This window comes from Felis catus, chromosome A3 (genome assembly GCF_018350175.1).
Source record: "Felis catus isolate Fca126 chromosome A3, F.catus_Fca126_mat1.0, whole genome shotgun sequence".
Taxonomy (NCBI): domain Eukaryota; kingdom Metazoa; phylum Chordata; class Mammalia; order Carnivora; family Felidae; genus Felis; species Felis catus.
The window spans coordinates 53,553,655-53,625,743 of record NC_058370.1 but is presented as its reverse complement, the minus strand read 5'-3'; positions in this window follow the sequence as shown (position 1 = coordinate 53,625,743).

Genomic DNA, 72,089 nt, shown 5'->3' with positions numbered 1-72,089 from the left:
TCATGGTAACACATATAGTAATGTGTTAACTTCCCTGTTATGTAAAGCATCTATATGAATTAAGAAAAGAGTGCACATTGTAGTTAGAAAAGTTTGGGTGAAAAGCATGAACAAGTAGTTTAAACACAGACAGGCAATAAATACAACATGTCAGCCTTGTTAGAAACCAGGAAAAGGCTGATTCAACAATGAGAATCTGTTGTTTTCTTCTGAGATCCCATCATGGGGAGGCTGTGGGAACACACACGCTTCCACACTGCTGGAGTGAGCACAGAGCCCTCCCATAGTGCCATTTCTCAGCCTGCAGTTAAGGCTCTAAATGAGTGAACGTTTCTTCAATCCATCAATTAGAAAAGATCACAGACTGCATATGTGTAAAATGTCCTTATATCACAATGTTTTGGAGAGGAGGAGAAAATAAAAAGAACTGACATCTATAAGGATGGGATATTGATTAGAAAAATGACAGTATAATCATTCAACAGCACCTCATCCGGTAGCTTCACAGTAAACACATTTGCTTAGACATCTCTGTTCCCAGCATTTTCACTGCAAATATTTTCACCACGTAAACCACTGGCTGTAAGGCAATTTTGCTGTAAAGGGGAAAAAATAGTAATTGGTTGACAGTTTGGTTGGACAGTTTGGTTTCATTTCTCCATTGATGGAGTATTCCAATTTTTATATGATATAAATCTTAGCCCTTATAATGGTCTATACTGTGCACAGATTTTTGAAACCACATGTCCCATGGAACTTTGGAATATCCATCAACAGACATGTGACCATATGCCAAGAAATGAACAGAAGTATAGAAACCATTTATAGCACACTCCAAAGCTCAGTTACAAATATACATCCTAGTATTTGGAAACCAATGCCTCCCTTAATGAAGAAATTTTACTGATAAAGAGAACACATGAGCACTGAGTAACGCATAGAATTGTTGAATCACTATATTGTACACCTGAAAGTAATATAACACTCTATATTAACTATATAGGAATTAAAATTTAAAAAAAACAGAAAAAAATGTGATGCTCAATGAGAAGAATCAACAAACAAAAAAAAAAGAAAAGAAAAAGAACAAGTTTAAAACTATAATGAAGGACTTTGAAAACAAGTGCTTAGGTACAATCCACAAAATAAAATCTGTTATTTGAGCAGCATTGTCATGAACCTACTCACATTATAAATGCATTCAAATATTTTATATTTTGCAATAACGTGTTTTTAATTTTATTATTCATTTTTCGTGTTTCATTATAAAAGAATGGCCCTCTTTTATTGTTCATGATTTTATCTTCTTACAGTTAAATTTCCTTACAGCCAATTTGTCATGCAACAAAAATATTTGCAACAAAAATAGTGGTGGTGAAAACACTTGCAGCAGAGGGAGTTATAGTGAAAGTACCTAAAGCCATATAACAGGGTGATAGCTCCTAAAATGAACTTACAGAAATTTATTTATTGACATGAAAAGATGTTGATTGTATAATTTCCTGGAAAAAAATAAGTTCTAAAATATCCCGGTAGTGCAAAATTATTTTCAAATAAATTGTAATATCAAAAATATTAAAAAGTTTGAAAGCATGTACGCCATGTCAATGGCAGGCTGAAGCATGGTTACTTTTGCTCCATTTGGCTTCCCTGTTCTCTCTTCCTCTCTTTCTTTCTTTAGTTAGCAAATAGAACTTTTGCAATATAAAAATAAAAGTTACATACTTTTAAAATACAATTCATGCATCCAAATAGGCATTATCTCTTATTGCCACCTTGGGAAAATATAAAAATCTAATGATTTGGTATAAAACTACTTTGTGCCTCTTCACTGGACTCCTGTTCCCACTGAAAAAGGATCAGTTTTCATCAATCTTGCTAAGATGCCCTCTTAGTATTTCTTTTTTTTTTTTTAATAAAGAGTATGCCCTTTTTTATTTTTAATTTTTAATTGTTTACATTTTTTAAGTGTTTATTTATCTTTGAGAGATAGAGATAGAGGCATAGTACAAGTTGGGGAATGGTAGCGAGAGAGAGGGACACAGAATCTGAAGCAGGATCCAGGATCTGAGCTGTCAGCACAGAGCCTGATGCGGGGTTCGAACCCACGAACCGTGCGATCATGACCTGAGCTGAATTCAGATGCTTAACCAACTGAGCCACTCAGGTACCCCTCTCTTAGTATTTTTTTCCTGTGTTTTCTTATGAAAAGACCTCACCCCTGGAGTAACCTGTGCACATATCTGTCCTTAGGCTGCAAAGATCTTAAAACATCTCTGTAATGTGATTAAGAATGAAAAGTTGCAATGATGAAACTATCAATAAGATTCCTTTGATAAGACCTACATATATTTTTGACATCGTGTATTGTTTTTCTCAAAAATGTAAGTGCACAACTGTTATAGTTTTGTTCAATGAACATGGTAAGTAACAGCCCCAGGGTAAAGGATGATGAGCCAAGTTTCAACCAAAAATTCCAAACGAATTGAAATGAAGAGGTATATTATTCACACATACTAATGGGAGTATACAGCACACCTCAATGAGCCATACCGGGAGGCCAAGGTAGGGTGCAGGCAGACAGAAAGGCAGGACCTGGGGTGCATGCCTTTATTAGTATCCAAGAATAGAGTGTTTTGGGTTTCCTGGGTTAAGGCTGGATTGGCCAATTCAACCCAAAAGATGTGGTTTTGGTAAGCTCCATGGGGTCTTATCTAACGGGTGCATAATGGGAAGGTCCTGGATGGCAGAGGAGACTGAGCACAAGGACCATTAGGGAAGTCCTATCGGGGACCAATATTTACTTGTGACTCTGCAGCTGCTGTCTAGGGCATAAGCTTGCATGAGGGGCTAGTGTCAGTGTAATGCCCCTTCAGGCCACTTTGGCCACACAGAATTGATGCCAAGGCAGTAATACTATGGAGTAGCTGAGCTAAACTCTTGACCAGAACCATCTAAGATACATTTTGAAATTATGCTGCTCATTGTTTAAATTTTAAAAACGAGTGCATAGAGGTTAAGGAGAAAATGGTGATGTTAGAGGAGCCAGGTTCCCCACCCTCTCACAAAGATCAAGGATTGAACAGCCAGCTCCTGAGCAAAGCAGTTCTGGGAGACCTCTTGGGTCTTTCCTTTGGGGTTTTAGCAACACCATAGAACAAATTAGGAAAACAACTTCATTTTTTGCCTGCCTCATCTCATCCCCCAATCTGGTATTATTCAGAGCCAGGGAGAAACTTCCCAGTTAGAAAGAGTGCCTCTCACCAGGACAAGAAGAGCAGGGTGAGGGATCAGCTTGTCCAGCCTCTTGGGGTGCTGTGTGAAGGTTCCCCTTTCAGTTTTGCCCCACTCAGACTGAAAAGCTGACGAGGAACACGGAAGAAAATCAGTCTATTATTAGCTGACAGGCAGTGGGACCAATTGGGGTTCACAGAGACCTGCTCTGCAGACAGACTCAGCAGAATTTTGTCACTGATGGAGCCATGGTCAGCACCACCACCATAGATACCCTGCAGATCTGACCAGTTTTGCTCCATAGTTACATTTGCTGACACTAACCACCTGAGTCCTTCCCTACTCCCTGCCCCCTCCACTCCCGCTGGAGCCTGAGACTTTCACCAGGAGCCATCCAAGTTCTCTGTAGCTGTGCAAGTGTAAGATGCTAGTCCCTCTCCACCCTCACCAGGACCAGGGAGCCACACTCGCAGCTAGCTTGGGCTTCTGTGGCTGCTTGGGTATAAGACACCAGACTAATTGGAGTCTCAGAAAGAGAAGAGAGGAGGAAAGTTGGTAGCAAGCTTATTTAAAGAAATAGTAATTAAAAACTTCCCAGACATGGGGAGAAATTTGGACGTCAAAGTTCATGAAGCTAATAGGTCACGCTAAAATTTCAATCCAAAATGATATTCTCTAAGGCATAATAATAAAGCTGTCTAAAACCAAAGGCAGAGAAAGAATTTTAAAAGCAGCAAGAGGAAAACAAAAACTCATTAAGAGAACACCCAAAAGACTACAGGCAGATTTCTCAGCAGACCAGGAGAGAATGGAACGATATATTCAAAGTAAGAAAAGGACACCTGGATCAGTGGGTTGAGCATCTGACTCTCGATTTTGATTCAAGTCATGATCCCAGGGTCGTGGAATCAAGCCCAACATCAAGCCCAACAGGTTCTATGCAGAGCATGGAGCCTGCTTAAGATTGTCTCTTCCTCTGCCCCTATACCCCACTTGCACACCCCTTTTCTCTAAAATAAATAAATAAATAAATAAATAAATAAATAAATAAATAAAAAAGGAAACTGTCCATGAAGAATACCCAGCAAAGTTGGCCTTCAGAATGTGATAGAAATGTGATATGAATGTGCTATAAAAACTTCCCTAATAAGATATGAGGGAATTCATCACAAACCTAAAATATTTTATAAGAAATAATGAAAGGAGTTCTTCAAGCTGAAACAAAAGGATGATAGTCAGATGCAAACATATGAAAATATATAACATGCTGGTAAAGGTAAGCATATAATCTTAATCAGAATACCCTAATACCATAATTTGTGATGTGTTAACTTCTTAACTCCATACAATTGTTAAAGACTATTGTTAAGTACTAAAAATAGCTCTAGCTTCAACAATGAACAAATTGTTGATGCATACACAACATAAAAAGGTGTAAAATGGTGACATCAAAAACATAAAAGGTGCAGAGTAAAGGAAAGCGTTTTCTGTATGGCATCAAAGTTATACTTATCCACATTAAATAGACTGTTACATATAAAATACACATTTGGTAACCACAAATAAAATAGATGCACAAAAGACAAAAAGAAGGGAATCAGAACATACCACTACAGAAAATCATCAATTTACAAAAGAAGGCCTCAAGATAGGAGGAAAATAAAAATGGAGCGACAAAGCAGTCAGAAAACAGTAAGATGGCATTAGTAAGTCCTTATCATCAAAAATCAATCTAAATGATAACGGATCAAATTTTCTAATCAAAAGGCATACAGTGAACAAAAAACAAAACAAAACAAAAGCATAAGACCCAACTCTATGCTGCCTACCAGAGACTCGCTTCAGCTTTAAGGATACACATGGGCTCAAAGGATGGCAAAAGCTATTCCACGTAAGTGGAGACCAAAAGAGAGCAGGCATTGCCACTATAATTGTATCAGATAAAATATACTTTACAAGAAAATAATGACAAGAGGCAAAGATGGCTAGTATATAATAATAAGGTTGTCAGTTCATCAAGAAGATATGACTATATATATGCAACTGACATCAGAGCACCTAAATATATTAGGCACATACTAATAGATCTAAAGGGACAAATACACAACAATAAAGGGGGACTTCAACATCCAAGTTACAGCAATTGATAGATCGTCCAGACAGAAAATCAGCAAGAAAATGTCAGTCTTTAAACCAAATAAAGCCAACAGACATATGCAGAACATTCTCTACAAAAGCAGCAGAATATACATTCTTTACAAGTGCACACAGAACATTCTTCAGGATACATTAGATGACAGCTCACAAAATAAGCCTATGCAAATTTAAGAATATTAACTTTCTATTAGATATTTTTTTCTGACCACAGTGGTATGAAGCTAGAAGTCAATAACAGAAGGAAAGGTAGAAAATGCACAAACAGGTGGTAGCTAAATCACATGCTCCTGAACAAACAATGGGTCAAAGAAGAAATCCAAAAGGAAATCAAGAAATATCTTGAAACAAATGAAAATGGAAACACAACACATCAAAACCTATATATGCAGTATAAGCAGTTCTAAGAGAGACATTTGTAGTGATAAGTGCCTATATTAAGAAGAGAGACCGGGGCGCCTGGGTGGCTCAGTCGGTTGAGCAGCCGACTTCGGCTCAGGTCATGATCTTGCGGTCGGTCCATGAGTTCGAGCCTCCGGTTCGGGCTCTGTGCTGACAACTCAGAGCCTGGAGCCTGTTTCAGATTCTGTGTCTGCCTCTCTCCGACCCTCCCCCGTTCATGGTCTGTCTCTCTCTGTCTCAAAAATAAATAAACGTTAAAAAAAATTAAAAAAAAAAGAAGAGAGACCTAAATAAACAATCTAAATTTACCTCTCAAAAACCTTTAAAAAAACCCAAACACAAATATAAGAACTAACTAAAATAAAAGCAGAAGGAAGGAAATAGCTAAGATCAGAGCAAGAATAAATGAAATAGAGATCAGAAAAACAATTGAAAATTTCAATAAAACTAAGAGATGGTGTTTTGAAAAAATAAACAAAATTTACAAGTTTTAATGAGATTAACTCAGAAAAAAAGAGAGATGACTCAATAAAATAAAATTAGAAATGAAATAGGAGATATTAAAACTGATACTACAGATATATAAAGGATTTTGAGACATACCTCTGAATAATTGTATGCCAACAAACTCGATAATCTAGGGGAAAAATGGGTAAATTTCTGTAAACATACAACCTCTTGAGTTTGAATCAGGAAGAAATAGAAAACCTGAACAGAATCATTATAAGTAAGGATTGAGTCAGCAATCAAAAACCTCCCAACAAGGAAAAGCCCAGGACCAGATGGTTTCACTGATGAATTCTACCAGATATTTAAAGAATTACACAATTCCTATCAAACCCTTCCAAAAAATTGTAGAGGAGGGAACACTCTCAAACTCATTTTACAACTCAAACTCATTTTACAAGGACAGCATTACCATGATACCAAAGCTAGATTAGGACACTACAAGTAAAGAAAATTACAGACCAATATCCCTAAAAAATATAGATGCAAAAATTCTCACAAAATATGGAAAAAACAAAATTAACAGCACATTAAAAGGATCATACACCATGATCAAGTGGAGTTTATCCCTGGATGCAAACGTGATTCAACATATGCAAATCATTGAACATGACACACATTCATAGAAAGAAAAATAAAAATCATACATACGGTCATCTCAGTAGATACAGAAAAAGTATTTGGCAAAATACAACATTCTTTGGAGATAACAATTCTCATCGAAGTGGTATAGAGGGAACACATATCAACACAATACAGGCCATGTATGACAAGCCCAAAACTAATATCATCCTCAATGGTGAAGTGTTGAAATCTTTCCTTGTAAAAGCTGGTACAAGATAAGATGAGATAACTCACATCACTCTAATACAACATAGTACTAGAAGCCCTAGCCAGAGCGATCAGGCAAGAAAAAGAAATAAAATGCATTCAAGTGGAAAGTAAACTGTCTTTGTTTGCAGATGATATAATCTTTTATACAGAAAATCCTAAAGAATGCAACAAAACGCTGCTCCAATGAACCAGCAACTTCTGTAAAGTTACATGATTCAAAGTCAACAAACAAAATGGTTATGCTTCTATACTTTAATGGCAAAATTTCTAAAAAAAAATAAAATAATCCCATTCACAGTCACATTAAAAACAGTAAAATACTGGAACGCCTGTGTGGCTCAGTTTAGCATCAGACTCTTGATTTTGGATCAGGTCATGGTCTCATGGGTTCATGAGTTTGAGTCATGCATGGGCCCTGTGATGACAGTGGGGAGCTTGCTTGAGGTTCTCCCTCTTTCTTTGCCCCTCCCCTGCTTGCACTTTCTGTCTTTCTCAAAATAAATACATAAACTTTTTAAAAAATACTAAATATTATTTAGTAATAAATAAATGTGGAATTAATTTAACCACAGAAGTAAAAGATCTCTACACTGAAAACTATAAAACTCTGATGGAAGAAATTAAAGACATAAATAAATGGAAAGATAGCCTGCATTCATGGATTGGAAGAATTAGTACTGTTAAAAATGTTTATATTACCCAAAGCGATCCATAGATTGAATACAGTCACTTTCAATACTTTAATCACATGTTTCTCTCAGAAATAGAAAAGAATCCTAAAATTTTTATAGAGTCACAAAAGAGCCTAATAGCCAAAGCAATCCTGAGAAAGAACAAAACCAGAAGAATCATGCTTCCTGATTTCTAACTATACTACAAAGCTACAATAAAACAATATGGTAGCGGTGTAAAAATAGACACATAGAACAATAGAACATAATTGAGAGCCCAGTAATAAAGTCTTGCATATGTGGTCAACTAATATTTGACAAAGGAGCTAAGAATACTCAACGAAATTGGATCCCTCTGTCACACCATTCAAAAATTAACTTGAAATGGATTGTAGATTTAAACATAAGGCTAAAAACTGTAAAACTCCTAGAAGAAAACATAAGGGAAAAGTTTGTTGGCACTGGTCTTGCAGCAGTTTCCTGGATACGACACCCAAAGTGCAAGTAATGGAAACATAAATGAGACCACATCAAGCTAAAAGGCTTCTATGCAGAAAAAGAAACCGTCAACAAAATAAAAAGGCAATGTATGGAATGGGAGAGGATATCTGTAAATCATATATCTGATAAGAAGTTAATATCTAAAACATATAAAGAACTCATCATCCAAATTAATGGCAAAAAGAAAAAAGAAAAAAGAGAACAAACAAAACAAAACCCACAAATAATCCAATTAGAAAATGGGCAGAGGAACTGGATTGTCTAGTTTCAAAAGAAGACATTCAAGTGGCCAACATGTACATGAAAAGGTACTCAACATCACTAGATATTAAGGTAATACAAATAAAAATTACAATAAGATTTCACCTCACACTTGTTAAAATGGCTATTATCAAAAAGACAAGAAATAACAAATGATGAGGATATGGAGAAAGGGGAACCTTCATGCATTGTCGGCAGGAATGCAAACTGGTGCAGCCACTGTGGAAAACAGTATGGAGATTCCTCAAAAAATTAAAAATAGGTGATCCACAATCCCAATTCTGAGTATATATTTAAAGGAATTGAATGGAATATTATTCAGTGCTGAGAAACAAGGAAATACTGCCAATTGGAGCAACTTGATGAATCTTGGGGGCATAATGCTAAGTGAAATAATCCTGACAGAATAATATATACTCTATGATATCACTTTAGCTATGGAAGTGGACTCTAAAAGAGATGAACTCTGAAAAATTGAGTATAGTGACGGTTACCAAGGACTGGGGAGCTGGGAATATGATGAGATACTGGTCAAGGGTATAAATTTCCAGTTACAAAATTACCAAATTCTGGTGTTCTAACGTACAGCATAGTCATTATAACTAATAATACTGTATTATATAGTTGACTGTTATTAAGAGAGTAGAACTTAAATATTCTCATCAATAAAAAATGGCAATTATGTTGCAGATGGAGGTTTAGTTAACGGTATGATGGTAATCATTTTACAATATGTAAGTATATTACATCAACATGTTGTACACCATAAATCTACACACTGTTATATGTCACTTATATCTCAATAAAACTGGGAAAAGTAAAATATAATACAAAAAATAAATTCAAAGAATGTAAGCCCACCTTGATTCCAAGAACACACACTCATATATTTCACCATTAGCTATCTTCAGATTGTATCGAATGAAATCAAATGATGCTTCCCATGGGATTTTGAAAGCATAATGTCAAATCAACATCTGGACACTGGATTACATATCAAACCAATCTGGAGCACATGTGTCTTGGATAAAAGATAAACAGACTAGTATTAGCTGCCATTTATTGACCATATACTATATGCCATATGTTTTATATTCATAATCGTTTTTATTCTCATGATAATCCTGAGAGATAAGTAATGTTGTCCTCAAATGCTGAAGCTTAGAGAATTTCAGTGACTTGCTCAATTTCACATTCTATTAAGTGGCAGAACCCAGGAAGTTCTGACTCCAGAGTACTTGCTCTTCACACTACATTACACAGCTAGTAATGAGGAAAACACAATTAGAAAATCTCTAATCTGCTATTTGCGTTTATCTTGTTGTGGTCTTTTTTCTCCTTTCTCTTAGGGAAAAATGTCTACTTTCCTTAAAATTAATAACATCCATAAACAAGTGACAGAGTAAGCACATTTGACAAGTGTATTTAAATCTAAAATGTTTATTTTCTAAGGAGTGACTTAGAATGAGTCCATTCATTTGATACCTATACAATATTTTACTGATATTTACAATCAGGACAATTATTTATTACATACACAAAATTAGGCTTCTATCTGTAAGCAAGGCAGAGAATTTTCAGCAAACTGACAAGTGATTACATTTTGCAACAAGAAAACCCTCTGGGGTCCTATAGAACACTCTTTAATTGTTTCTCTACTATTTTACTTAAAATATCCTATCTTGAATTATAATGATGTGTGTGAAAGTCATTTAAAAAGCTTATTATATTTGTGATGATAAGGCCCACAGTCTGCTCACTTTTGTATACCCTAGAGTATCCAGTCCTTTGCTCTTATGAAAGAGGGTGGGTATTGGGGTGGTTCCCAAAAGTTAGGCATCATCTGAGAGGCAGACAGATGGAAGAGGATTTCTCACAGTAGAGACTAATGTTAACACAGGTGATCTCATGGGAAGTTGAATGACATGCCAGGACAGTGTGGGTAAACCTGTCTGCTGGAAGCTGAGGATGTGTCGTCTGGGATAATTGTAGAGCTATGGACAGAGCCCATCATGTCTGTCAGTATATGCTGTGCATGGAAATGGAAATGTCATGATAATATAGGTGATCTTTGAGATGTAACCAGAATAATAGTGAGCAGTTCAACAGGGAAACCTGTTCAATCAAGTTCTTATGGAGGGGTTCAAAAAAATCAATGTGGATTATTGACCAACATTTCCTGGTTGATCTCAAAGAAAATTCAGGGTTTGGGAGGGCAATGCTGAGCATCTTGCATTCTGGTGAAGACCTTTAAGTTTTTAATTTTTTTTATGTTTATTTTTAAGAGAGAGAGAGAGAGAGAGACAGAGCACAAGCTGGGGAGGGGCAGAGAGAGAGGGAGACACAGAATCTGAAGCAGGCTCCAGGCTCCGAAATGTCAGGACAGAGCCCGAGGGAGGGCTCAAACCCATGGATCGTGAGACCATGAGCCAAAGTCAGATGCTCAACCAACTGAGCAACCCAGTGAAGAACTTTTACGTGTCTTTTTGATTGTTTATAAACCAGAAAACTGTGCAATATGGACTGGCTCATTCAGAAGCACTGTGACAAAGCCATGAATACATTTAAATGTGGTTTGAACATCTGTTATATGCATTATACCCATGCAAACAGCAGCTCAGGGGCTTCAACTGAGGGTGGTGAGGCTCAGAGAGGGAAAACCAAACTGGTCCCTGGATATGCTGGACACATTCCTGGTGTCCAGAGAGATTTTAATTTTTTTTTTCTTTAAAAGGGATCTGTAGGGGGTCACCTGGGTGGCTCAGTCGGTTAAGCATCTGATTTTGGCTCAGGTCACGGTCTCACAGTTCGTGGGTTCAAGCCCTGCATTGGGCTCTGTGCTGACAGTTCAGAGCCAGGAGCCTGTTTCAGATTCTGTGTGTGTGTGTGTCTCTCTCTCTCTGACCCTCTCCCAGTCACACTCTGTCTCTCTCTGTCTCTCAAAAATGAATAAACATTAAAAAAAATTTTAAGGGGGGTGCCTGGATGGTGCAGTCTGTTGGGCGTCCGACTTCAGCCAGGTCACGATCTCGCGGTCCGGAAGTTCGAGCCCCGCGTCAGGCTCTGGGCTGATGGCTCAGAGCCTGGAGCCTGTTTCCGATTCTGTGTCTCCCTCTCTCTCTGCCCCTCCCCCGTTCATGCTCTGTCTCTCTCTGTCCCAAAAATAAATAAACGTTGAAAAAAAAATTAAAAAAAAATTTTAAGGGATATTTCAGTCCTAATATGATCATTATTCTAAAGACATTGATTCACTCCTTCACTCAGTAGGTAATCAGTAGGTAATCAGAAACCACCACTAGGGCTGTGACAGGACTTCTCTCGGTCACTTTTGCAATCATGAGCTTTATTCCCTCCATAAAAAAAAAAAAAAAAAAAAAAAAAAAAAAAAATTAAACATTTTATTTTACAACTACATTGGTATAAAATAAACATAATCCAGGCTGGATTCATTATTATATCCCCACTGCTATTATATTAATTTTTGTCTTTAGATTTTAGATAAATTAAAATGAAAATATTGTTGTGGCCCCTAAAATGAATGGATGGCCCAAAGCACTGTGCCCCTGTGCCTAACGGAGAGGTTGACCCCAGCCACATTTTTGCTCTCCGTGCTATGCATGAGATCCAGTCTCTTGTGCACTTAGGAGATGAATGGTAATACTTAACCAGAAGGGCTTATTTCTCATGGTCATACATATTTATTTTAGCAGTTAGGTCATGTGAAAGTGGGATCCACTCTTTCTATGGATCTGTGGATGATTTCCTCCTATCTACCCAGCTATGTTCCAGCAGTGAGTCCGTGAAGAGAAAATCAGGGTCAGGATTAGACCACTTGCTCCCATTTCTCTAGTAGTTAGATGGTCAAGAAGATACAAGGGTGACAAGGACCAAAGAAGGTCTATGCATTCCCTTGTGACATCCGTTCGGCCCCAAGGCTGATTTCCTCAGTGGGCAGAAACCAGTGTCAAGGCACAGAGGTGACTGTTTTTGGGGGGACTCATTTGTACTACCCAAGTCCACAGGCAGCTAATGCATGAACCAGACTCTGTCACTCTACCAAATTGCTCTCTTTATCTTCGTCATGACACTTGTCATTAGCTGACATTATTACACTTATTTCTGTATTAGTTCTTGTGTTTCTGCCAACTAGAATGTCACCTTCTGAAGAATCTTCTATTCCTACCATCTAAAATAATGCCTCAAAATAATAGGCAACTGATTATTATTTATCAACTATCTTATTCAGATATTAGTGTCTGAAACTGTTGAAGAACGCTTTGGGGAAATTTATACAGCTCATTCTGTGTTAATCAGGGCTTTGTCAAAATACAGGTTTTCATTGAGATCCCCTCAAACACACCCTTTCTGGAGCACTGGGATATCTCACAGATTCTAGACATTTCAGGTTAAGACCCTTAATCATAATGCACCTTGACAAGTGATGAGTGTCAGGGTTCTTGAAGTGGCATCATCAGAGATCAGCTGGTCCAAGTTTGGGCAAGGTCAAGACTTGTAAAGAGGTGATATTCTGTGAGAACAGCAAACATCAATTGCAGGCACAGAAGAGAGGCATGGTGTGAGAGCCTTTGGGGGGATATTTGTGGTCTCCAAAAAATCTTTCTCTGTCCATTAGGGTTTCTGCTGGCAGACCAATGCCATCTGAGAACATGAGTGGGCTGGCCCAGGCTTCACCTCAGTGGGACAGAGCAGGACAGGAGAGGCCAGGACAGGCTTGCTAATGTGGGCAGCATCTGAAAAGACAGTGCCAGTGGTAGATTCTGGATATGTTACCTGAACCAAAGGCAGTAACAACAGACAGGAGATAGAGCTTTCTGACCAGAAAGAAGACTCAGCACTAGTAACCTGACATCTTGAGAGCAGCAGGCCAGGCATAAAAAATACGCATGGCCTTCATGAACAAATAAACACTAAGAATGAAGCATGTCAGCCCTTAGAATTAACAATAAAACATAGCAAACAAACTAAAACAAGCAAAACAAAACCCAAAGATCAGATATCCCAACTAGAAATGACTGGTTTCTAGTTGAGTAGGGAATTCTCAAGGCTAGCATGGAATTGATAGAGATGACACAGCCACTTTTGTTGGCATGGCCTTTTTAGGACAAGATGTCTCTGTTGTAGAAGGCAAGTGACCTTATCTTTCTGCATAGACCAGACTGGAGAGCCCATGTTTGTGTAATCCTCTTCCCTGGCTTCCCTAATGCCTTGTGCTCACCGCTATTACAATATAATAACCTAGAGTGTGTTGGCTTCCTTACTTTTCTTCTTGAGGATCTCGAAGTATGGGTTGGCTCAGGGAAGAGGGCAGAGGTATATGTACCCACATGGTGCAAATGCTTTCCTGTAGATGGTTGTTCTCTCCAGGTGTTTCAAGGAAACCATTTGTGGCTGTCCCCACCATTGGCAGGGTGGTTCCTCACCCTTTTGGCATACTCATCTGCCTCCGCTAACAGCTGTTTACCCAGTGAAGGCAGTTTTCCTTCTGTTACGGGGCCCCCAAGACCAGGTTCTTGAGTCTCAGTGTCATAAAAATGAACAGTGAACTTGAGAGAAAGAAAGCAGGTGGAGTTTATTAGAGATAGCTTGTGTACAAGGGAGCCAGCAAGAAAGAGGAATGTCATTTCTAGAAGGGGTAGCATGCAAGGCTTATAAAGACACTTTTCCAAGGAGTGATGGGCAGGGAGTTGAAAAGCATCCTTCAGTCCTACCGTCATTATCTTGTGGTTGTTACTCTTAGTGGACACAAGACAGTAACAGGATGCCTTTCTCCACAGTTGACATTCTTTTAGGGCTCCCGGAAAATAGGAGTACTTGTGCACGCAGGCTTTAAATTGTTACTTCTAATTTTTCCCAGACAACCAATACTCCCTGATGGCTGTTACTTATCATTTCTTCTCTTTCCTAGAAGGAGGTATTTGTCTCATTGTGTATGGAAACTTTTAACCCTTGCCTTAGACCAGTGGCTTTACAGGAGTTAAGATCTTGTTTTCCCCATACTGTTCTCACATCTGCCCCCCATCCAGTCTTTTATAATTCATTCACAGCCTCCATTCTTTTGTTTGTCTGTTTACCATAAACATTTTGTCAAGATTTTGGGAGGCAGCCTAGGATGGTGATATGATCTTGAACAGACCTGGTTTGAATCCTGTTTGGGCCAGTAAGCTATGGAGCCTTAGGGAAATTACTTACCCTTCTCTAAGTATCAGCTTCCTTTCCATGGAGCCAATACTTGTCTTTCTCCTTCCCTATCACCATCTGCTCACCCCAGGATGGCAGCCCAAGCCAATATGGGTTATGGACAAATATCAAATACCCTTAAAACTATGGAGAGCAATAAAGAAATCGAAGGAAACATGCTTCAATTTTTTAAAGAAAACTTTCAAATAAGCAATGCAAAATAGCAGTAGTTCCAATTGAACGAAATGCACATCATCTCAAGGTGACCCAAGGAGTGGAACAACATCTCTTTGGTGATGAAAAATGGAACCCATTTGTTTAAAAAAAGAGAGAGAGAGAGGTGGGGTGGGGGAGAGAAAAATCAGTCATGCTACTTTATAGCATGCCTCATACATTTTCTGTTTCAAATCTCACTTATAGTAACAGATAAATGTTTCTTTGCAGCTCTTCAAAAAAAACTGTTTTGCATTTAAATGCTGCATGTTTAGCTCAACCAAGTTTTCCACTAGAATAGATAGTTTTTTAAAATATACGGTGGATGAAAATGGTGATTATACTGTCCAGAGTTTGACATAAATCCACTTACAAAATTTGGGACAAAATAATACAGTTAAATTTTTCTTTCAAATCATAAAGTGGGACAAACCTCTCAGAATTAGCTTCATGTTTAGAATGAAACTTTTAGCCATAAAGTGCACATACATTTGCATTTGCAGCCTGATCGGGGATTTGTCTCTATGCCACCCTTGTTTCTTTGTTCCCCTAGAGATCCTTGAATTGTTGAAAAAAACATAATGAAAGAACTTTGGGACTGATTTCTTTGCAGTCATGGGTACATTGCTGCACAAACCTCCCAGTAACCTGTCCTCTTCTCTGTCAGGATTGATCACCTCAATGGAAGCTGGAGACTGGAGTCCAGAGAGCACATATACCATTCACAAAAATAGGTCTTGAAGCAGTAGCAATTTCCCATGTTTTTAATTTTTGTGTATGAGTAATGCATTTACATGATTTAGACACCAAAAAATTAGAAGAAGCAGGTTCTTGGGTGGTTCAGTCAGTCAATTAGGCATCTGACTTCAGCTTAGGTCGTGATCTCATGGTTCATGAGTTTGAGCCCCATGTTGAGCTCTGTGCTGACAGCTCAGAGCCTGGAGCCTGCTTCAGATTCTGTGTCTCCTCTTTCTCTGCCCCTCCCTCACTCGTGCTCTCTCTCTCTCTCTCTCTCTCTCTCAAAAATAAATAAACATTAAAAAAATTGTAAGAAGAAAGACAATAAAAAGCTCCTTTCCTACCCTCTGCATGTTCCATATCTGTTCTGTCTCCAGCACCCACATCAGGTAACTACTGTTCATAGTTTCTTGTTTATCTTTCTGGTGGAATTGTATGTACATGCAAGCCTTTCCAGGTATTCACATACACATATACATGCACACCCTCATAGGCACACGTAAGTACATATAATTAGTTTTCTTTTGCTGCTATATTGATGGTTTAAAACAATCACATGTCCGTGGAGCCTGGACATGGCTGACCGGGTTCTCTACTTAGGGTCTCACAAGGCTGTAGTTAAGGTATCAGCCAGACTGTGTTGGGAGCTTGGGGTCCTTCTCTGAGCACATGGTTGTTGGTAAAATTTAGTTCCTTGTCCTTCTGTAGGCCTTAGCTCCTAGAGGCTGTATGAAGCCCCAGCACAAGATTCTGTCTGTAGGCAGTTCAAGTCATGACATCTTGTGACTACAAAGCCATCAAGGAAATGTTAGGAGGGCCCAGTCTCTCTTTTGAGTATTCTGTCTGATTAATTCAGACCCAACTGGGATATCTTCCCTTTTGATGGACTCATAATCAACAGATTTGAGGCTTGTGGTTTCTGCTTTGATAGACAAAAAACTTGGAAATCACTTATATTTTCACAAAAAACAACTGAGAAATATGAACAAACCAAATTAACACTTTTATTAGATCAAACAGAGAGTTGAGATTACAGAGCAAACTGCCACCCTAAAAATTGGGGAAACATATTACAGTGAATCACAGCTTACTGGGACCAGAAACCTGGGGTGGGGTGGGGCAATATAAACTGAAAGTAAGCATGAAAGGAATAATAATGAAAGTCCAAGATGGCAGCTACCATCACCTCCTCCCATGGGCACACAAAATCTACAGCTATATATGGATCATTTCTTTCTGATAAAGATCTGAACACAAGTTGAACTACCTTTTCACAACAAATAATAAAAGAAGCATGTCAAGATGGGCAGGTGAGGCAGAAACATGTCCTCACAAAAATAACTTCATTGTCTGCATAGTGACACATAATAGGGAGATTTCTCACCAGTTTGGCACTTACTTCTCCTAGAGGGGCTGAGGCGTTGATGGTGCATACCAGGCACCTAGGCCCCTGGGATCTGCACTGGAGAGACAAACCCCCAGAACATGTGGCTTGTAAAAACAATGGAATCGCTGTCCAGGGATCCCAAAGCGCTAGAGGTTACTGAGATTCCCCTCTTGGACGACTCATGTGTGGTCTCAATTACCCTGAGGCCCAGCAAAGAAACAACTGTTTAAATTTCCTGGACTGTAAGTGAGGGAAATTCATTTGTTAATCTGAGGACATCAGCTGGAGGGACAGGGGCAGTTGAAATGCTCCCCAGAGATGATGGCATGGACAGATACCATTGTTACAAGTTCCACATAGCCTGATAGCACAAGCTGGCAAACTTGGACATGGCCCTGGAATTCGTTCACTCCTTGGCTAAAGTCTGCAAGCTCAGACAGTTGTGACACTTCCCTGGCCCCAGCAAGGGCTAGCGCATATGAATAGTAGCAGCATTCTCCCACTCCCAGCCTAAAGCTGGTACTCGAGCACAGACAAGGCATTCTCCCACTGCATTTCTGAAGCCTGTGGGCTGCACCATCATGGCCTTTCCCCACTGTATCTCTGAAGTTGGCAAGTGTGCCTCACCCCACCCACTCTCCAGCTGCCTTGCTAAATTCGGTAACAGTGCACAACCCACATAGAAGATGCCCCTTGATCTCCTGACCCTGGTGACCAAGGGGACTAGCATTCCAGAGCTCCACAGGACTGTAACAATTGGAAAAACAGTTGTTGATAGGCCACTACCATCAGGGCACTGCATAAACAAACTAAAACACAACTTCTGTCTTCCTTTGCAAAAGGTCTATTTACTTAGCCTAGAACTTCAGCCTGAGGGACAGCCTTCAGTTTCCCACACATGTAGAGGCTGAAGAGGTGCTCCCATGGAATGTAAGCAGGGAGACACCATAGCTGTGCACTCCCTTGGCCTCACTACATCTTGATGAGACTTCCCCAAAAGAAGCTTATACACTTGTCTGGAGCACTGATTTTTGCAACTGTCACCCAGGAGAAACCTCCAAATCACCTTGTCTGAATGCCAGCAGGGATTATAATTGCAGCCCCACAGGACTGTATATATTTGCATATATTAAAAGCTGCTGCCTGAGGGTCTGACTTCCAATCAGCCTGAAACTAGGAGCTAAATGAAATTTCTCTCCTTGGATCATTGACAGGTCTTGGCACACCCTAAACAATGGAGGTATATTAAGAATAAATCGGGTGGTTTAGACAATCAGAATGGGTCAAGAGACAACCAAGAGCTAAGGAAAGGTTGAATGAGAAGGATCATCATCTACACAGACCTGTTCCTTCAAGACAGAGAGAGGTAGTTGTTTTCAATTAATACATAAAAACATAGAAAGTCATGCAAAGTAAAAACATAGATAATCTGTTTCAAATGAAAAAACAAAACAAAACTCAGACAAATACCTTAATGATACAGAGATAATGTATCTGATAAAAATTCAAAGTAATGGTCATAAAGATGTTAACTGAACTTGAGAAAAGAATGAATAGACACAGTGAGAACTTCAACAAAGACGTAGAAAATATAAGAAAATATAAGAAACTACCAAACAGAGGCGCCTGGGTGGCTCAGTCTGTTGAGTGTCCAACTCTTGATTTTGGCTCAGCTCATGATCCTAGAGTCATGGGATCAAGCCCTGAATTGGGCTCTGCACTGAGTGTGGAGCCTGCTTCAGATTCTCTCTCCCTCTCTCTATTTCTCTTCCCCCACCCTCTGTCCCTCTCCTCTCTTACCCCTCCTCCTCTCAAATAAAAAAAGAAGGAAGCAAACAAAGAAAGAAACTACCAAACATAAGTCATAGAACTGAATAATACAATAACTGAACTAAAAAATACACAAGAAGGGTTCCATAGCAGACTGGATGAAGCAGAAAAACAGATCAGCGAGCTGGAAGATAAAACAATGGAATTCACACAGACAGAGCAGCAAAAAGAAAAAAAAAATTGCAAAAGTGAAGATAACTTAAAAGGCTTATGGGACAACAGCAAGTGGAATAACACTTGCATTATAGGGGTTCCAGAAGGAAAAGAGAGAGAAAAAGGGGGGAAAAACTTATTTGAAGAAATAATGGCTGAAAAGTCCCTAACCTGGGGAAGGAAACAGACATCCAGTCCTGGAAGCCCAGAGAGTTCCAAATAAGAACTGAAAGAACGTCACACCAAGATACATAGTAATTGAAATGTTGGAAGTTAAAGAAAAAGAGAGAATCTTAAAAGCAGCAAGAGAAAAACAAATTGTTACATACAGTTAGAAAATAAATAAGGAGACATTTGCTTTAAATGACACATTAGACCAAATGTTCCTAGTATATATGTATAGAACTTACCAGAACATTCTATCCAAAAGCAGCAAAATATACATTCTTCTCAAGTGTACGTGGAACACTCTCTGGGATAGATCAAATGTTAGTACACAAAAACAAGTCTCAATAAATTCAAGAAGATAGAAATCGTACCAAGAAGCATCTTTTCTGAGTATAATGGTATGAAACTGGAAATTAATTACAAGAAGAAAATAGGGAAAAATTACAAATAGATGGAAATTAAATACATGTTATTGACCTACTATTTGGTCATAGAATAAATCATAGAAAAAAGTAAGTACAATACTTAAACAGAAACACGACTTACCGAAATTTATGGGATGCAGCAAAAATGGTCTTAAGAGGGAAGTTCATATCAATACAGGCTTGTCTCAAGTCAAAGAAATCTCAAAGACAAAATTTAACTTTACACCTAAAGGAACTAGAAAAACAACATATGAAGCCCATGGTGAGTAGAAGGAAAAAATAAATTCAGAGAAGAACTAAATGAAATAAAGACTAAAACAACAAAAGTAAGGTCAGTGATGGGGCACCTGGGTGGTTCAGTTGATTAAATGTCTGACTCGATTTTGGCTCAGGTCATGATCTCACGGTTCATGAGTTTGAGGCACACATCGGGATCTGCACTGACAATGTGGAGCCTGCTTGGGATTCTCTGTCTCCTGTCTCCCTCTCTCTGTGCCCTTCCCCTGCTCTCTCTCTCTCTCTCTTTCTCAAAACTAAATAAATAAACATTAAAAGGGGGAAAAAAAATAAAGGTCAGTGAAACTAAGAGCTGATTCTTTGAAAAGATAAACAGGGGCACCTGGGTGGCTCTGTTGGTTAAGCAGCTGACTCATGATCTCTGCTCAGGTCTTGATCTCGAGGTCATGAGTTCAAGCCCTGCACTGGGCTCCATGTGGGGTGTGGAGCCTACCAAAAAAATAAAAATAAAAAAAAATAAAAAATAAATAAATAAATATAAAAAGCAGACAAAACTGAAAAAAAAAAACTTTACCTAGACTCACAAAAAAAGTAGGGGGAGAAACGTAGGGAGCTCAACGAAATAAAAATCAGAATTGAAAGAGAAGTTACTACTGATAACAACAGAAATACAAAAGACTATAAGACTACTATAAACAATTAAACATCAACAAATTGTACAACCTAGAAGAATTGGATAAATTCCTGGAAATATAAAATCTTCCACAACTAAATAATGAAGAAATAGAACATCTGAATGTATCAATTACTAGTAAGGAGATTAAATGGGTAATCAAAAACCTCCACAACACACAGAAGTCTGGGACCATGCTGTTTCACTGGTGAATTTTACTAAATATTCAAAGAAAATATAATAGTTATTTTTTTCTAACTCTTTCAATAAACTGAAGAGAAGGGAAACCTTTCAAAATCATTTTACAAGGCCAACATTATCCTGATACCAAAACTGAGCAAGGATATCACATAAAAGAAAATTACAGGCCAATATCCCTAATAAATAGAGATATAAAATCCTCAACAAAATATTAGTAAAATGAATTCAACAATACATTAAAAGAATAATACACCATGATCAAATGTGATTTATTCCAGAGATGCAAAAATGGTTCAACATTCATAAATCAATCAACATGATATACCACATTAACAAAATGAAAAATAAAAACCATATGATCATCTCAAGAGATGCAGAAAAAGCATTTGACAAAATTCAACACGAATTTATGATAAAAACTCTCGAAAAGGTGGGTGTAGAGGGAAAGTAACTCAATATAATAAAAAGCACATATGACAAAACCACAGCTAGCATCTTATTCAATGGTGAAAAGCTGAAAGTTTTTCCTATAAGATCAGGAATGGCAAAGATCCCTACTGTCCCCACCTTTATTCAGTATAGTATCGGAAGTTTTAGTCACAGCAATCAGGCAAGAAAAAGAAATAAAAGTCACCAAATGGAAAAAAAAAAGTAAAACTGCCATTATTTGCAGATGACATGATACTAAACAGAGAAAATCACAGGGAGTGCCTGGGTGGTTCAGTTGCTTGAGTCCAACTTCAGGTCAGGTCATGACCTCACAGTTTGTGAGTTCGAGCCCTGCATCAGGCTCTGTGCTGACAGCTCAGAGTCTGGAGCCTGCTTTGGATTCTGTGGTCTCCGTCTCTCTCTGCCCCTCCCTGGCTCGTGCTCTGTCTCTCTCACTCTCTCTCTCTCTCTCTCAAAAAAAAAAAAATTAAAAAAAAAAAGAAAAAAGAAAGAAAATCCCAAAGATTCCACTAAAAAACTTGTTAGAACTAATAAATAAATAAATTCAGTAAAGTTGCAGGATATAAAATTAATATGCAGACATCTGTTGTGTTTCTATACACTATTAATGATCAGAAAGAGAAATGAAGAAACTAATTCCACTTACAATCATATCAAAAAATGAAATAACAAAGAATATATTTCTATTTATTTAAAAATAATATGATTATCTCAATAGATGAGATATTAAAAGCAGTGAAAACTGGGGGCGCCTGGGTGGCTCAGTCAGTTGAGTGTCCGACTTCGGCTCAGGTTATGATCTTGTGGTTTGTGGGTTTGAGCCCTGCGTCCAGCTCTGTGCAGACAGTTCAGAGACTGGAGCCTGCTTCATTTTCTCTGTCTCCCCTCTCTCTGCCCCTCCCATGCTCATGCTCTGTCTCTCAATAATAAATAAATATTAAAAAAATTTTAAAAATTTTAAAAAAGCAGTGAAAACTGTATGATGTTCATGATGGAAATTGGACATGAATAAATGGAAATATATTTTGCACTCATGGACTGGAAGAATTAACATTGTTAAAATGTCCATACTACCCAAAGCTGTCTACAGATTCAATGTAATCCCTGCCAAAATACCAATGGCATTTTTCTCAGAACTATAACAGATAATTTTAAAATTTATGTGGAGCCACAAAAGACCCCAAATAGCCAAAACTATCTTGAGAAAGAACAAAGTTGAAGGTATCATGCCCTCTGATTTCAATCTATACTACAAGGCTATAGTAAATAAAACTGCCCCAAGGCTCCAAACTCTTAGCACATGCTCCATTGTTTCAACAAACTTCACTTACAAAACACAAATTCAAAGATAACATTATTAAGAATTTCAAGGGGTGCCTAGTGGTTAAGTCAGTTGTCAGACTCTTGATTTTGGCTCTGGTCATGATCTCATGGTCATAGACCAAGCCCTGTGTCAGGCTCTGTGCTGGGTGTGGAGCCTGCTTGAGATTCTCTCTCTCCCTGTCTCTCTGCTCATACCTCTCTCAAAAAAAAATTTCAAGATGGTGACCATTAAAGCATTAAACTCAAGTGTGAGGCTCTTCTGAGTGTGGGAGTCTACGTTGGTCCCTGGTCCACAAAGCCAGCCCATAACGGAGTAGTGGTTTATAGAATGCTTCCCCAGAGCCTATTTTGGAAACTATGTCAAGGTGTTTTGAACTGTCACAATAATTTTGAAGTGTGATTGGCATTTTTTGTGTGGTGGAGTGCCAGAGACACTAAACTTCCTGAATATTACATGATAAACATTCTTCCAAGCCCCCAAAGCATGAATGCCAATTGTCCCTAGACAGTCAAATAGATGAAAACCTACTTACAAGAATCTGAACCTAACTCTGTTTAAGATACATACTTAAAAAATTTTTGCACTTTTATTATACTTTGGGTTTTCAAAGAGAGCAAGTGTCAATTCAAGTTGTACTTGGTTTTGTTTGGAATTTCCTGGAGTTATTTATCATTTTGGAACATCATATCTCCAATGACACTGACCTTCACCACCTTTTCCTATCATAATTGCAATGGTCATATAGACTTATACCTATGTGGACACAAGTATGCTTATTTATCCCTTTGGTCAAATGTCAAATATAAAGAAAATTATTGACAATATTTAGTTCAGTATTTGTATTCTCACCATTACAATTTATTATAATTTGGTGTATACCTATGAGTCTTTCATTTGTCTTTAAATAGAATAGTGAATATGCATTTGTGTCTGAAATAAAAACAATTTTTTAAATGTAAAATTTTATCACAGTGTGGACATAATACTGATGCACATTTTCTTTTGAACTTTTATGTGGAGGAAGATTATCGTCTATGAATTTCATTCCAGGATAGGTTAGCCTGTCACACACACAGCATCTGTGTCTTCATTTTGACTTTAGTGGTAAGGCTTCTAGTGTTTCCCTTTTAACAATGTGCTGACTTTGGGTATAAGATAGCTATATTTTATTTGTTTTGCTGAATAAACTCTCTTAAATCAAGAGTGTCTATTGAATTCTGTCAAAGCCTTTTTTGACAAAGACTTCACAGATGGCTATACAATGTTTTTCTTTATACCTAATTGATGTGCTGAATTATATTAATAAATTTTCCAGCGTCGAGCAAAATTTCCTGGTTTCTCCTGTAAAACCCTATGTAGACATCCTTACTGGGTGAAAAACAATGCAAGGGAAGAAGTTGGGATGTTCACTGTCATCCCAGCACACCAGCCTCTAGAATGCAATTTTTGATTTGGCAAATTTACAAACACCAGCCAATCCCAAGATTTGGCTGTTAAATCTGCAAATGTTCCAGAGTTTGACTACACATGCTGGGATAATGACAGACCATCTACTGACAAAAATGGTCTTGGAGAGAGTGAGAATGTCTCTGTCCAATCCCCTTTCTAGGTCCCTAAGATATTGTCTCTGGGATTGGTTTCTCTGGGAGCATTTTTCTCCTTCTCCCTTTTCAGAACCCATCACTGTTTGCAACCTCCTTGCACACTCCAAACAATTTGGCCAGACTGGAGGCACTTGTTCCTGCACTCATGGCCTAGAACAGAAGACAGACAAGTCAATTAACCAGATGACTGGATGTAAACAGGCAGTATGTTTACAGAATGCCTTTCCAGACAATACGTGATTTACATTCACAGCAGCCTCTGCATGGGTGCTATCCCTTTTCCCATGCTGCCCGCCAAGCATCTGAGACTCAGGGTTCTTTTGAGCTCAAGACCATGGTCAACAAAAGGCAGAGCCAGGCCTGGGTCCTGGTACCTATCCCTCACTGAAGAAGCATTTCTGGAGTATACACATTGTTGCTGTCTAAGTGCACTTATGGCACCAAATGTGCTCATATGGTAAGAATGGGGCTTCTTGAGCATGGGTCTTCTAGAAAGTGCAGGTGCCAGTGGCAGTGGGAAGGAAGACTGTGGGACTCCAGCTTGGGGGGAGCTGGCAGGGAGAATGTGGAGGATGCACTGTCTCTCTTTCCCAAGCCAGTGCTGCTTCTTGCCATTCGGTGGGTCCTGGGAAGCTTTCCACAAGCTTTCTCTCTCCATGTAGAAAGAAGGGACTGAGGGAGAAAAGGGAGGAATGAATACATGCATTTAAACCTGTTACTATTTTGTTTTATTTTTAATATTTTATTTAGAAATAATTTCACAGAGGGCTGCCTGGGTGGCTTAGTTGGTTAAGCGTCCAACTTCAGCTCAGGTCTTGATCTTGCTGTCTGTGTGTTCAAGCCCCGCATCAGGCTCTGTGCTGACAGCTCAGAGCCTGGAGCCTGCTTCAGATTCTGTGTTTCCCTCTCTCTTTCTCTCTCTGTCTCTCCCCCAATCATACTTTGTCTCTCTCTCTCTCTCAAAAATAAACAAAATATTTTAAAAATTTTAAAAAAAGAAATAATTTCACAGAAAAGTTATAAAATAATATAAGCAACACCATGACACATTTTACTCAGGTTTACCTTTTGTTAATATTTTATTCTAGTTGCTTTATCATTCTGTCTTTCTCTGCATGCGTGTGTATATACTTATGTATGAATACATGCACAGAGACTCACAGAACATTGTAAGAGCCATCTAAGTGCAAGTTATATAGTGGCCATTCACATCTAAATATTTCTTCAGGTATTTTCTGCAAATAGAAATATTCTCTTTTGTAACTATAATACAGTTAACAACCTCAGTAAATTCCATATATTTAACACTGATACACCATTTTCATCTAATCTGTTGTTCATATTCCAATTTTGCCCATTGACCCAATAGTGACCTTCAGAACATTCTCTCCCCTTCCTTATCTCGGTTGTCATGTGTCTTTAGTCTCTTTAATATGGACTTCTCCCTCAGCCTTTCTTTTTTCTTTACAATATTGACATTTTTGAAGAACCTCTGATGTTGTTTTTGTTAGAACATGCCTCATCTCAGGCTTGTCTGATATTTATCCCTCATCTGAGTCAGTCTGTGCATTGCAGACTGGTGATAAAAGCTTTTATCTGGTGATAAAAACTTTTTATTTACTTATTTTTTCTGAAAAAGCTCATCACATATTCAGTACTAACCTTCCTCTCTGGAAATATTATTGCAACAGCCACTTTCTTGGTTGGGAAATGTTTATGTTATGCCACACTTATATCTGTCTCATTCCTTCCAATGAAGGAAACTAGCCTTCAAGCACTGTTGACTGTATGTACATTGGTACTGCCATTGTCGAAGACAGTAGGGAATTTTCTCAAAAAGTTAAAAATAGAAATAGCCTACAATCCAGTAATTCCACTACTGGGTATTTAGTATACCCCTTAAATGAAAACACTAATTCCAAAAGATATATGCACTCGTATATTTGTTGCAGCATTATTTACAGTAGCCAAGATATGGGAGCAACCCATGTCTTGTGTCCATTGATAGATGAATGGGTAAAAAAGAGGAGGTATATATACACAATGAAATATTACTCAGCCATACACAAGGATGAGATCTTGACATTTGTGATGACATGAATAGATCTGGAGGGTACAATGTTAAGTGAAAGAAGTCAGAGAAAGGCAAATGCCATATGATTTCGCTTATGTGTGGGATCTAAACAAGCAAACAAATGAACAAAGAAACAAACAGACTCAAATACAGAGACCAAACTGAAGGTTGCCACAGGGGAGGTGGGTGGGAGAAGGGTGAAATAGATAAAGGTGATTAAGAGGTACAAACTTCCAGTAATACAACAAATGATGCATGGGATGAAAAGGACAGCACAGGGGGTATTGCCAATAATATTGTAACAATGTTGTTTGGTGACAGATGGTGTCTACACTTATCTGATAAGCAGTGAGTAATGTATAGAATTGTTGAATCATTAAGTTGTACACCTGAAACTAATACAATATTGTATGTTAATTATAGTTCATTTTAAAAATAAATAAACAAGTAAATAAAAATAAGGAAGGAAACCCATTCATTTGTAGTTACTAACATAGCAACTAGCTTCATTATTCCAAATTAGGCAATTCTCTTCATTTTGTACTTTGAAACAGCCAACATCCTCATGTCTCCAGGGTTCTGCCTCCTTCAAATTGCCCTGATGCAAGCCCACAGAACATAATCCTGTGTGGTACATGAGATTTGTATATCAGAAATGTCACTAACTCCAATACATAGAATTTGCTGACTGGCATGGTTGATTATCAAAACAAAACAAACAACAAAGATGGTCCAACACGGAAAAGTAGACTTCTTATCATTATCTAAGAGTGGCACTTCAATTATTTTTTTTTAATTTGCCCAGATATATTCATTTATCTCTTTAAGCACAGCAGTACTTCCTCATCCCACAAGTGTTCATTTTGCACCAACTAGACCCAGTGTGCCAGGCACTGGACCATGCCCCAGAGATAGAAAAACTGAATCAGGCAGTCTATTTTCTAGGGGAGCGTACTCTCTTTGAAGGAGACGCCTATGTGAACCAGTCATAAGCTTCTCGGTGTTCCAATACTCTCTCTGTCCTGTGATTCTCTAATAAGACCTTTCTTCTCCCAAGCATCAGTTATTTGGCAAACCCATTAGATACTGACCAGTTCTCTCTGCTTGGACCAAGCTTTCTTTGAATGCACACTTATCCTGGTCTAGCTAACTTTCCTCCCTTGCTCTCCCATAGAAACTTTCAGGTCCTCTATCTCAGCACCTACCTTCCTGTGTTTGTCTGTGTATCACCACTGACCCAAAATAAACAGAGAGAAATGTCCAGAGACAATTGTTCTTTTCAGTTTGCATCCCTTGTGCTGAGAGGGAGCACAACTAGAGCAGTGAATATTTGTTATATGGACAGTGCAAGGACAGATGAGGTGGGACATGATAGGAGTTTTGAAAGATCATAGAGGCAGTCAGACAGAAAAGAGGGAAATATGGAAGGCAAATGCAGGAGGTTCAACTTTTTAGTAAATCCTACAACCCTTGTTTGTAGTCATGGCTCTAAGATAGATAATCGTGCAGACCAGTTGTCTAAGTGGGCTCTCTGCTCATTCCAGGGATGTGTCACGCTTCGACACAGTTTAGAATCACCTCTGGGAGACCTGGGTTTAAGTCTTCAGCACATTTTTCTGAAAGTTCTTTCTGCTGGCAAATCTGTTCTTTGAGGTTTGATTTAAAATTTGGACACAGGTCAAAGACATTTCAAGCAGAAACTATTTTACTGCAGAGTTCCTAATACTTAGAGTAGTGCCTGGCACACTGTAGGTGTTCAAAAATGTTTATTGGATATATGAATGAAAATATTCTTTTACTCCAAAATCAAGCTTGGCTAAAAATAATTATGCCATTTTTCTCATGTGACTCAGAGGCTTTATCTTAAGGCTGTTCCCATGGAAAATTCCAAAACTGTTTGAGGAAAAATTGTAATATTTGACTAAGACTATAGCCACCTATGTCACTCCAAAGGATGCTCAGATAAATGATAATTGAAGAAACATTAGTCTGTATATTGTAGTTGCATATGTAAATATATGTTTAATATCCATTTTCAATGAACAAATGAATCACTCAGCACTAGGCCACTGAGGATTTCTGAGAGTCCAGACAGAGGTAGAGTGGCCTCCAACATATTTTCAGAAAATGGTTTTGCTTTATGAAATTTTTGCAAGTTAATTTTTTTACAGAGAAGCATCTAGAAAAGGGAGTAATAACACAGAGACAGGTAATGGTAAAAGATAAAAATTCATAAGTGAGTAGCATTCGTAGACTTTTTCTCCTGCTCTGTTCAGGAGAAATATACAAACACCTTTTTTGATGTGAAGGAGGAACCAGATTAATAATTGACTACATTTTTTTTTTTTGATGGTGAAGATGCTAATTGTTCATGCTAAGTTATTACTGGTTGTAAAGAATGTTCGGACAAAATGCTCATAATCACCTTTTACTCCTAGATTTCTCTCAAAACCTATATCGAAGGCATTAGAAATTCTGTTAGTGCATTCTTAAATATAAATCAGACCATTTTAAACATAAATTCTAATCCATTAACACTGCCATCGGTTTCATGACCTGAAGTTCGAAAAACACTGCTCTAGATGAAGCACTTTATAGAATTTTCTCTTTTTAAGCTTTATCGCATGACCTAGTATCATCTTTTTATTATGTCTTTGATAATCCTTATACCTCCTGTCATTTCCACTGTCAAATGATGTTTGTGCTTAGCAAGTATAAAATCAATTGGCTTTCTTATAGTAAAAAATTTGATTTATCATAAGAATCCTCTCATGTTGTTTTTAAAAGATATCCTGAGTTTGAGAATTTGGAGGAAGAGAGGCCCAAGGACCAGAAAGGGGGAAGCCAAGGGCCAAGAAGCTAGAAAGACAGAGAGAGGCTGAGAGTGGTGGTAACCAGTGCCACTCCTGACATGGGGCAGATCGTGTCACCTTTGATGACAACACTACATTTCTATGAGTAATGCCTTTTCAGAACCTCTCAAAAAACATTAATTGCATTCTTAGGCATGCTTTGAGGAAATGGATAATCGGGGGCAATACAATATATAGAAAACCTAGGCTCTTTTAAGAAAGCAAGCAGCAGTTTGCAAAAGTAGGATAGGAGTTTCCAAAACCTGAACGGGAGGATTAGGATTTTTTTTAGGACTTGGAACAGGTGATTTAGGGGTGAACAAGTGATCAAATCTCATGAAGTCTAGATTTCCCAGGAATCCGGGGGCTCAGCTGACAGTCAAACTGCACAAATGTTTTGTTTTACCAAGTATTCAAGGAGCTGGGCTCTCTGGTACCTTCAGAAATTTTCACTGAGCAGTAGAGTTTTAAATTTTTTAATTTATTTGTTCTCATTTATTTGTGAGAGAGAGAGAGAGAGAGAGAGAGAGAGGCAGAGCACAAGTAGAGGAGGGGCAGAGAGAGGGAGACACAGGTTCTGAAGTAGTCTCTAGGCCCTAAGCTGTCAGCACAGAGCCTGATGTGGGGCTAGAACTCGCGAACCGCGAGATCATGACCTGAGCCAAAGTGGGTTGCTTAACAGACTGACCCACCCAGGCACCTCCCCTATTGTGTACTTATAACTTAAAGAAACTCACATTTAAAACTCTACCTCTCAAGGGTGACTGGGTGGCTCAGTCGGTTAAGCATCCTGCTCCGGCTCAGGTCATGATCTCATGGCTGGTGAGTTTGAGTCCCGCATCGGGCTCTGTGCTGACAGCTCAGAGCCTGGAGCCAGCTTCTGATCTGTGTCTCCCTCTCTCTCTGCCCCTCCCTCATTCACACTCTGTCTCTCTCTCTGTGTCAAAAATGAATAAACACTAAAAAAAAAATAAGTGGGCTTGGGATTTGAGAGAACATCGGGACCCTTTAATCGAATGTTGCACGTCGTGGTCTCAGGCTTTTATTAGCTATAAAATGAGTTTGATGGGTTATTTAACCAAATAATAGAATAAAATAGGAAATGTCAGTACTCACATGGTAAGAGTAAAAATTGTTTAAAGAAATTTTATTTTCTTTATGTACATGTGTTTATATATGTACATAGGTGCATATATATGTATATATGAGCTCAGCAAACCCTTTTTTGTTGTTGTTGGAAAAATGCCAAATATTAACATCAGTATATGGCTGAAAGAGGGAAAATTTGATGACACCATGAAACAATAAATTTCTAATATATAAAAATAAATCTTATTTTAAAAAGATATTATTTTCAGGGAGTCTGGTGGCTTTGTTGGTTAAGCACTCAACTCTTGATTTCAGCTCAGGTCATGATCTCATGAGAGTTCATGAGTTTGAGCTCCATGTAGGGCTGTGCACTGACAGTGCAGAGCCTGCTTGGGATTCTCTCTCTCTTCCTCTCCCACACGTTTGCTCTCTCTCTCTCTCTCTCTCTCTCTCTCAGAATAAGTAAACTTTAAAGTATATATATTATTCTCTATGTTATTACAAACTTCAATGGCCATATTTTCTAAGCTGCACATTAGGTACAGGAAAGAATGTTGAGCATCACCCATGTCTGGACTGGCCCTGAATTCACTACCTTGCACATTCGCAATACGGGAAAGGACTAACTTTAACTGAGGCTGCTGGACGGCAAGCTATTTTGTGGTACCATCATTTTTCCTAGCAGTCTATTCTTTTCTTTGCTTTCTTTATATTATTTGTGTTACATGTGTACCTCAACTGACTGACAGAATGCACCATGTCTAGGGCTCAAGGATGAGTCAACCTAGATACCGGGACAGTTTTGGAGTACAAATGAATGATACCACAATGCCAGCCCCACATCGAGGGAAAGGGTTTGGACTTTGCACCTCTGTGTCAGTCGGCGGTGGGCAGAAGGCTTGCCCCTTGGGTTGTGATATGGTGGCGCTGTGTGGTAGTAAGTGACTCTCCAGGAGAGGGTCTCCCATTTGGACAAGTGCATTCTCAGAAGAAGAATTGGAGGCATCTGTGATTCCTTAGCCAGATAAAGAGGACTGAACAGGGCACTGGTGATGTCATGGCAACATCCTCTCACCTTTAATTTATCTTCAGGCAGCTAGATTGTGAATCATGCTAGCTCCTTGTTTATTAGTCCCTGCACCAGCTCGATTTCTTCTTATGGCTGGGCACCAACCACTTCCCTGAACTTTCTGTGAGAGCTGTCTAATCATGTGCAGGATTATGGTATCTGTTGATGAGGTGCTATATTTTAATTAATGTAGCCCATGAGCTCATTATCTTTTTTGGCAACACCTCACCAGTAAACACAACTTTTGTTTTCATGTGCTGCCACAAAGCAATATTTGTCCCATCTTCCATTTCTAGAGTTATTTTTGGGACCCAAGTGCAAGTCCTGTCATCTTTTCTCTATTAAATTTCAACTTGTCAAATTTTGCTCTCATTTTATCCTGGGAGCCCTGATCCAATCAGCCAAAGCATTTGCTATCTTGTCGAGCTTTAAAAAAGACCAGGAATGCAATGATAATTTCTCTAAATTTTAATCCAAACCCTTCAGTCTTTTTCTATAGAAGCTTCTTTCCAGATTGATATCAGTCCTTAATCATTTTTATGGTTGCAAAGCCAACTGTCATTTACCCTATGCTGTCATTCATCTTGTGTTATCTCAATTTCTCCTTAAAATGGCATAAGAGATCATTTCATATTAGAAATGTATAATGCCCAAAGTGTGTGTACAACCTACCTGCTTAAAAAATATCGATAAAATGAAATAAAATGAAATAAAGTTAATATAGCATGTCTTGCTCTGGATCTAAGTGATATTCTTTCCTTTTCTATATACTCATGAAATGTCCTGGACAAAAGTTAACTTATAGTTTATGCCCATAGCTCTCTCATCCTTCAAAGGCAAAGCCACATCTCTCCATCAGCAGCTCTTCTGTGTCTTTCCCATTCTTTGCCCTCCACTAGGGATCATCAGTAGACACTTGGAGATTTCACTCACAATTTCCTCAGTGATGGGCATATAATTCATTTTTGGCATAGACCTCAATCTGTTCAATGTGACTGGGTACAATCAGACACATGCACACATACACGTACACAACTATGCACTCGTACCTTTTCCATGTAGCTTATACTTCTATTCTCCCTTATGAGTGACTGTTTCATTCCTTTTGATCTCCAAGTCATTTTCCTCAACATTGAAGCTAGCTACAAAATAGTTAAGATCCAAGTTTTCTTTGGACATCAGTCAGACGGCTTGTAACAATGGGACAACTCCATTTTTGTTCATTTTGTTCCAAATATGACTTGTTTTTCAAGTTTTTAAATTTATTTTGAGAGAGATGTAGAGAACATGAGCAGCGGAGGGGCAGACAGAGAAGGAGGAAGGGAGAATCCCAAGTAGGCTCCACATGGTGAGTACATAGAGCCCAATGCAGCCTCAAACTCATGACACAAGGAGATCATGAACTGAGCTGAAATCAAGACTCAGATGCTTAACCGACTGAACCACCCATCTCCCCTCCACCAAATATATCTTTAAAGGAGTATTTTTGAATCATTGGTTTGTTGATTTCAGATAGTCTTTCATTTTGTGAATCTTTGGGACCGTAAGATTTAGGACCTTTCCTTTTTATCATTTTATTCTTTATCTCTAGATCCTTCTTGGGCGGAGTTGAAGCCCTCTTTCTCTGTTAGTGCAAGTTTTTCTTCATAGTTTTCCAACTGTCTTCCTTGGACCAGCCAGTCTGTTCCCATGTTGGCTGCTTTTCCAGCCCACATCTGTGCCCTGACCATGTGCACACTTACCCTCAGTCCTAACCCGGAGAACTGTGACCTGAGAATTCAGTTGCCTCTTCTTTCCAAACTGTGGCCACTCAGATGCATCATCTTTATCTACAATGTCAAATGAATCCCTCTTCTCTGAGAGATTTTGCTGTACTTCATTTCTGCCGTCACTCGATCTCCTAAAAACAGCATGGTATAACCCTTTCACAATTCAAATAACACTACTCATAAATAAACATTGGTAATGAAATAAAATTTATGTAACTGGGTAACTCCTTTACTTCCTTTGCATTTATCCTATTTAGACTATTCTTTGTGTCAATGTCAGAACTAAATGAGAGTTAGGGAACAAAACAGAGAATCACCACTAGCAAATTCATTAACTAAAGTCATGTTTGCATTCTTACTATCAGTTTTATTTGAACCGAATTCTCCTAAATTTAATGTGATATTTAAGCTTTCTTACTAAGAAATGGTATGCCTGAGTTTTTGACTGTATGTGAGCACAGGAAACCTGTGTTTCTGACAGAATATTTAATGAATTAACTGAATAAAGCACTTTGAACAATCCTTGATATGTGATAAGTGCTCAATAAAAGCTAGTTTTTAGAATAATATTTTTTTTTACTTTATTGACATGTTCACATTATAAAAGATTGTCACAGGGTTTCATTTAATGATGCATATTGTTGTTTTAACAATAGTACAGGAATCTACACAATGACTTTGCCGATTGGCATTCTTCTGTTCTACCTTGTGTTACTTATGATCCATAGTATAATATTGTCATGATCTATACCAGAGTTGAATATGTTTTCAAATGTCAATTGTTAAAGAAGTATCTTGCCTATGAAGTATGTATTGAATCCAAGAATAGAAAATATACAACTCACACCAAAGAAGAATTGTCTACAAAGAAAATTTACCTTTGGGTTTCTCTAAGTAAACATGTCTACCACAATAGCATCCCATCCTTAAAGTCTTTGATCTCAGTTAATGTGTAGATAAGGGTCCTGGCTCAGAACTGCAATCAACACACTACTTCATCAAAAAGGCCTCACTACCAAAAAAGTGTCAGATAAGTAAAGAGGTTCCTAGCGATGCACTTGATTTACATACTGGCCTTATCTCAGTATGAAACCAGCTGGCAGTAACAAACTACTGAAGAATTGGCAGTGGTCGGCAGACTTTTGGTTTGAAATAAGTCAATTAAAAACACACTTTTGTTTGAAATAAGTCAATTAAAATTTTTGCTTCTTAGATAATTCAGCCTGTGAGTAAAATCTATGCTTGGAGGCAATAAGTAGTTTGTATAATACTTAAGCTATCAAATGACATGACTTCTTTTTTTTCTTTGGTTGGACAGCATTAGACTAGAATTTTATTACTGTAATTTGAGTTGTGCTTATGATTATTACCTAGGTAAGGTCGCCAGAAATAGCAAATAAAACTGTAGAACACTCAGTTAAATTTGAATTTTAGATAATCAATAAATTTTTTTAGTATAAGTTGGATCCTTGCAATATTAAGGACATACTTTTACCAAAACAAGAAAAATATTGTTTATTTGAAAAATAAATTTAACTGGGTGTCTTGTATTTTATCTGGCAAACTTATACATAGACTTATGAGCTTACTCATTGGAACTACCTTATTGCAGTATTACAAGTGGCCAATGACTACAAAACACCCTTTTTTTTCCCCTCCAAAATCTCTGACTTTAATTTCCTGGATTGGCAGGAAAGGTTAATTTGTTGATGTAGAGTTAAGAATGATGAGTAAATTGTGAAAACTTTCATGAGAAGGAAGTTTCTGTTGTATTATCCATTAATCTTGATATGGCAGGTAACTAGAGAGATTCCTTTCTAATACTGTTCAAGCATGAAATGACAAAGCTGATAGACAATTGAAGCAAATTTCATTTTTGATTGCATAATGAGTTTGGGGCATATTATTAATAACCACTTTACTTACATTAATTACAGGAGCTTTATTTCTCCTGCTGGGCTTTTAGAATAGAGAGTATGCTTTAAGATTCCCTTTCAGTTGAAAACTTCAGTTGCATGAAATATGGAACACAGAAATTTGGGCATGATCCAACTAATTATATCAGCTAATCTTAATTAAGGGTAAATAGAAATGAGATGAGATCATTTTAGCTAATTTATTTCTACTTACTTATTTTTAAAAAATTCAACAGTTTTAAAAAATTAGACACTTGCACGTGTATTTATTTTATTTAAATGCATAATAACGCACAGAATGTACTTAGCCAATACTTGGACTTGAATCTAGGTATGCCTGCTCTAGAACCCACGCTTTGAACCATGCTGCCTCTCCATATCTTTCCTTTCCTTAGACTAGAACAGCAACTGGTTTTAGTGTTTCTAATGACAGTAGACCATGATCTTCATTTGCTACCCCATTCTCCCAGAATCATCCCATTATGTATATATTCTACGTTCACATCTGCATTTATTTCCCTGTATACTCAAATTACTTACTACTTCAAATTAGTCCTTGAGTCTACTCCTGAAAATAAGCCAAACTCTCATAGTGATCTTACAGAATAGCAATTTAGGACCAAGTCACCAATCTAAGTTTAAACTGTTTATCATGAGGAACTAAAGTTCAGAATATCTAACTCTATTAAAACAACAATAACAAAACCCACTGGATTTTATTTACTTTATGTTATAAATACTTTTTTTAGAGGAAAACATGCCTGGTAGATTATCTGTAAGTGAACACATTCACATAACCACACCTACATCAAGAAATAAAATAACCAGGATGCCAGAGGCTGATATACCTGATACACCGTCCTGATTCCTACTTACCCAGATTCTCCAAAAAAAAACACTCTCTTGATGTTTTACTCCATAGATTAGTTACCCCTGGTTTTGAACCTTTTAAAAAGTGGAATCATGCATTATATATTCTTTGTAAATAGCCTCATTTACTTAACATTATATTTGTGTGATTCATCCACACTATTGCATGTGGCAACCGTCTGTTCATTTTAATTGTTGGGTGGTACCCTATTGTAGGAATATACCAACCCTCAGCAAATCTGTTATGCTCTTTCCATTTTTAAGTACTATAAGTAATGTGCCAATGAAAATTCTTCTACTTATCTTCTGGGTATAAATATATACATATCTGTTGTTTTCATATTCAGAAATCTAATTGTAGAATAACAGGGTAAACGAGTTAAGGTTGGTGCAAGAAAAAAGATGGCACAAACGAACTGGGATAATTCTTGGCTTTTTTATTTCCATGTGAATTTTAGGATTTGCTAGTAAAAAAATAAATAATTGATGATATTATGATTAAAATGGCATGAGTCTATAGGTTAACTTGGGGAGAATCGATACTTTTAGCATATCTAGTTTTTCAATATAGCTTATTGCTCTGTTTATTTAGTTCTTTAAAAGTATGGGGTGCCTGGGTGGTTCAGTGTGTTGAGTGTCAGACTTCAGTTGTGAGTTCGAGCCCTGTATTGGGCTCTGCGCTGTCAGTGTGGAGCCTGCTTCCGATCTTCTGTCCCCCCTCTCTCTCTGCACCTTTCCCGCTCCTGATCTCTCTCTCAAAATTAAATAAACATTTAAAAAATAATGCTTTAGAGTTTTTTCTGTAGAGAAAAAATTTTTGTTTTATAGTTTATTAAAATGTAGTTACTATTTGTATATTGATCTTGTACCCAGCACTCTTGTTTAATTAATATGTTAATTCTGGCAGATTACCTATGAATTCTTTTGGAATTACTATACATAGACAAACTTTTGTTCTCTAAAGAAATTACAGTTATATATTTGCCATATGAGTGTCATTTTTTTCTTTCCTTTTTTTTTTTTTTGGCGGGGGTGGGGTCTTATCGCAATGACTATGGCCACCAGTGCAATGTTGTAGAGATGCTATGATGTCAAACAATCTTATTTTATTCTTTGGCTTAAGGGGAAATATTTATAGTAGGTTACCACTAAGTATAATGTTCACTGCAAGGTTTTTGTATATACCTTTTATTAAATTAAGAAAATACCCTTTATCAAAATAGTTTTTCTGCATCATTTCAATGACTATATATATATATATATATATAGTTTGTGAACGGTGAATTTTGTTTATTGATTTCTAACCTTGTACTGGAGGAATACATTTTTATTGGTTGTGATGTATTATATTTTTATATTATAATATATTCAGTTTGTTATTATTTTCCTTAGGACCTGAGGAGCCTGGGTGGTTCAGTCGGTTAAGCATACGACTTCGGCTCAGGTCATGATCTCACTGTTCGTGAGTTCAAGCCCCGCACTGGGCGTGTGCTGACAGCTCAGAGCCTGGAGTCTGCTTTGTTTGGATTTTGTCTCCCTCTCTGTCTCTGCCCCTCCCCAGCTCACGCTCTGTTCTCTCTGTCTCTCAAAAATGAATAAACATTAAAAAAATTAAAAAAATTTCCTTAGGACATTTTTATATGGTTTGGAAGAGTTCACCTGGATTTAAACATTCCTTTTTTTAATTTTTTTTTAATTCCATCTAGTTAACATGCAGTGTTTTATCAGTTCCAAGTGTACAATATAGTGATTCAACACTTTCCTACATCACCCAATGCTCATCACGTCAAGTGCATTCTGTCATCCCCATCACCAATATCCCCTTCCCCCCAACCACCTCTCCTCTGGTAACCATCAGTTTGTTCTCTACAGTTCAGAGTGTGTTCCTTTGTTCCTTTCTCTCTCGCTCTTGGTTTTTTTTTTTTTTTTTTTTTTTTCCCATTACTTTCTTAACAGCCACATGACTCTGAAAACAGTCCTTTTCAGAGATAGGTGCCAAGGATATGCTGCACTCATAATAAGTTGATAAATGAGCCTGCGGTTCTATTTTCTAATGAAATTAGTTAAGGCTTGTATGATATCTCTCTAAAGCATTTGGTACAAATCATCAATGAAACCAACAAGGTTTATAGTTTCACTTGTAGGAATCCCTTAAATTATAGATTCAGTTTCTTTAATAGATACAACATTGTTCATCTTTCATCTTGATATATTGTGCTAATATAAGACTTTGTTTATTTTATTTAAAATTTCACTGAATTAAGAGTAAGAAAGTTTCAAAATTTCATTTTATTATATATTTTAAGGCCCATAGACTATGTCCCTTTTTATTCCTGATATTGGTAATTTTGCATTCTTTCATTTATTTATTTATTTTTTTAATTTTTTTTCAATGTTTTTTATTTATTTTTAGGACAGAGAGAGACAGAGCATGAACGGGGGAGGGGCAGAGAGAGAGGGAGACACAGAATCGGAAACAGGCTCCAGGCTCCGAGCCATCAGCCCAGAGCCTGATGCGGGGCTCGTACTCACGGACTGCAAGATCGTGACCTGGCTGAAGTCGGACGCTTAACCGACTGCGCCACCCAGGCACCCCGAATTCTTTCATTTATACTTGATCAGTCTTACCAGTAGCTTTTCAATTTTATTTGGCTTCATAAATAATTGATTTTTGCCTTTCCTTTTATGATTACACATTTGTTTTTTCTCTTCAGTTACATTATCTCATCTTTATCATTTTTTTCCTTATATCTTTGGCTTTAATATATATATGGTACCTTTGTTTGTATGGTATCTTCGTTTTTTGTTTTTTGTTTTTTTGTTTTTTGTTTTCTTGGCCAGCTTCTTGGGATGCAAGTCAGGTCATTGATGGCTTTTCTTTTTCCAATATATGCATTTGCATTCAAATATTTCTCTCAAAATACAGCTTTAGCTACATCCATCAAATTTTGACATGTTACTATTATTATAATCCACTTCAAAATATTTTCCAGTTTCCACTCTGATTGTTTTACCTGTGGGTTATTTGAAACTGCTCTTTTATTTTGCAAAGCATGGGAATTTTCTTGATAAGTTTGTGTTAATTTCTCTTTGTTAATCATGTTTATTTTCACTATGATCAGATGTTGTGCTTTGTATGATACAATCTTTCAAAATTTGATGAAGCTTGCTTTATGACACAGTATGTGGTCAGTTTCAGTAAATGTTTTGTGTGAAAGAGAAGCAATGTGTATCGTGCAGTAGCTTTGTGCACTCTTTTATGTAAGTGAACTACAATAGGAATGTTAAGGTCAAGTTGGTTAATGGTACACTTCAAATCTTTTAAGTACTTATTGATTTTTTTCTGTGCTTGTTCTGTTAAGAGGTGGGTATTAAAATTTCCCATTATAAATTGTATTTGTCTATTTCTTTTAATTCTGTAAATATTTGCTAACTATATCTTGAGGCTACATAATTAAGTACCTATACATTTAGAATGTTTTTGTCTTTCTAGTGATTCAATAATTTTATCATTATAAAATTTCTCTGTTTTTCTCTGGTAACACTTGTTACTCTAGTAATTTGCTTTGTTTTGAGTTAATTATAGCCACACCAACTTTCTTTCTTTTTCCTCCATTTCGCTTTTCACCTTTTGATATCCTAATATTTTTAAGTAGCATATGGGTTGTGTTTTCTAAATTTTAAAAACTGGCCAGTCTGACAATCCATATATTTTCCTTAATATTTTTTATTTAAGGATAACTTGCATATAAGAAAGGTGTCTTCAACAAAAATGTATAGCTTCGTATAAAAATAAACTATTAGGACTACATCAGAATAAAAGTCTTCTGCACAATGAAGGAAAAAGCAACAAAACTAAAAGACACCCTACTGAGTGGGAGAAGATATTTGCAAGTAACATATTCAATAAAGCGTTAGTATCTAAAATATGTAAAAAACTTACACAACTCAACACCCAAAAAACAAATAATCCAATTAAAAATGGGCAGAAGACAGAAGAGACATTTTTCCAAAGAAGATATCCAGATGGCCAACTGACACATGAAAGATGCTTAACATCACTCATCATCAGGGAAATGCAAATCAAAACTACAATGAGGTATCACTTCACACTTGTCAGAATGGCTAAAATCAAAAAGAAACAACAAGTGTTGGCAAGGATGTGGAGAAAAAGGAACCCTCTTGCTCTGTTGGTGGGAATGCAAACTGGTGTAGCCACTGTGGAAAATAGTATGGAGGTTCCTCAGAAAGTTAAAAACAACTCTTGGGACACCTGGGTGGCTCAGTGGGTTAAGTGTCCAACTTCAGCTCTGGTCATGATCTCATGGGTTTGTGATTTCAAGCCCTGTGTCACCTCTCTGCTGTCAGCACAGAGCCTGCTTTGGATCCCCTGCCCCCCTCTCTGCCCTTCCCCTGCTTCTGCTCTCTTTATCTCTCTCAAAAATCAATAAACATTAAAAAAGATAATTCTTAATTTTGGCTCAGGTTATGATCTCACGGTTGGTGAGATTGAACCCTGTGTTGGGCTTGGCACTGACAGTGTGGAGACTGCTTGGGATTCTGTGTCTCCCTCTCTCTCTGCCCTCCCCCCTCACGTAAATATACATTAAAAAATAATAAGTTAAAAAAATTTAATGTTTATTTTGAGAGAGAGAGAGAGAGAGTGCGAGTAGAGGAGAGGCAGAGAGAGAGAGGAGACACAGAATCTGAAGCAGGCTTCAGGCTCTGAGCTGTCAGCATGGAGCCCAAAACGAGGCTCAAACTCACAAACTGTGAGATCATGACCTGAGCCGAAGTCAGATGCTTAACCAACTGAGCCACCCAGGCGCCCTAATAATAAAACTTAAAAAAAAAATTTTTAATGTTTATTTATTTTTGAGAGAGAGAGTGAGACAGAGCATGAGCAGGGGAGGGCCAGAGAGAGAGGGAGACACAGAATTGGAAACAGGCTCCAAGCTCTGAGCTGTCAGCACGGAGCCTTGAAGTGGGGCTTAAACTCACAACTCGGGAGATCATGAACTGAGCTGAAGTCAGATGCTTAACCGACTTAGCCACCCAGGTGCCCCAATAAAACTTTTTCAAAAAGTTAAAAATAGAATTACCCTATGATTCAGTAATCGCACTACTGGGTTATTTACCCAAAGAATATAAATAGACAAATTCAAATGGATACATGCACCCCTATGTTTATTGCAACGTTATTTACAATAACCAAATTATGGAAGCAGTCCATGTTCATCCGTAGATGAATGGATAAAGAAGATGTGGCATATACACACAATGGAACATTGTTCAGTAGTCACAAAGAATGAAATCTTGCCATTTGCAACATGTATGGACCTAGAGAGTACAATGCTAAACAAAATAAGTCAGAGAAAGATAAATTTCATATTATTTCACTCATATGTGGAATTTAAGAAACAAGTAAAGGAAAAAGAGAGAGAGAGAAACCAGAAATCAAATTCTTAACTATGGAGAACAAGCTGCTTAGGGAGGGGTGGCGCCGGAGAGGGGGGGGGAAACAGGTGCTGGGGATTAAGGAGTGCATTTGTGGTGACAAGAACTGGGTGTTGTATCTGAGTGCCGAATCACTATATTGTACACCCGAAGCTAATATAACACTGTATGTTAGCTATAGCGGAATTAAAAAATAATAAAAATATTAAAAGTTAATTAATTCATTAAGTCAAAAGCGTATAGCTTCCTAAATTGTCGTAGATAGAACACATCGGTGTTACCATGTCTTGGATGAAGAAATAAAATACAACCAGCACTCCGGCAGTCCTTCTGTGCCCCTTTCAGTCATTACTGTTGCCATCCAAGGCCCCCATAAAGCAAAGGAAGCCACAACCTGTCACTGTCAATTCACCATTTTCCTCCAGGGTTTTCTACTCTAGGTTTTTCTCACAGACTCTTGCCCATGGAGGGTCTTTGTCTCCCCAGCACTGGGAAATCTCCACTCTTCAGATAATTCCTCTTTTCCTCTGTTAGGCCAAGTCAAGATGCTGGGTCTGTAGCCCTGCCCAGAATCAGTATGTGCAGCCAAAGGGAAGCTAAAGCTCCTTGACTCACCTTTGAAAGTTGCTCTTTGGAACCTGTGTTCCTCTAGTTCTTGTGCAAACAACGTTCAAAGTAATCTGATTTTATATTGGAATCAGTTGTTCTCACCAGGTCTGTTAGACTGCCATGACCTTTTTCATCTTACCTAACAGCATAAGCAAATGTACATTTCTCATCTTTTTGTCTATTTTGTTTAAATTAAAAAAATGACACATATTTGGTTTTAGACCTTCTTTTTTTTCTACCCAATTTTTATTTGCCCCATCTGTTCAATATTATGGCTATCAACCTTCACCTTCTTTTGGATTATTTAAGCATATTTCATCATTATGTATTTTTCTTCTAGCTCTATTGCTTTTTTAGTTATATACATATTTGTTATTTTTTGGTGATTACCCTAAGGATTTCCACATATATTTTTAGAATATTTTGAATAATACGAAGACCTTAATAAACTTAATCACACTTACCCTTCTCCACCAACTTGTTATGTCTCTGTTTTTCATTCTTTTATAATTTAAATGCCACACATTATTATTGTTGTATTTCCTAGCATGCATACAGATATTTTTACATACATTTACCCTTTCTGTCACTTTTTATTGCATCTCTGAGCTGCCATCTGGGAACATTTTCCTTCTGTCTGAATTTCACCATTAATATATCCATTAGTGCAGGTCTGCTGGTGATAAATTATCTTACTTTTTTGTTTTTCTGAGCAAAATGTTCTTATTCCATTTTCAATTTCAAGAGATGTTTTCACTCTAGGTTGCTGATATTTTTTTTTCCAGCAGTTTGAAGATATTTTACTGTCTTCTGGTTTCCTGGCTTTCTGTTGAAAAGTTGCATATCACTCTTATTCTTTTTTGTTTCTAATTGGATGCTTTTACATTTTTCTATTTGCCTTTGTTTTTTAGCAGTTTAACTAGGATATGCCCAGGTATAGTTATTTTTTTTTGTTATTGTTTTTGTGCGTATATTTATCTTACTTTGGATTTAGTAGAACATTCTGAACTTATTTGTAGATACAGTGATATCAGTTTTGGAAGATTCCCAGTTGTTAAATGTTTAAATATCGCTGTGGTGCATTCATTCCTTCTTTTCCTTCTGTAATCCCAACTCTAGGTATTAGAACTTCATCCTTGAGGTGTGTCTCATCTGCATTTAACCTCATCCAATGTATTCTTAATTTAAGGATTTTAATTGTTGTATTTCTTTAGTTCTAGAATTTCACTTGATCCTTTTTTATAGTCTCAATTATGCATCCAAATATTCTTATTTTTTTAATTCCTTGAACATATTCACTATAGTCATTTTATGCTCTACTCTGAAAATCTTATTATCTAAATTTTTGTAAAATCTTTTATTGTCTGCCTTTTCTCCTAATTTCTGTTATCTTGTTTTCTTGTTATTTCTAAGTCTTTTTATTTTTTATTGAATGCCAGACCTTGTTTATAAAAATTCTAGAGGCAATTTGAGCTTCTGAATAATCGTGTTTCTTTAAGAGAGTTTTTACTTTAGCTCCCAATGGGCTTTTAGGCTATAAATCTAGAAATCCTAAATTATTTTTATCTAATTAAGGCCTGACATGAATGGGTTGGGCTTTGGCCCCCAGAAGATTTATTTCTGGTTCACTTTTACTCCCTAACATAGCCTTTCATTGTTCCAACTGTAAGTCTGGAATATTGAAATGGTACTTCCTGTTTGGCACTTTATGTTTTCATTTTTTTTGTACCTTTAGCTTGAAACTCTGCTTAGCTGCTCAGCTTCTCAAGGATTCCTTTCAGAATTGGCAAATAATCCAGAGAGAAAAGCAGCACAAATGCTTGTCTTTTCAGTAGTCATTATACAAATTCCTTATGTTCTACAGATTTCTTTTTCATTTTCTTTCTTCTTTTTGTCTAATTCATCTAGTTTTTCTATCTATGGCTGGTTTAGTTAAGAAAAACCTGATACATTATGCCTGGAAATACAAGTCCACTTGGTAGAATATTTATGCACCAAACATCAGAAATTTTAAATATATTAAGCAAACATTGATGGGATTGAGAGAGAAATATAACAGCATAATAATAGAGACTTTAATACTCAGCTCTCAATAATGGATAGAACAATCAGACAAAAGATCAATAAGAAAATAGAGGACTTGAACTACACTATAGACCAACTGGACATAACAGACATCTACAGAACATTCCATCCAAGAACAACAGAATAAACATTCTTAAGCACAAGTGAAGCATATCTGCAAGATACACTACATATAAGATGACAAAATAAGTCTTAACTAATTAAAAAAGATTAGAAATATATAAAGTGTCTTTCTGATCACACTGGAATGAAACTAGAAATCAGTAGCAGAAGAAAAACTGGGAAATCCGCAAATACATGGAAATTAAACTCCACACTCATAAACAACCAAAGACTCAGAGAAACACAAAGGAAACTATGAATTCCTTTATGACAAATGAAAATAAAAACACCACATAAAACAACTTATGAGATGCAGTGAAAGGAGTAGTAGGAGGGAATTTTATAATGATAAATACTTTCATTAAAAAGAAAAAAAAAGATTTAAAATCAACAACAAAATTTTACATTTCAAAGAACTAGAAAAAAGAACAAAGGAGTCCCAAAGCTAAAAGAAAAGAAATAATAAAGATTACAGCAGAGATAAACAAAATAGAGAAGAGAGAAAAATCAATGAAAGGGAGTCAATTTTTTAAAAGGTCAACAAAATTGACAAAACCTTATTTAGGTTAACGAAGGAAAAGAAGGACTCAACTAAAATCAGAAAGGAAAATCAGAAAGGGGACTTACAATTGATGCCACAGACTAACAATGAAAATTCAACAGCACCTTAAAAGGATCATTCACCATGGCCAGCAAGGATTTATTTCTGCAATGTGAGGATGATTCAGAATTAAGAACAGAACCATATGCTTATTTCAACAGATGCAGAGAAAGTATATGATACAATTCAACACCCTTTAATTATAAAAACACCCAACAAACTAGGAACAAAAGGAAACTACCTTAACAATATAAAGACCCTTTATGAAAAGCCCACAGCTAACTTCATACTGAATGATTAAAGGCTAAAAGTACTTCCTCTCAGATAAGGATAGCAAAGTCACTATCACCACTTCTATTCGGCACAGTACTGGAGGTCCTAGCCAAAACTAACAGCGGGAAAAATAAATAAAACTCATCCAAATCATAAAGAACAAAATAAAAGTATCTATTTGTGGATGACATGACCTTATATTTAGAAAACCCTGACGTTTCCACAAAAAAAGCAATAAAAATTAATGAATGAATTCAGCAAAGTTGCAGGATACGAAAACAACATGGAAAAATCACTTGCGTTTCTTTGTGTTAACAATAAACATTCTGAAAAGGAAACTAAGAACACAATTCCATTTATGATAGCATCAGAAAGAATCAAATACTTAAAAATAAAGATTGCCAAGGAGGTGCAAGAGTTGTACACTGAAAACTACAAAACACTGCTGAAAGAAATTAAGGAAGACACCTTAATATATGAAAAAATAATATTGTTAAGATGTCAATACTACCTGAAGTGATCTACAAATTCAATGCAACCTGCATTTACTATAACCCCAATGATGTTTTTGTAGAAATAGAAAAATCCATCCTAAAATTCAAATGGAATTATAAGGAACCCCAAATAACCAGAACAATCTTGAAAAAAAAGAACAAAGTTAAAGGTCTCACACTTGTTTTCAAAACATATCACAAATTGATAGTCATCAAGATGATATAGTTCTGGCAAAAAAACAGATATAGACCAATGGAATACACTAGAGAGTCTATAGTCAAGTGATCTTAGACAAGAATGTCAAAACCACCCAATGGGGAAAAGATAGCCTCTTCAATACACAAAATGATACTTATATTCCAAAGAGGGAAGTTAGACTCTTATTTTACTCTATATACAAAAATTAACTCAAAATGGATTAAAGAATTAAATATAAGGCCCAAAACTTATAAAATTCCTTGAAGAATAGTCTATATGTCTGTGGAAAACAGTATGGAGGTTCCTCAAAAATAAAAATAGGTATGATTCAGCAATTCCACCTCTGGGTATATATCCAAAGGAAATAAAATCACTATGTAAAAGAGATATCTCAACCCTCATGTTCATTGCTCTTTTATTTACAATAGCCAAAACATGGAAACAACCTAAGTGTTCATTAACAGATGAATAGATAAAGAAATTGTGGTGTATACATACAATGGAATACTATTTAGCTATACAAATAAGGAAAACCTGTTATTGGTGAAAACATGGATGGAATGTTAGGGTATTATGCTAAATAAGTCAGACAGAAAAAGATAAATGTTGTATAATTTCACTTTCCTGTGGAATATATTTATTATTTATTATCATTATTTATTTTAGAGAGAGTGAGAGTGGGAGAGAGGGACAGGGGAGGGAAAGAGAGAGAGAGAGAGAGAGAGAGAGAGAGAGAGAGAGACTGAATCTTAAGCAGGCTCCATGCTCAGCACGGGATCCGAAGTAGGGCTTAATTCCATGACCTTGGGATCATGACCTGAGCCGAAATCAAGAGTTGGACACTCATCCAACTGAGCTACCCAGTCGCCCCTCATGTAGAATACATTTTTAAAAACACATCATAGAAAAAGGGATCAGACCTACTATTACCTGAGGCTGGGGATGGGGGCATGGAGGAATTGGATGAGGTGGTCAAAGGCACAAACTTCCAGTTATGAGATAAATAAATACTGGCAATATAATTTACAACATGATAACTATACTTAACACTGCTGTATGGTATATTTAAAAGTTGCTAACAGAGTAGATCCTAAAAGACCTTATCATGAAGATGAAAATACGATTTTTATTTTCTTTTTTCCCCCTCAATGAGATGATGGATGTTAATTAAATGTACTGTGGTAATAATTTCACAATATATGTCTGTCAAGTCATTATACCATACACTTTAAATGTATACAGTGCTAGAGGTGCCTGAGAGCAGAGTCTGCTTGAGATTCTTTCTCTCCTTATCTCTATGCCCCTCACCAATTGAGCTTTCTCTGTCTCTCAAAATAAATAAATAAAAATAAATAAAGAAATATCTATCTATCTATCTATCTATCTATCTATCTATCTATATGTATGTAGATAGATAGATAGATAGATAGATAGATATAGTGTCACTTATATCTCAGTTAATCTGTAAGGAAAAGATAAGTGGCTTGAATATACATTACCCCAATTATGATATACAAGTGGCCAATGAGCATATGAAAAAAATTTCTCAACATTACTAATCATTAGAGAAATGCAAGTTAAAACCAAAATATGGTATCACCTCACATCCATTAGTATGTCTACTATAAAAAGAAAAAAAAAGAACAGAAAATAACAACTGTTGGTGGGAATGCAAAACTGTATAGCCACTGTGGAAAACAATTTCTCAAAAAATTAAAAATGGATTCACATGATCTTTCAATTCCACTATACGTAAAGGAATTGAGGGCAGATTTTCAAAAAGAGATATTGTGCATCCATGGCCATAGCAGTGTTACTCACAGCAGCTAAAACATGAAGCAACCCATGTGTCTATCAATGGACAAGCAAAATATGATATATACATACAACTGACTTTTAGCCTTAGGTTATTCTGACACATGCTACAATATGATGAACCTTGGAAGTATTACACTAAGTGAAATAAGCCAGTCGAAATTGACAATTAATGTACAATCCACTTATAGGAGCTATGCAAAGTAGTCAGATTTGTAGAAACAGAAGTTAAAATGATGGTTAGTAGAGGCTAGGGAGGGGCAATGGAAAGTTACCGTGTAATTGGTACAGAATTTCAATTTTACAAGATGAAATTGTTCTAGAGATTTGCAGCACAACAATATGAATATACTTAACACTATTACACTCTATATTTTAAAATGGTTAAGACACTAAAGATAATCTTATGTTTTTTACCACAACTTAAAAAAAAACTTCAATGATTAAAGAAATAATAATCATAGCAGTCCCTGAGCTCAGAGTATAATCACACTGGTATTGGGGGCCAGTTTATAACTCTTCCAGAAGGAAAACAGAATGATTGCTACAATTAAGTTATCAGGAGGTAATATGATAACAGAAGTACAACCTCAATGCCATGGTAGAAAAAGTCAGAGGGAAATTAAATACACAAATGATGGATAAAGTGGTAAGTCAGAAGGGTTTTGAAGCATAGCTAAGATTTTGACCATGAAGTTGAGGAGGGAAACCCAATTCATGTCAGGGGAGCAGTTCATAAAGCACTGGGAATACGTGGATGTATGGTGGTAATTAAAACTGGAGCTGTTTGGGGCGCCTGGGTGGCGCAGTCGGTTAAGCGTCCGACTTCAGTCAGGTCACGATCTCGCGGTCCGTGAGTTCCAGCCCCGCGTCGGGCTCTGGGCTGATGGCTCAGAGCCTGGAGCCTGTTTCCGATTCTGTGTCTCCCTCTCTCTCTGCCCCTCCCCCGTTCATGCTCTGTCTCTCTCTGTCCCAAAAATAAATAAACGTTGAAAAAAAAAATTAAAAAACAAAACAAAACTGGAGCTGTTTGGAGGTGAGTGGTGGCTTGGTCAGTTAAGCATAGAACTCTTAATTTTGGCTCAGGTCATGATCTCACTGAGGTTTGTGAGTTTGAGCCCCATGCAGGATTCTCTGTCTCCCTCTCTCTCTCTGCCCCTCCCCTGCTCTCTCTCTCTCTTTCAAAATAAATAAATAAATATTTTTAAAAATTTTTTTTATTTTTATTTTTTTTTCATGGTTGCTACGTTTTTTATTTATTTTATTTATTTTTTTAATATGTGAAATTTATTGTCAAATTGGTTTCCATACAACACCCAGTGCTCATCCCAAAAGGTGCCCTCCTCAATACCCATCACCCACCCTCCCCTCCCTCCCACCCCCCATCAACCCTCAGTTTGTTCTCAGTTTTTAACAGTCTCTTATGCTTTGGCTCTCTCCCACTCTAACCTCCTTTTTTTTTTCCTTCCCCTCCCCCATGGGTTTCTGTTAAGTTTCTCAGGATCCACATAAGAGTGAAAACATATGGTATCTGTCTTACTCTGTATGGCTTATTTCACTTAGCATCACACTCTCCAGTTCCATCCACGTTGCTACAAAAGGCCATATTTCATTTTTTCTCATTGCCACGTAGTATTCCGTTGTGTATATAAACCACAATTTCTTTATCCATTCATCAGTTGATGGACATTTAGGCTCTTTCCATAATTTGGCTATTGTTGAGAGTGCTGCTATGAACATTGGGGTACAAGTGGCCCTATGCATCAGTACTCCTGTATCCCTTGGATAAATTCCTAGCAGTGCTATTGCTGGGTCATAGGGTAGGTCTATTTTTAATTTTCTGAGGAACCTCCACACTGCTTTCCAGAGCGGCTGCACCAATTTGCATTCCCACCAACAGTGCAAGAGGGTTCCCGTTTCTCCACATCCTCTCCAGCATCTATAGTCTCCTGATTTGTTCATTTTGGCCACTCTGACTGGCGTGAGGTGATAATCTGAGTGTGGTTTTGATTTGTATTACCCTGATAAGGAGCGACGTTGAACATCTTTTCATGTGCCTGTTGGCCATCCGGATGTCTTCTTTAGAGAAGTGTCTATTCATGTTTTCTGCCCATTTCTTCAGTGGGTTATTTGTTTTTCGGGTGTGGAGTTTGGTGAGCTCTTTATAGATTTTGGATACTAGCCCTTTGTCCGATATGTCATTTGCGAATATCTTTTCCCATTCCGTTGGTTGCCTTTGAGTTTTGTTGGTTGTTTCCTTTGCTGTGCAGAAGCTTTTTATCTTCATAAGGTCCCAGTAATTCACTTTTGCTTTTAATTCCCTTGCCTTTGGGGATGTGTCGAGTAAGAGATTGCTACGGCTGAGGTCAGAGAGGTCTTTTCCTGCTTTCTCCTCTAAGGTTTTGATGGTTTCCTGTCTCACATTCAGGTCCTTTATCCATTTTGAGTTTATTTTTGTGAATGGTGTGAGAAAGTGGTCTAGTTTCAACCTTCTGCATGTTGCTGTCCAGTTCTTCCAGCACCATTTGTTAAAGAGACTGTCTTTTTTCCATTGGATGTTCTTTTCTGCTTTGTCAAAGATGAGTTGGCCATACGTTTGTGGGTCTAGTTTGGGGGTTTCTATTCTATTCCATTGGTCTATGTGTGTTTTTGTGCCAATAAATAAATAAATAAATATTAACAAAAAAAGAAAGCCTTAGACTGGAGATGTTTGCTGTAGTTAAAGTCTTGAGTACAAGTTGAATGGGCAGGGTGAGGACTTGGTAGCAGCCAAGGGAAGCTGGAGGTGGTTCAGTGCTTATGTTATTTGACATAGGTGTGCTTTACAAGGAACACCTAGCTGGAGTGAATAGGCCGACAGGCTGTGACGTGGGAAAAGAGTGTAGTCGGGAGATTCACAGCCTGGTGACCGAGACACGACAAGACGAGCTTTGTCTGGGACTGAGGCTGCCCACCCCATGCCCGCAACCACGGCGCTCAGCTGAGGGACAGTGGGGGCTAGAACCAGCTTGGTTTTTGCTCTCCAAACTGCCCCTGGGCAAGGGATGCCTTTTCTTTATCTGCAGGGTGGTGCATTATTGGTTACCGGAGAGGCCCTGAAAAATGGGACCAAACCTACACACATTGGTTTTAGGATAAATCACAGATGCCTCGGAAAGTTCCAGTTGGTGAGCCAGTGAGAATGGGGATGATAGTAACAGAAATTGGGTGGGGGATGGTGTTCAGGAAGAGAAAATAGGTATGCTTAGGTTGTAGGTTGTTTAAGAGACTGTTCAGAGCTTCAAATGTTGCAAAACAACAAAAGCAACAAGGTCTAATGGAAACACGTTACAAGGAGGCATTGTGTATTACGTGATAGTAGATGTTAATGGAAGTTTACAGACATGGGGTAGTAACAGTGCATTGTACCATGACAACAACCCATCTTCTCTTTATTTCTTTTTTCCCCATGCTTGCTGGCAATTGGATGACCTTAGAGAACCATGTACAAAAAAACAAAACAAAAAAAACCCCACAAAAACAAACAAAAAAAACCAACAACAAAAAAACAAAACAAAACAAAACAAAAAAAACAACTTTCCCTTAGTTATTTTTTGCCACCCCAGTAAATTGCAAGTAAAAGTGTAACTTATTTACAATTTATCTGAGTTGTAAAGAAATAATATACTTTGATTTGCAGCAGCACTAGGGAGAAGTGGTCAGGATGGAAGAAACAAGAAACATTCTGATAAAGGCCCTTGTTTTTGTGAATAATATTGCTCCAACATTTTACCAAAAAGAATTGTAGTAGTTTTAACATTCAATTAAACATTTTATATGGAAAATTACACCTTATAGGAAACTTGCAAGAATATTACAAAGAACTCGCATATATTAATTTCCTAGATTCACATGCTGTTAGCATTTTCCCTTATATCTCTCCTTTCTATGTCTAAACACATTTCAATTTTTATTTTGTCTGAACCATTTGAGAGTAAGTTTTCATAGATCATGATCCCTCATTCCTATATATTGTCTTAAAATAATTAAAGATATTCTTTCACATGTAAATGCTTTTAAAAAGAAAAGAAGAGAGGGAGGCAGGACTGGAGAAGGAAGGGAGGAAGGAAGGAAGGAAGGAAGGAAGGAAGGAAGGAAGGAAGGGAGGAGGGAAGGAAAGGAGGGAGGGAGGGAAGGAGGGAGGGAGGGAGGGAGGGAGGAAGGAAATGGAGAAAGGGAGGGAAAATAACATTTAAATAATAGAGGAGACTCATTCTTCCATTCCATATAATAAGCTTCTTAGTGAGCATTAGGCGGAGATGGGGGACTACGGTCCTTTAATTTGGTCTCAGGACCCAGTAGCCTCTTGTAGGATGAACATCTAGGTGCACTAAATCTAAAGAGATCATTTTAAAGAGTAATTTTGGCTAAAGGTGAATTTTGCTTTGTGTTTCCAAGGACCTAAGCTCTATGAAGCGCATGAGTTAGTTCACCACACCCACTAACAACAGCACATTAGCAGCAATTTTGTAATAAGTGATCAAATCATATTTCTATGAATAGTCTTTTTGTTGCCTCTTTTTTTTAATGTTTATTGATTTTTGAGAGAGAGAGAGAGAGAGAGAATACAAGCAGGGGAGGGGCAGAGCAAAGGGGGTGGGCCAGAGAATCCAGATCTGAAGGAGGCTCTGAGCTGACAGCAGAAAGCCCCAAGCGGTGCTTGAACTCACCAACCATGAGATCACGACCTGAGCCAAAGTCAGACGCTTAACTGACTGGGCCACCCAGGCAACCCCGTTGCTTTCTGTGTTTTAAAAAATTCTGGTATTGAATCAAATAGCTCCAGAACATGGACTGAAAGGTCAAACATCAGGGATCAAAAAATGACTTTATTATAAAGTGAGAAAAAGACTTTTAATTACTTGAATGATAATCCATTTTGTGATCAAAGCAAAGCAATCAAGTTGACACATATGAAATAGAAAACACATAATGTGTCTTTCTTCTATTGGAATCAACTTTGGATTCATTAAAAAAAACCTTAGATTTTTTTTTTTAAACGGAGAGTTTAATTTTATTGGTTGGCTATATAGAATTTGCAAATTAATTCTGTATTTATTGCTTTATGAAAGACAGATACCTTAGACTTTTTATATCTAGTTCTGATGGTTACATATTTCATATCATGAAAGTTGATGTTGGTGCTTGGCAAGAATTCTTCCCCTGAAAAGGAGAATATGGCACAGGCATGGGAGTGCAGGGCAGAACATGGGCTCTGCTGTGTGTATTCAAACTTGCATCTCTCTCTGAGCCTCTCTGAGCCTTAACTTACTTATCTGTAGTATAGAGAAAGTATGTTACAGGGATGTGGGAAGCACCCAGTGAGGCAATATAAGTGAGAACATATTGAACAGGACCTGGCACAGAGTGTTCATCAACCTTGCCCTTCTGCTTTCAGCTTTCCACAGGTCCCAGGGCACAGGACAGGGCCTTCTAGGCCTGGTCAGTAGTTGTAACCCTTGCTCCTGGAGATCAGGAGGTGGCTCAATGTGTCTGCTCTGTAGTTATCTCTTGCTCTGTTCACAAGGTTTTTCTATTCCGGTCTCCAGCCCTTCCTACTTGTTTGGATGCCTTCTTTTCTATCTTCTCATCATCTGTCTGCTTCTCAATCTTTCTCCCTTGCCCTGCATGCTCATTCATCGACTTATCATCCACTCACTCATTTCTTTAAAGTTCTGTGGTGGGCAGGATTCTAAGATTCTCTCTAAGACTCCACCCCTGGTATGCATACTTTGTGCAATCCTCTCTCCTGTCATGTGGGTGGGCCTGAATAGTTTTATTTTATTTTTTAAAATTTTATTTATTTATTTTGAGAGAGAGAGAGAGCATGAGCAGGGGAGAGGGGCAGAGAGAGAGGGAGACAGAAAATCCCAAGCAGGCTCTGTGCTGTCAGTGTGGAGCTTGAACCCAGAACTATGAGATCATGACCTGAGCCAAAATCAAGAGTCGGATGTTTAACCAGCTGAGCCACCCATGTGCCTTCAGGGGAACCACAAAAGTCAGAGAGATTCCAAGCTGCAGCGGATACTGTCCTGTTGGCCTTGAAGGAACAAACTGCTATGTTGTGGAGAGGGTCATGGGGCAGGAAACTGTGGGTGGCCTCTAAGACCTGAGCATGGCTCCCTGCTGGTGGCCAACAAGAAAGCAGGGGCCTACTACCATAAGGGACTGGATTTCATCAACAGCCACATGATCTTGAAAGAAAATCAAGACCTCCAAAAAGAAAGGCAGCTTGTCCAAATAAGGCTTTTGTTTGTTTCAGCCTCTTGAGACCCTGGGCAGAGGATCCAACTAAACTGAATTGACATTTCTGATCTATAGGAACTCTGAGGTATAAATGGATATTCCTTTAAGCCTCTATGTTTATAGTAAGTTTTTGCACAGACATAGAAAATGATACAGGCTGTCCATGATTCCTGTTAGTTCATCTCTGGACCCTATTCCCAATTCCCTATCCCTCTTACCCATGCTGGTACCACTATCCTGGAGTTTCCAAAGGCATAGCCAAGGTTCTTGATTCCCTGGCCTTGGACAGAATTCTCTACTGGGAAACTCCTCTCTGCTCTGCTCATCTCTCTGTTTTGACTTAAATGCATGATTCCTAGGGGTGGTTCGGTTAAGGATCTGACTTTGGCTCAGGTCATGATCTCACTGCTTGTGAGTTCAAGCTCTGAGCTGTCAGCACAGAGCCTGGAGTCTGCTTCAGATTCTGTGTCTCCCTCTCTCTCTGCCACTCCCCGACTTGCACTCTGTCTCTATCTCTCTCAAAAATAAAGAAACATGAAAAAAAAATAAATGCATGACTCCTAAACCAATGTCTATACTAACTTCCTGACTGGTTCATCTCTGCTCACAAATTTCATACCCATCCTATCCCTTACCAGTCCCTTGGGGTAGACTAAACTTTCTTGTCGCTACTCATCTGAGATCGGCTATCAGAGAGAAGAAGGTCTTTTGATCTATAAGTAAAAATGAAATCATCTCAGGAGAATAGATGTCATTTTTTCCTGGTTGAGATAACCATCTAATTTAGTGAAGGGCAACATAAAAATAATGCCTCATCAACCATGAATAACTAGTTCGTTAGCAAGAGATCTTGATCCTTGATCTTGAACCTCTCAGAAATGTTTGAGAAGACCTTGCAGACATCAATCATTTGGGGTAAATTCAGGGTAGTCGAGGAGCTTTGTTGCCGCAAGACCTCACTTGCTGAGGCCACAGGGCACGCCATCCCACAGCTGGGTCCCATTGCCTCCATTCCTGTAAACTCTGCTAGTGCCTCTTTTAGCACTGGCATTGGAGCTGCTCTCTTTGGGTAACAGAAGAGAAGGTCCTGAGAGTTAGGGTTTGTAGAAGTTCCAGGTAGAGGCAGCAGTCAGGTACAGAGATATTTGTCTTCTGTAGCAATTCAAATCCTAGAATTTGTTTCTAAGGTACTGTAAGGTAACCCAAAAATATATCTTGGTCTCTGACCTTGGTTCCTGGCACCAAATCTCTAGACCCTTATAATTTCCTAAATAATAAGAGCACTAGGAGCATCTTTTGTTCCAATATTTCTTCTCTGACCTCCAGTTATTAACATGGAGATCCTAAATCCCTTTAAATTTCCTGGATAATAGGATCACCTTTTGTTTTAAGGATGTGGCTCTTTGTGGGCTCTTGGATGAGGGCTGGTCACCGAAAAGAACAAGCTGAGATTACAAGCTTTGGGTTTTCAGCCTCACTCCCCATTCTTCAGGTGAGGGAGAGGGGCTGGAAGAGGAATTAATAGTTTATCATACCTGTGTGATGAGGCCTCCATAAAAAATCCCAATAGTAGGGGTTCAGAGAGTTTGCGGGTTAGTGGACACATCCACATACCAAGAAGGTGACATACCCCAATTCCACTGGGACAGAAGCTCTTACATTGGGGACTTCTCTGGACCTCACCCTATGTGCATTTTCATGTGGCTGTTCATTTATACCCTTTATTACATCTTTCATAATAAACTGGTAATGTAAGAAAGTGTTTCCTTGAGTTTTATGAGCCATTCTAACAAATAATTGAACCCAATGAGGGGGTCATGGGAACCTCAGTTTCTAACCAGTCAGTCAGAAGTATGGGTGACAACTTGGGACTTGCTCTTGACATCTGAGGTGTATGTGGGGAGCAGTCTGGGACTGAACCCCTGACCTGTGGGGTCTGACGCTCTCCAGGCAGATGCCATCAGAACTGAGTTGAACAATGGGACACACCTTGCGGGTGGGGTGCTCCGTGTGTCAGAAGTGAACATGGCAGTGGTGACAGTAAAGGAAGTGAACAGGAGTCTGGTGTTTACAGGAATCTGCAATTCTCTCTTCTATTGGCGTTTTCTCTCCCTAATTCCTCTCGCCCTCTTTCACCTCTGCTTTTTTTTGTTGCTTTTTCACATCTATAGGAGGAGAATGCCATTTTCAATTCAGGTGATGTGTCATCATCTTTCATTTACACCTGTGTTTTGGGGAAATTGTGTGATGCTTCATATGGCAAATGCTGCATAAAAGAAATTGCATGACATGACTAGATAAGGAACAACATCTTTTTTTTTTGGAAACAGCTACTACGTTGGAAGAAAATTACTTAAAAATTTCAATATAACTTTTTCAGGATTTTTTTGAGGGGTGGAAAAAATCCTAAAACAACTGAAATTAATGACAAAAAGGATGCACATATTTTCTAAAAAAAATTTTCAGGACAGAAGTCTTGCCAGCAAAATTAAGCAATGGGATATTGATAATATTTTTGTGAGGTGAGTTACATTGAGATAGTGGCTGCATTTGCCACAGTTAGAGTATAACAAGTAGATGATGTGAAGGTTGAAAGTGCTTAATATATTTTCTAGATCTCTCTGAGTCTTCAGTGCTTCATTGACAGCCATTTAGAGCAGACCAAATCCTAAGGGTTAGGGGGAGATCTCAGACACTGAAAAGGAGGTAAATGTGTCTTCACCCCTATGGCAAAGTATACCCACTACCCTTTGCTCCCTGGAGAATGTCCAGTCAGTTCACAGGGCTTTAGAGCTGTGAGCTCTTCTGACCAAAGTTAGCAACAAAAATTTTGAGAACAGTTGCAACAGATTTTCTTTAATGCAAACAGGTTACATCTAAGATGGTGTAAAATGAATTACCCTAAGTACAAACTTCTCAAATTGTCATCACATATGAAGACGTAGGTCTCAAGAAATACAGTTCATGGGTTTAGCAAAATGAATGATTGGAAAGTCATCTTGTGATTCAGGTTGATCATGAAGGTAAATAAATAAATAAATAAATAAATAGGTGATGTGTTGATTCTTTGATCAATTAATTTAGAGAAGATGCAGAGCCATTCTGGATGAACCATATTTACAGTGAATTCTCTGAGCTGTCTTCACAGATTAAGGATTACACTTTGGTATTTTCCTACCCTCTAACAAACTAGCTTTGTGCTTCATATTTATACAATTCTTGCAAAACAAAGTAGCAAGGGGAGCAAATGGAGAGGTCAGAAATAGGGTAGGGCTGGCCCTTCCGCAGACTAAGATTGTATTTCTACAAAGTACAGTGAGGTAGCTGTATTTCTTTAGGCTGCTTGCAAGAGCTTTTTTTAAAAGTCAAAAGGAACTGTAACTTTAAGAAACAACAAATCCAGAGAGGGCAGACTCCACATAATTCAAATCTATATATCTTCAAACCTGCGATTGCCACCCTGTTACATTTCATTAACTTTGAAATGAGTTTACAATTTATGCTAAAATGTACCAAATGTAATTTACTTGGAGCTGCAGAGCAGCTCAGACTGGCTTGTTAGCCTGGGCTCTGAACCACTGAATAAGAGGATTTGAAATGGGCGCGCAGACATATTCTTAACTCCGTAGTGGAGCCCACTAAATTGTGGTAATTGTTCTTTGGTCATTTTCAGCTCGTAGGTATCACTTTGATGGTTGGTACAACAAAGCTGGTTCTTTGTTTCCTTTGATCATAGAAAGTTGGATTCTTAGCGATACAGTTTTGAAGGTTTTTCCCCTTGATGAAAACATAAAGGAGGTCGGAGCCTTAATTCTGTCCGTTAAAGTGGGACAGAAGCCTCAACTCACAAGAGGAGGGCAGTCATTGAAAAATGGGAGCTCGGGTTATTGGCCTCCATTGGGCATTGTTTTCTGCAAAATGGTTGGGTTCTGTATGATCTCAGTCGTACCCTTTCATTTTGGCCTCCTTGGCCATTCCACTGCCTTGCCCTAATGATTTGAGATCATTATGGCACCGTTTTGGTCATTCCTACCATTCCTTTTGTCAACACGCTGTCCTTTAAGTATTCCACTCTTCATCTCTGTCACTGTGCTCACTCTTTTCTTATTTTATCAACACCTTGTTCTTCCTCAGGACAATTTCCATCTACAGACTACACTCAGTCTGGTTTGTGTCTCTCCCAGTGTTTGTCCCCACACTGTGTATGTGACATCCTGATGCTAAATGGCTTTTTCCCAGAATGCCATCAATTTAACAACTTACAGGGTGCCCAGGACTTGCAAACAACCTGAAGGATCCTCTGTCTTGCTTTCCATATGCTAATTCCTTTAAAAGATCTTCTGGTTTCAAAATCTGATGGTGGCTACTTCCTGGGATAAACTAAGTAGCAGTTATACATTTTCCCCCTTGCAATCTAGCACTTTGTATTACGTTTTTTAAAATTCTCCAGCTGACTCAAAATGGATAGCCCACAGTTTCTTGCCCATTACTGCAATGGCTGCCTGTGCATCCTGCTATTCAGAGTCAGGAGTTAAGCGACAATCTTGAGCATTTTTGCTGTTGCATTTATTGTGATGTGCTGTATCTCTGTCAGACACACTTCGCATCTGGAGCAGAGACAAGGGGGAAAAGATGTATGATTTTAAAAATTAATGCTATCAGGAAGCACAATTCGCACCCCACGTCTTAATGGTAAATTTAAATCATATTCTGAGTTTTGTGGAGGTTTTTCCCAGTTAAGAGCTTTTTGTTTTTATGTACATAAAAACTCATTGTGATGCTTAAAAATGTTATTTTTCTCACTAATCTTACTGAAGTATAAAACCTTTCTAACATGCTGGGACTATTATCTGCCTGAGGGTGGGGGAACTAGAACTATTTGTAATTAGTAGATCCTATTGTGAAATGCAACCAGCATACATGGGGTATTCTCAGGCTGTGGGAGATTTAAAAATTGGTGATAAGCTATAAAGAAGAAGTTGCAAGAAAATGTCTTGACATTAGAAGTCTATTGGTTTTTCTGCAAAGACAATCCTGCTGGAGACAGGAAACATCATACTGAAATGCAATGTGAAAGTACGTGAATTCCAAAGAAGGTCAAAATTTCTATTTAGCTTCATCAGAGCCACTCCTGTTTGTATACTCTTCATGCTGCATTTCAAACATACTCATGAATAATCATCTGAATAATCTAGGAATAATGCCAGTCATGTCATCAGACTTTTTTTTGTGGGGGGGGGAGAGAGATAGAGAGAGAGAGTGGGAGAATCTTAAGCAGGATCCATGCTCAGCACAGAGCCCAATGCAGGGTTTGATTCCATGACTGAGATCATGACCTGAGCCAAAATCAAGAGTAATATGCTCAACTGGCTCAGCCACCCAGGAGCCCCCGAAATATTTTTAAAGTATAACAGCCAAGGTGCTTTAGAAAAAAGTCATTTTAATCATAATAGAATGATTAACTCATTGGCTGCATGCATACAGTGGTCTGTGGGAGACCCCGTACCTGCCAAATGGTCTGGGAACTCTAGGCACATGTGGTCATTTAGAGAAAGGCCCACTTAGAATCATGGGGCTCCTGGGCTTTTGACTATTGGTAATGTGTGGAGTAGGATCTGAAGGGATACTCTGACAGAGCTTTCCAGCCCTCTGGGTTGAGGAAAGTAGAGATAGTCATGGTCTCACCCTGAGGCTACAAACAGGTTGGAAACATACTGGGAATTGAGTGAACTCCTATTGAAGTTGAAAGCTCCACCCTGGCATTCCATCATCTTTCATGCTTTTGCCAGATTAGTTCATTTTTAAACCAAATATTAGTATTAATGGTGGCACTGCAATAATCCAGACTAGGTTTTGAGGACCTTTATTTTGTCCTTCAAGCTTCTGCCATGGTCTTGCGTAGTAGTTTGTGAGACCATGTGCAGGATGCAGGATACAGGATGCTTCCTTACCAGGCAATTAAATACAGAAGATGACCAATAATCATTTATCTTTCTTTTCCCAGACCTTTCTGGTTGCATAAAAAACAATGCCTCCCTTTCAATGCCAATGTGCAAGCATTCCCTGCTCAAATCTAACCCATTGAGACACAAGTGGCTACTTAAGGTTTATTCTTTCTGGTTTGGGCACCCAGAGAAGCATCCAGTCCCAATGCCACGTGGCATGCCAGCCAGCTGTGTTGGTAAAGTCTTGGTGACCTTGATCATAATAGTCCCTGAAATATGTGAAGGAGGTTGGGGCTGAGCAGGCCTCTTGCCGGAAATGCAGAGAGTAGTCTGTCTGGCTCTTTCTCCAGGCATTTTGCCATTCATGTAGAGTGCAAAACTGCAACTGTATTTTTTTCCCTTGTTTGCTTTTTAATTTTGCAATCCATCCTTTCAGCAATCAGGAGCCTAAAAAGTGAAAATGGAAGCTTAATGAAAAAATAAAGTCCCAAATCTTTGTTGCTCCAGAGAGTTGATGATAGACATGGAATCTGTAAAGAATAGTTTTTAATCTTTATCCTCCACCATAGGAATGCAGTGATTTCATACATGTTTGAAAACCGGAAGACACACATCTGGTAATGAAACATCAGCTCCTATCTCTTTAGTTAGGAGTCATTTTATGAAAGGCACCAAAGACGATGTTCAAATGAGTGCAGTTGCAGAAGGTGTCCTGCTTCGTACTCAGTGAAACACGCTTTTCATTTAGATCAAAATGTCTGTTGTTCTAAATTAATTGTGTATGTTTTTCACTACAAGGCTCTGTGCATGATGCTATGAGCTGATTGCTAGTGATGTGTTAGTAGGAAAGAACCTGGCAAACAGTTTAGTTATTCCTCTTTTCAATTAGCGTATCAGATGCTTCAAATATAAAATAAGGTAAAGCCAAAAATTGTTTAGTTGTTTTTTATCTGATTTATGAAACCTAAATTTTACACGTCTTTTCCTGTGAAAGATAAAATACCTGGCATAATTTGTGAAGGCTAATACAAATTGAAGTAAAATTTAACTTTGAAGATAAAATTATTTGCTTTTGTGATTACATTATGAATATAAATTTTACTGGGCCAAAGTATCAAACAAACAATGTTCGTAACTAAATTAAAAAACCCCCAGAGCAGGGGCACCCGGTGTCTCAGTCGGTTAAGCATCCAACTCTTGTTCTCAGCTCATGTCTTGATCTCAGGGTCTACTCTGGTCTTGATCTCAGGGTTGTGAGTTCAAGCCCATGTTGGACTTCATACTGAGTGTAGAGCTTCTGTAAAAAATAAATAAATAAATAAATAAATAAATAAATAAAATCCCATAAAACAGACATGTACCGTACTTGACATGAGCTGTGGCGCAAACATAGCTCATAATGTTGAGTGGTGCATTATTCTGTGCAAGCAGAGTGGTGCAAGCAGGGTGCATTATTCTACCAATGGAAACATAAAAATCTATAAGTCCTTTGTGTCAAAATTTATACAACTTTTTTTTCTGATAAAACTCTTGTTGAGTAAAAATAAACAAATAAAACTTTAGCCTTGTAGTTGAGTTTTCTCTCTTTGCTGGACATTATAAATAATATTTTAGAACTGCTCGAACCTTTACAAAGGATTCCTTTTTTTTTTAACTCTCCTCCACCTCTCTCTGCTCTACTAACCATCAATTCATTCTCTATAGTTAAGAGTTTGTTTCTTGATTTGTTTCTCTCTTTCTCTCTCTTTTTTCCCTTTGCTCATTTGTTTTGTTTATTAAATTCTACATATGAGTGAAATCATATGGTGTTTCTCTGACTGACTTATTTCACTTAGCATAATACTCTCTACCTCCATCCAGGTTGTTGCAAACAGCAAGATTTCACTCTTCTTTATGGATGAATAATATTGCATTGTATACATATACCACTTCTTTTTTATCCACTCATCAATCAGTGCATACTTGGCCTGCTTCCATAATTTGGCTATTGTAAATAATCCTGTTATAAACATAGGGATGCATGTATCCATTTGAATTAATGTTTTGATATTCTTTGGGTAAATACCCAGTACCCTGGTTGCTGGATTGAGGGGTAGTTCTATTTTTAAGTTTTTGAGGAAACTTCATACTGTTTTCCACAGTGGCTGCACAAGTTTGCATTCCTACCAATAGTGCATGAATGTTCCTTTTTTTCCCCACATCTTCACCAATACCTGTTGTTTCATGTGTTGTTGATTTTAGCCATTCTCACAGGTACGAAGTGATCTCACTGTAGTTTTTTGTTTTTGTTTTTGTTTTTTGTTTTTTTTTTCTTTAGTTTATTTAGCAGAGCCCCATGTGGGGCTCAAGCCCACGAACTGTGAGATCATGACCTGAGCTGAAATCAAGAGTTAGATGCTTAACCAAGTGAGTATCCCAAGCACCCCTCATTGTAGTTTTGATTTGCATTTCCCTAATGAACATCTTTTCATGTGTCTGTTGGTCATCTTTATGTCTTCTTTGGAGAAATGTCTGTTCAGGTCTTCTGCTCATTTTTAAATTCAATTATGTGGTTTTTGGTGTTGAGTTTTGAAAGTTCTTTACATAGTTTGGATACTTACCCTTTATTAAATAGGCTATTTGCAAATATCTTCTCCCATTCTGCAGGTTGCCTTTTAGCTTTGTTGATTATTTCCTTCATTCTGCAGAAGATTTTATTTATTAAAAAAATTTTTTTAACATTTATTTTTGAGAGACAGAGCAAGACAGAGCATGAGGGGGGCAGGGACAGAGAGAGAGGAAGACACAGAATCCAAAGCAGGTTCCAGGCTCTGCGCTGTCAGCACAGAGCCTGACGTGGGGCTCAAACTCACAGACTGCGAGATCATGACCTGAGCAGAAGTCAGATGCTTAACCAACTGAGCCACCCAGGAGCCCCTGCAGAAGCTTTTAATTTTGATGTAGTCCATAGTTTATTTTTGCTTTTGTTTCCTTTGCACCATAAGACATAGTTAGAAAAAGTTGCTACAGCTGATGCCAAAAAAATGCTAGAACTGATACAAGGATTCAGTAAAGTCGCAGGCACAAAATCAATCCACAGAAATCAGTTGCATTTCTAGACGTGAATAGTGAAACAGCAGACAGAGATATCAAGGAATCAATCCTGTTTACAATTGCACCAAAAATACTAAGACACCTAGGAATAAAAGTAACCAAAGATGAAAGACCTGTACTCTGAAAACTATAAAATAGTGATGAAACTGAAGACAATACAAAGGAATACTTTGAAATCAACCTAAGTGTTCCACATTATTTTGAACACTTTTTGTAAACAAGTCCTCTAAATTTTGGATGAACTTTGTTCAAAACTGCGTGGAAATTTTTAATTAAATAATTCAACAAATGAATCACCAAAAAACTTCAGCTTTCAAAGCTTTTAGTAAATCTCCATTATTAAGAACAAAATTTGCAAATAGGAAGATAATACAGTTTATTCCTACAAAAGCAGAAGAGAAGAAATCAAATGATGATAAATCACAGAGGACACAAGAAATGAATTTAGTATTTGATGCCTTTGGAATACCTGGAGTTATAGGAAGAATATTTTGATAGCCATATTTTTAATAGGAAATCTTATATTCTGATCTAGCCTATAATAAAAGTGAGATCTACAATTCGTCAAAATTGGACATAATATTCCAAAACATAATAGAGATAAATTTCATATGAGTTTTGTCTTTTTAAAATATTTAGCAGAAAACTATTTATTTAAATATTAAGTAATATTTAAAATGACTTATTGAATGGAGTATTCTTTTTGATATCCAAATGATTCTAATTGAGAATATCCTCCATTTGGTGGAATTTGATCTGAATTTATTAAATATCTGAGCACTGGTAAGACTATTTTCTCCTTTAAAAATATTATTGTCTCCAAAGACAAGTCAACTAATTTCAAAGACAAGTCAACCGAATTCAAATATATTAACCATAAGTCTATAAGAAAATCTTGCAGGTAATTTTGAGAAAAAACACTTAAAAATTAAGGTGGTATTGAAATTGTGAACTCCAGAAAAATAACGATGACATGATACAGGAGAGATATACAGCACAGAAACCCAGTAAAATATTGACCATGTTTCAAAATGTGTGTATGTGTGTGTGTGTGTGTGTACATATATATATAATTCAGATAAACACTATACAGTTTTTAAAATTTTGCTTATTGTGCTCATATTCACACATTCACAAATAAATTAAAAACAGACTTAGAGCAAAACTATTATTTAGGTCAATATAATAACATAAGACCAAGTAATCAGTCAATAAATAAATATACCAGTAGTATTATATTTGAATTATCACAAACATCTCATAGTTTGGATGATAAATTATCGGGCCACTCCAGTACTTGTGGCTGGTAGTCCCTCCCCTGTGTGTCTCACTGCTGGTGCAAGCAGCACACAGGGCTCACACTCACTGCTGCATGAAGCATTTCTGCCTATCTTGCTCTCCCAGCATCTAATTTCCTTCCCTGCCTAAGAGGCAAACTTGACCTCATGAGTGTTGCAGGTGGGCTCACCTACCACCAGAGCAGGTAAAAGTGTGAGATGCTGGCTTTCCAGGCTCTCATGACTTAGGGCCAATACCTGTGAAGTAGGCTTGGCTTGAGAGGCAACCCCATGGAGTTTGGACTAGGGGCAAATGACTCAGAGAAGTGGGGAGGGAGAGAAGCGCTTATGGTGGTGGGTGGTGAAGGCTGCAACCACAGCAACATCCGGATTTCAAGAACAGATCAGTGTTGGCTCCAGCAGTGGTGTGAAGAGTTCTGGCCCAGCAGCCACCGTGAAAGTTATATTGGAGGCTGCAGATGCCACAGTGGATGCTGTAGTGGAAGGTTCAGTAGCTGCTTCAGTAGATGATGCAGTGGAAGGTTCAATAGAAGCTGCAGTGGAAGGTACAGTGGAAGGTGCAGTGGAAGGTTGCAGTGGAAGCTGTCATAGAAAGTGCAGTGAAAGGTACAGTGGAAAATACAGTGGAAGGTATAGTCGAAGCTGCAGTGGAAAGTGAAGAGGAAGGTTCAGTAGAAGCTGCAGTAGAAGTTTCAGTGGGAGGTTCAGTGGAAGCTGCAGTGGAAGGTACAGTGGAAGCTGCACTGGGAGGTAGTGGAAGCTGCAGTGGGAGGTACAGTGAAAGCCGCAGTGGAAGGTACAGTGGAAGGTACAGTGGAAGCCACAGTGGAAGGTACAGTGGAAGCCACAGTGGAAGGTACAGTGGAAGTTACAGTGGGAAATTCAGCAGAAGTTGCAGTGGAAGGTACAGTGGGAGGTTCAGTGGAAGCTGCAATGGAAGTTGCAGTGGAAGGTACAGTGGGAGGTTCAATGGAAGCTGCAGTGGAAGGAACACTGGGAAGTTTAGTAGAAGCTTCAGTGGAAGGTGCAATGGAAGCTGCAGTGGGAAGTACAGTGGAAGCTGCAGTGGGAGGTACAGTAGAAGCTTCAGTGGAAGCTGTAGTGGGAGGTACAGTGGGAGGTTTAGTAGAAGCCACAGTGGAAGGAGCAATGGGAGGGTTAGTAGAGGCCACAGTGGAAGGTGCAGTGGAAGGTTCAGTAGATGCTTCAGTGGAAGGTGCAGAGAAGCCTGCTTGTTCTGCAGGCTTCCCAGGCTGACTCTACAGATTTGGCTGAGGTGCAACTCCTGTCCTGCTTTTCTCATTGCCACTCCTTTCTACAGCTACTTCTCCTCCCTGCTCTGTAATTCTGCAATCAACCCAACGTTTAAGAAAAAAATAATAATTCCTTTTTTTTCTTTTATCCGCAGAGCACATTGGCTCACAACAGAGAACACTGGCTCCATGAACATCCATGAGCATCAAATGAAAGGACCAACAAAATCCCGCATCCCTAAAATTCCTCCTGGTCATTTTTGCTCACCAAAATCCCATTAATCCCATTAAATCTTCCATTTTCTTGAAGAGATTTTCCAATTTTTTCCCTTATTCCCAAAAACCTCAACTGATTACTTTTATTATGCTGATCAAATTGTTCTTATTTCCTCACTTTATGAGCTATGTCCCAAATCTCATTTTTTTTTTCCTAAGTATGTGACTCATCCATGTATTGGCTAAACCAAAAACCAATCCCTACTCTAGTGGGTGATGATGCTTCTTTGTAATGGATGATAGAAGAGAGAGTTGTGGTTATAAATACAAGGGCTTTTCTCCCCCTCTACTATACTAGCTATAATAAAATAAAATAAAATAAAATAAAATAAAATAAAATAAAATAAAATAGGGGTGCCTGGGTGGCTCAGTTGGTTAAGTGCTGACTTTGGCTCAGGTAATGATCTCACAGTTCATGAGTTCGAACCCACATCAGGCTCACTGCTGTCAGCACAGAGCCTGCTTCAGATCCTCTGTCTCCCTGTCTCTCTGCCCCTCCCCCATTCATGCGCGCACACGCGCGCGCTCTCTCTCTCTCTCTCTCTTTCAAAAACAAACATCTTAATTTTTTAAAAATAAAAACATTATAAAAATTTTAAAAATAAAGTAAAATAAGACTAAAATAGGATAGGATAGGATAGGATAGGATAGGATAGGATAGACAAAATAAAATCCAGGAAAAATCCAGTTTGAACACCCAACCAGAGACAACCAGTTAGACAGGTCAGGTGGAGTAAGTAGAAGAGGGGAATGCAGGATGAATGGAAGACCCATAAGTGAGTGGAGGAGCCCCAGGGCAGAGACCCTCTCTCTCTGGCGCATTGGGAACCAGGGCAGGATTCACAGGTGCTAACAGAGCTGCATGCCTGAGCCAAAGTGAACAGTATGGGGAAAAGGTATGGAGCCAGGCAGAAACACTCAGAAAGAGGACAAGAAAGCAGGTTCCAGTGGGACTGGGAATCCTAACAGACCCAGCCGCAGAGCCCCTCCAGAGCAGTTTGGAACAGGCTCCAGTACACTGGCTGGCAATGAAGCTTCAGAGAGAAACCACCAGGCCGGGGAGCTTGGCAAGTGGCTTGCCAGACCAAATCGCTGCTATACTGGAGTCATCCCTGGATAAGAATGAGGGCAACAAATCTACTCTTTTTTTAGATAGTGTGGTTTTTTTAATCCCTTGGTTTCTCCATAATGTTATTTTTGAAAAATTCAAAGTGAAATCAGAAAAATCAATACTGAAGGAATATTTCTATGTCCCAGTGGGAGCAGGGGCGAGCAGTGGAGAGGCGAGAAACAAAGGAGGACACAAGAGAGATGCAGAAGGGTGGAGGAGAAGAGGAGCCAGGCAGAGGCAGTGGAGATAAGGCCATGGAATAGGAAGATGGCCACGCTTGTATTTGCCACTTCCTTTCCCTCTTGGGCATCTCAGCTCTCTACACAGATTTGCTGCTAGAGCAAGGAAGCAGAGAGTTGTTTTGAAACAACCCAAGTGACTAAACAGAGGGCAACTAACTAACTAGTGACCTTACCAGTTATCTTAGGTTAAGGAGAAAGACTTGTCAGGAAGTCAGAGGTGCTTTGCCTCTCAACCAGAGCTGTGGCGCTGGCTTTCTGGGGGCAGTTAGGAGATCGGTGGGGTTCCTTGGGTGTTCATGCAAACTGGAGATGCCGCTGGCAATGAGGGTCACATTTGTTACTTAAAGTTTTGTTATTGAACTGCGATCCACAGGTCATCCAGATTTCCTTCAAAATGTAAATTGTAACCTCAGGGAGAAACACTAGAAAAAGCATAACACAAGGATTTGGGATGAGGGTGGAGAAGGGAAACCGAGGCAAGTGAGCTGTAGGGGTGAGAAGGGAGAGGAGAATGGATGGTGTGAAACCTCACTGCATTTTGATGGATGTGTTGCTAGGCGATCACAATGCTTGAAATAAGACAATGATCATTCCTGTTGTAGAAATGAGGACTATAAATAAGCAGAGGAAAGGGGGCAGAGGAAAGGGAGACAGAGGAGAAGCAGGCGAAGGAAGCACGGGAGAGGACTGTACACATTACCTTTTCCCTCAGGTTCAAGAGAACTTTGTAATAGAGCACTTCCTGGTCAACCCCACTGGTTCCCTTTCTTTACCTTTCCTGTGTCCAAGCTCTCTGAGGGGCAGGTATTGAGATTGCTGTAAAATATACCTGAGATTTTTGCTTTTATTCAGGGGCGGCGAGGCCAGCAGAACAGGAGATACTGCCACTAAAAAGTTTGTTACTCACAGATCCCAAGAGGAGGATACACACCATGCCATGTAGGGCCACACGGGGAAGCACCAGGTTGGCCAAGCAGCAAAGAGAAAAGGATGGTGTGGAATGGGCAAGATCAGGTAAGCAGGTTTGGTATTGGATAGTTTGAATAATCTCAGCAGGCTCTGGAGTATATGTATGGTATCTAGTTGTCTGACACCTGGCTTTGGGGTGATTTAGGGCAAGAAGATGGTGTCCAGACTTCAGGAGCCTGATAAAAGGAGACATGTAAGGATATGGATAGGTTTGCACAGCAAAAGTGTGGACACTGTCTCTAGGAATTAGCTAACACTGAGAGGGGCAATCCTTCCCTGAGTCCTCAAAGCCCCAAGAAACCAAAGCATCATAAATTCAGAAAATAAAAAGAAACATGATTAATATATAACAATGCTAAGGAGCCCACCCACTGTGGAAGATCCTCATTTCTCATCCTGGCTCCCCAGAGTGGGTGGGGGTGCATTCTGTGTGCACCTGCTGTCTGGCTCCAGCTTGCCTAGCCAAGTTCACTGGTATCAGCTTGCCAGACTCAGCTGACATATTAATATCACTGGTGACATTTAAACCTTAAGACATTTATTTGAGTTTTCCTCACACTTGATTCATTGATGCATAGCCAAGCATGGAGCAGGCACTGTAAAAGAAGTCAGATTGAATGAACTGATGGCCCTGATCGATGGCCTCCCCAGATGCAGGACCTTTATAAAGTGACTTTTCAGCTCCTCTCATCAAGAGGTAGAATCTATTAATCTGAGTTGGCCTTGGGCCTTGTTGTGGCCAAAAGAATGCAGCAGAAATCATTTTCTAGTTCTGAGGCTGGGTTCCAAGAGGCCTTCTGTGATTTTGCTTTCTATTTCTAGAACTTCGCTTCCACCAGGAGAACCATCCTAGCTAGACTGCTGGAGGATGGTCCAATGGAGCAGAGACGCATCCTCCTAGCTAAGGCAATCCTAGCCAGCCAGCCCTTATGTGCCCTTCCCACTGATTGTCCTGTCTAAACAAGCCCAGCCACCTGCAGAACTGCCCAACCAACCCTGGATTCATGAACAAAATGCATGTCTAATGTTGTACACCACTGAGCGTTTTTAGGTTGTGTGATATGTAGTGTTACCTGGGGACGATAGATAACTGATACAAAATATGTAGGTAATGGACAAAGTACTGATCCTTAAACATTTCCCACACAATAGTGGAGACAGGTAGCTCAGAGCAGAGAGGGAAGCACAGGTTCTATGGCATTGTAGGGAAGAGGTTCCCCTTCTAGACCCTGAGGTCAGGAGAGCTTTTCTGGAAGAGCTGAGATTGGAGAATGAAGGAGACAGAAGATAACCAGTAATAGGAAGTAGGTTAATGGCAGGTGGAGGAATGCATATATAGGGTCAGGGGTAAGAGAAAGAATGTGGATGAGCTGAAAGACCTTCAGGATGGCTGGTGTTAGTTTCGGGGTGTGCGTGTACGTGTGTGTACGCACACACACACACAGGCAAAGGGCCAGCATTGAAGTAGAGGACCTGTCAGGCCATCTTGTGACTGGTGTCATGCTGAGGAATTTGACCTTCATTCAGAAGTCAGTGGGAAACCACTGAGGACTTTAAGCAAGGGAGTGACAGGGTTCAGTTGACCTTTCGAACCACATTTCCTGTAAAGGCTTGATTGGAAGTGCACTGCCCAAACCTGAAAGACTGATGACCAGGTTATGGCTTTAATTGGAGTAATCAATGCTGGAGGCCTGATATAAGGTCTTGCCTTGGAGATGAATAAACTGTAGGGTAAAATTACATACGAAATATGTAAAACTTTCAAAGCATGTAAAATAACATGTAAGAATTTTTAAAAGAGAAATTAAGAAGCTTTCTTATGGCCAAAACAAATATTATCAACCAGTCTGACTCTTCTCTGTAGCAGATTGGATCTCTGGGCCAGACATATTTTGGTTAATGGTACCACTAACACTTAACTGCATGAGTGAGATCCTTCTGGCTAGCTTCTCCTGGATGTTATCTGTGCCACTAAGTGGTGTCTGTCACATTACTCTGGCAGTTCTCTGGCTTTATGCTCCAAGGAGTTGCTGAGACAAATGTCTACCTCAAGTCCTCAGACCCTCATGAGACTTGCAAGTGTGGTTGAAAGGGTGCCTCTGTCAGCAGCGGCTACTGGAATGGCTTTTCAAGGTGAAGGTTTCCAAGATACAGCCTTTGATGGCTCTGGAGAGTTGCCACTATTCCTAAATGGGAGTTGCCTTTGGTCCATGAGACAGGAATCTAAATTGCACTTGCTCTGCACAAATTGGTCATACTGTTAATATCCCAGGAGGGGCTCCACCAGGCCCAGTCAACTGCAAGAGGATGGGCTGAGTTGAGGCTCAAAGCCCAATCCATTTGAGGGGACAGATCTTCTGCAGATTTCTACAGAGGACGGGAGAAGCTCTCTCCTATCGCAAGACAGAACTGAGGTAAAAAAGTGGTGGTCTAGATCAGAGGAAATGGCACCCTGGGTTGGGTTTGGCCTTGGAAGAAGGCTGGGTCAAGATCCAGGTTCTAGTTCCTAGATGGTGAGAGGGGTGGGCAAGCAAGAGGAAGAGAGGAAGGAAGCAAGAGCCACTCAGGGAAGGCAAAATCTTAGACCAGGAGAGACATGGGGAATAAGACACATTGAAGATGGAAACCCATGCATAGGGAGGGGTGTGAAGATTCATTAAGGGAATACAAACTTTCAGGGCACAGTCATCAGAATTATTGCTAGACCAGCTTCAATCCCTCTGATTCCTGCTGGAACTGGATCTGTAGGTGAGTAGTTTGTCCTAAGGGTATAGCACCGAAATGAAAATAATTGCTGAGTACACCTACCTGACCACCTATTTTCTTCTCCTTCTTTAATATCAGAACACTAAATTTTAGTGTAGCACCTGGTGAGCCTATGTAAGCCCAACCTATCCGCACCTCCTTGCATCTGAATGTGGCCATGTACTTAATTTCTGGTCACCAAAATGTAAGAGAATGAAATGCACATTCTCTCAGAAGTGATCTTTAAGAAGAATGAGCATGTCATTTTTTTCTGCTTTCTCCTTCCTGCAGACTAGAAGGTGGGCATGATGGCTGGAGCGTAAGCAGCCATCCCGGCTTATGAAGTGTCATCATATAAGAGTGTCTAACAGTTTTGGCTGCCTCTTTTCAGATCTCGCTTATGAGTGAGGGTAATAAATGTGTATCTTATAGGAGCCCCTTGAGTGTCTGCATGCAAGTCCATTATATTGTAGCAAACCCAATCCTGCCTGAATTGCTGAGTGTATAATTCCTTTTTTTTTTACTTCCAGACTGAGGAAATATTTCCTTTTCAATGATCCATTCTAATCAGTGAGGCGTTTATATGGGTTTGGGGAATGGCAGTAGGAGCTGCTACATAGATGCATCCTTTATTATCCGGTCCTATTTTAGCACTAACTTTTTCTGAAGAGATGGTTTTGGAACAATGGAAGAATTATTTTAAACCCTGATTTCTGTATTCAGTTCTCTGATCGTAACTTTAATGTCTAACACAAAAACTGTTTGGAGAAACTGAACCAATACAGTTGGCACACATTAACCAGGATGCACACACTCCTTAGTGACATTGAGGAGGTACACTTCCCCCCAGCTGCAATGTCCAACAGTTTCTGAGAAGATTCAAATAAAAGATCACTGAATTTAAGAATGGAGGCTTTTAAATTATGGAAAGAGCCTAAATGTCCATCAACTGATGAATGGATAAAGAAATTGTGGTTTATATACACAATGGAGTGCTACATGGCAATGAGAAAGAATGAAATATGGCCCTTTGTAGCAACATGGATGGAACTGGAGAGTGTGAAATAAGTGAAATAAGCCATACAGAGAAAGACAGATACCATATGGTTTCACTCTTATGTGGATCCTGAGAAATTTAACAGAAACCCATGGGGGAGGGAAGGAAAAAAAAAAGAGGTTAGAGTGGGAGAGAGCCAAAGCATAAGAGACTCTTAAAAACTGAGAACAGGGGCACCTGGGTGGCTCAGTCGGTTGACCGTCCGACTTCGGCTCAGGTCATGATCTCACGGTTTGTGGGTTCGAGCCCCGCATCAGGCTCTGTGCTGACCACTTGCTCAGAGCCTGGAGCCTGCTTCAGATTCTGTGTCTCCTTCTCTCTCTGCCCCTCCCCGGCTCACACTTTGTCTCACTCTGTTTCTCAAAAATAAATAAAT